The sequence below is a fragment of the Macrobrachium nipponense genome, chromosome 23 (assembly GCF_015104395.2).
Source record: "Macrobrachium nipponense isolate FS-2020 chromosome 23, ASM1510439v2, whole genome shotgun sequence".
Lineage (NCBI taxonomy): Eukaryota > Metazoa > Arthropoda > Malacostraca > Decapoda > Palaemonidae > Macrobrachium > Macrobrachium nipponense.
Genome location: NC_061090.1, coordinates 30,427,679 through 30,499,767, shown reverse-complemented (window position 1 = coordinate 30,499,767; position 72,089 = coordinate 30,427,679). Strand labels below are relative to the sequence as shown.

The 72,089-nt window shown below is 39.1% G+C and overlaps 3 protein-coding genes and 1 long non-coding RNA gene across 23 annotated transcripts in view; 1 reads left to right on the top strand and 3 right to left on the bottom strand.

Annotated features, from left to right (window-relative positions):
• LOC135200033 (BUB3-interacting and GLEBS motif-containing protein ZNF207-like) overlaps positions 1 to 5,599 on the bottom strand; it is a 96,984-nt gene extending 91,385 nt beyond the window's left edge. For all 13 annotated transcript variants that reach the window (XM_064228270.1, XM_064228284.1, XM_064228295.1 and 10 more), the window contains exons 1-5: positions 5,443 to 5,599; positions 1,783 to 1,909; positions 1,377 to 1,458; positions 558 to 937; positions 1 to 148 (exon numbers count right to left, since the gene is read on the bottom strand). The exon at positions 1 to 148 is cut by the window's left edge and continues 62 nt beyond it. In XM_064228270.1, coding sequence (XP_064084340.1) covers positions 1 to 148; positions 558 to 937; positions 1,377 to 1,458; positions 1,783 to 1,909; positions 5,443 to 5,483 — 778 coding nt within the window. In that variant the 5' untranslated portion in view covers positions 5,484 to 5,599. The remainder of the gene's footprint in view (positions 149 to 557; positions 938 to 1,376; positions 1,459 to 1,782; positions 1,910 to 5,442) is intronic.
• Positions 5,600 to 15,329: 9,730 nt separating this feature from the next.
• Positions 15,330 to 22,670, top strand: LOC135199997 (circumsporozoite protein-like). 8 transcript variants are annotated; one of them, XM_064228211.1, is made up of 11 exons: positions 15,332 to 15,506; positions 15,543 to 15,614; positions 16,701 to 16,823; positions 16,923 to 17,069; positions 18,286 to 18,333; positions 18,585 to 18,626; positions 18,952 to 18,993; positions 19,314 to 19,355; positions 20,207 to 20,260; positions 21,681 to 21,722; positions 22,187 to 22,670. In XM_064228211.1, the coding sequence occupies exons 1-11, from the start codon at positions 15,434 to 15,436 to the stop codon at positions 22,198 to 22,200; spliced, it is 699 nt and encodes a 232-aa protein (XP_064084281.1). In that variant the 5' UTR covers positions 15,332 to 15,433; the 3' UTR covers positions 22,201 to 22,670. The 8 variants fall into 8 exon arrangements, with proteins under 8 accessions (XP_064084274.1, XP_064084281.1, XP_064084315.1 ...); XM_064228245.1 differs by having other exon boundaries at positions 15,333 to 15,506; positions 15,543 to 15,590; XM_064228204.1 differs by having other exon boundaries at positions 15,330 to 15,590.
• Positions 22,406 to 29,465, bottom strand: LOC135200031 (uncharacterized). Its single transcript, XR_010311186.1, has 2 exons — positions 29,295 to 29,465; positions 22,406 to 23,305 (listed from the first exon to the last, which is right to left on the bottom strand). It is a non-coding gene; the product is annotated as an uncharacterized LOC135200031 (long non-coding RNA).
• Positions 29,466 to 33,316: 3,851 nt separating this feature from the next.
• LOC135199990 (UDP-glucosyltransferase 2-like) lies at positions 33,317 to 57,981 on the bottom strand. The gene is made up of 8 exons (XM_064228186.1): positions 57,848 to 57,981; positions 43,030 to 43,230; positions 41,576 to 41,848; positions 40,779 to 41,012; positions 38,376 to 38,543; positions 37,386 to 37,605; positions 36,877 to 37,102; positions 33,317 to 36,561 (listed from the first exon to the last, which is right to left on the bottom strand). The coding sequence occupies exons 1-8, from the start codon at positions 57,854 to 57,856 to the stop codon at positions 36,246 to 36,248; spliced, it is 1,647 nt and encodes a 548-aa protein (XP_064084256.1). The 5' UTR covers positions 57,857 to 57,981; the 3' UTR covers positions 33,317 to 36,245.
• Positions 57,982 to 72,089: the final 14,108 nt, after the last annotated feature.

Sequence of the window (72,089 nt, the reverse complement as noted above, 5' to 3'; positions counted from 1 at the left end):
CAGGCTTCTTAGGTTCTAATTTTTCCTGATGCACACCTCCTCCCCCACCTGAAGACATGACATTTGGCGTCGACTGACCGTTAGCTTGACTATACGCTGGAAACGCAGGTTTGACGGGGCCAATCTGATTATTGGCTGTGGTGGTATGCTGTAAGTGAAAATCCATTGAAATAATATATAAAACTTATTTTTCAACACGAGTATCAAATCTACAGCAGACAAAAAATGTAGGTCAGTATATTTATATACAGGCAGCCCTCGGTTAACAGCGGCATCAGTTAACAACTATCCGGTTTTAATGGCGTCTGTCTAGCGACGCTGTAACTTGATTTTCGATGCCGATCTCTGGTTAGCAGTGCCAATATCCGGTTAGCAGCTCCCATTTCTAGTTAACAGCAGTGCCAATCTCTGGTTAATGGCGCCGATATTTGGCTAGCAGCGCCGTTAGGCAGGTTTTTAGTGCAGTTATCGCTGATTTTCGGTTAGCAACATTGGCTGGGAATGGAACCCCCCCAGTTAACTGAGGGCTGCTTGTATATCATATGAGAGATACTAACCTGTGCAGCAGAGGGGAAGAGGGGTTTATTGGGTGCGGGCGTAGCACCGGGAGCGGTGCTGACCGGGGGCCCGCCTGGTGGGGGTAAAGGCCCCATTGGACCCATAGGGCCCATCATACCTGGTCCACCCATGAATGGCGGCATATGACCCATTGGACCCATTGGGCCCATCATTGGCATCATGGGACCAGTTGGTCCCATCATGGGGCCCATTGGACCTGGTGGTCCCTGAGGAGGCATAGTTGGTGGGGGTGGGTTAGACTGACCAGGTAGACTAGACTGGGAATCTTCGTCATCTTCATCGTCCTGCCTCTTGTTCCCGCCCCCTACTCTACCGGCGCGCTGTCTTTCGTGGTCTTTCAGGTCTTCTTCCGGAATACCTGCCAAGCACAGGACTTACATAAGCACGAGACCTCTACCTTACAAGACATTATTATTATTAGTCATATGGAACAAGCCCACCACATGGGCCACTGACTAGAAATTCGAGCTTCCAAAGAATATGATGTTCATTAGGAAGAAATACGAGAAAGTCAAGGCAGATACAGAAAGAAGAGACTTCACTTATTGAAAAAAAAATAAATACATAAAATTGTATTAATATGCAAGGAGCACCTTCGCTATAACTTGGTTAGTTCCAATCGTGCAAATGGCTAATTTACATCAAACACAACATAAAGCAAAAAGAATAGTTGTCAATTTCAGTGGCAGTCCCTAAAGCACAGATCTCTTGCTTGCTTTTAAATGTAATTACAAGTAGCCAAACTGCACATTTGGAATATCACCATGTAAAATAACATGTCAAAACGATATACGTACCTTCCATACCATATATTTCTATTTCTATATTATTACGATTAGGTAAAGCATTTGGAACTTTGTCTATCGTCTCTTTGTGAACCTGTAAAGAGAAAAATGACCTGTTGTAGACATCAATTAACTGGTCCTCCTCAAAATAATTTTCTAGTCAAAGATGAGACATGCATACACACATACAAGGATTACCAAAGTAAGTTCTAATATTAATTAAAAACAAATTTGTTAATTTGAAAAAATCAACCTGACACAATAGCCAAGTTGTCATTATAGAGAACTATAATGACAACTTCAGTCATTCTAGACAAACTAAGTATTTGGAAGATGAAACCTGTACTTAAGGACTATACAATATTAATAGCACCTACTACATTTTGAAACCTACTAGTAACATACAACTCATACTGACCTGCATACAGTGGATGGATAAACCTGGACCCGTATATAATCTTTTATGACATATATGACATTTAAAATGTTTCGCCTTCTGGTGCTGAATCAAAATTTTTTCGTCATCAAATTCCCTATTGCAGTACCTGAAAGAAAACAATATACATTGAGCAAAACAATACTACATACTACCACTACTATTAATCATTATGTTTAAAAGGCATTTGAAAACAGCACTTGCACAATTTGACAATCACTATTCAGCATATAAAAAATATATAAAATATAGTTTTGTCCCTAATGCTGGAAATTTGGTCATGACGCGAGATGTTTTGATCACGGTACAAAGAACGAGGGAACTTTCTTACTGAAATTCAACTGCTCTCATCAACAAATGCACACCAGAGTTTTAACAAAATGCAGTCATTTTATCCTCACATATCACACATCTAAAATCTGAAAGCACCAGCATATTCAGGGTGAATTTGTATGAAAAAAAGTTCTGTTTTATCTAGACCGCATGAATGATGCACAATTCGATTAGTAAAAACAGGTATAAAGCATTAAATACTTCCCCTTCACTTCTAATAGTTGTAATTCCTTTGTGTTATCTTATTGATTTCAGGAAATCACGGTAATTCTTCAGAAGCAAGCCGCATCACCAGTTTCTAAAAGACAATTAACAATCCTTCATTTAATGGTGTTTTTTTCAGTGAATCTCACCTTGTTTTCTTGAGGAAATATTATTTTAACACTTTTCACCCAACAAAGCTTGGGGACCCCCAGTTGGGAATCGGGGGTTTTGGGTGAGGAAATACCAGAAAGGAGTGCTTTGCAGCAATAATAATTGGGAGCACCAACAGATTCGCGGGCCCACTCGACCGCTGACCGAAATCACCAAAACCAATATGGCGGCGATACCAAAACAACAACAAACAAAGTAGGGAGCGACTACATATCCGTGACGATCGATTTGTGTGCCAGGAAGGCCGTGGCGGAACGGCGCTTCGTGCCTTATCCGCATATTTAAAGATTCTTGGCAAGCACGGCACGTTCTGGCAAGAGGTAATGTTGCGCTGTGCGCGCTAGCCACAGGGGTTACAGTAAGGCTACTTTCCTTGGCGGATGGATTTGGGAGTCGCGTGGCCTGAGAAACTTTAGATTAAATTCAAAACAGAGATGGGATTTTTCAAACCACGTTCCTTTAGACAAAGAAACACTAAAATTACATCGCTTACGCCAACGTCCTTTCGTCACTACAGAGCGATCACACCTAAAGGCGTTCCTGTTGTAGTCGATCCGACAAATTGCTCCACAACACTCGCAGTTTTTTTGCTTTAGAATTAAATTATGTCTTTGAGCATATTCAATCACAACTTCTTTGCCACCACTAGACAAATAATAATAAAATTAACCATAACCCATATTGCACTGCAAACAATCGGTAGGAAATCGAAGGTCTTGGTTAAAATTAATGCCAGAAGGGCCAGCCACTGCCTCTGCCATAGCTACAGGAAGACAAAATGCTGGTTTTTGCTTCATTATTCGAGTATTCAGTCAAACAAGGATACCAGTGGACACTGGACAGGTAACTTTATTACTCCGCTGAAATGCTAGTGAAACTAAGTTTTCGACTAAAGTCGTTCATAATTGGTTATGAAACCCATGACGTCATAACGATGTCACACCTCTCAGCCAACAATGAGTAACTGGAACTGCTTTTGTTTGCGTAAGAAAGTAAGTTAGAGGGCTCATTAAAAGTAAACATTTCCGTAGAGGAAACACCTCTCCCGACTTAGGAAAAATTCGAGGTAAAAACTTAAGCTCATTTAATTCCACCCCGTTCAATCTCTCATATAATGACTATACTTTTTATATTGCTTTTCACATGCTCTTTCCATGTAGGTGATTATTTATTTTAATATCCAGTGCGGAGTGCTTCCGAAGTATTACCGAAATCACGACTTAGTTGTACAATTAATACCGAATCCTATATTATTACCAAAACTTTCCTATCTTGTGTAAAACGTGAGATAAAGTACGAAATATAAACCCATTGCTAGTGAATTTCAAAGCTGCAGACAAAATTATGAGGCACTGAGCAAGTTGCCTACCCGACACCAGCCAATCAGTAGCCACCAAACAAACGTCTCTTAGACAAAGGGCTCACCTGAGAATCTACCTTAGGTAAACCACCTACAGATTTACATGTCACTTCTCATCCATTCGAAACTTCATCCACCCTACGGGTGTCCCAAAATCATGGGATAAGTGACCAGGGGATGTCAAAGATTTGACTATAATAATTACCGAGGGATATGAAAATTTGTTGGACAAGTTTTCATCAGTTCTACAGTAAATGCATAGCCTAGTATATGTACCAGTTCAAAGTATCAACTGGGTAGGGGTAGGATAGGTCTCAAATTTTATTTTGATTTGAACAGTGAAAGGTGAAGCGGTAATTCTAGGCAATAACTCTGCATGGACTGCAAGGAACTTTACTGTGAGTAATACAGCCACTAGGCCATCAAATGTCTTTAGCCATGTTTAGTACTATCCCCTGGGGGTTGATTACAGCCAACAAACCAACCCCCCCATTTAATGATAAATTCTTAATAAACAACCTAAATACTATAGGAAACTGTATTTCCAAAGAAACCAATACGGAGTTACTAACTAGAACTACCAGTAAAGCCATTAAAATAATGCCTGTAGGATATATGTGACCACAAATTGCACGGTAAAAATTTCTACCACGGCCATTTTGAGTTATTTACTTTCCATAAAATCTAATCACGTCCACCTTAACCCAAGTTCTCCTTTCGCCAAGGCAAAAAAAAAAAAAATAATAATAATAAAATAAAAATACAGGCATATTTTTATTCTGCTTTGTTCAGACCAGGCCCGTGGCTTAACTTGCTTAATCGTAGGATACGTCAGGCCACCCTACCGAAGGGTCTATCGTATTTAGTAGTACCTTCACGTTGACTACTAAAAGCCATAGACTAACGTACAAATGACGAAATAACCAGCCTGTGATCCCAGGAGGGTGATAACCGCAGTCAAGGCTTTCCACGTCCGCTACGTCCCACTATGTCTTCCCTTAACCTTGATTTCCAAATCGTACTTTACAGGCCGCCTTCGAAGGCGAGTTAACCTTACATTTCAACCTTTATTTGGGCCTACGTGGCAGATTGAGAGTTCATTTCTATATCAAAATGATTATAGTCCTACATTTCATATAAGGGGTAAATTGCAGGTAGCAAAGGGGAGGGAGCTTCTCAAAATTTCTAAAATAAGCGACGGATCTCGGCGGCATTACGAATTCAACGACGACCGAGCGCCTCTCAGAGTTCCCATTTATTTAACCTGAATTTCATTTTAAAAAACGGGTCGATCCAGGCACTAAGTATGTCACCTCGCCAAAGGGCACGGTGAGGCGCCCCGAATAATTCATGGAGCGCGAACGGGCCCCGGTATGATCGATATATCGATAGACATCGTGATCGATCGTCGTCGCCAGCAGGAGGTGGAATCCACTTCAGCACATTTACCCCACTCCGGTTTATAAATACATCTCGGGTTTCGAACGCGAAATTCGCCCAAAATCGGCAACTCGGGGGGCCACGTCTTCGTCACTCGATTCCCTGAACCTTAAACAACAATTTCAGTCACTCACCAACACCAGGGCTTCGTCTGCTTCTTCTTTTTCCGACCCATTTTGTTGAAACTAGAAGCTCAGTTACGGAGTTAAGTAAACCAATATGGCAGACTGCGTCTTTAGCTCTCGGATGGGGGAAGGGGGAGGGGGGAGGGGAGCGGCAGACTACGCATGCGTAGTGCGGACACGGCGCTAGATGTCACCCCTGGTGCGCGCAAGGCGGATGTTTTAACTTTCCGTCACTAAAATGATTTGGTCGAGTTCTCCACTTTTCTAAGATCTTGTTCGATCGTTTTTTTGAACTTGAACACGATCGGTTATATGAATATGACATTTGCGTCAAGGAATAAATCCCATTTAAAACATTATGAAGCCTACCTCTATAGCATCGTTCTCTGTAATAACTTTTCTTCACGCGTATATTTTGCTATAAACTTGGGTTGGTGTATAATAACAGAAAAGATTTGCGATTATATTTTATCTTTCCCTAAACATAAATAGCGATTTTACACAATAAATCAACAGCGTTTATCACAGACGAAAAAAATATACAAATATATGCGGTTTCTACGGCGCTGATGTGTCACTACGCATTTACATAAATAAAGAACGAGATATGAAGCCTGTTTGAGCTGGCTTATGGCTGTGTGTATTACTGGATAAGATGAAAAACGCAAAAGAAAAAAAAAGTGCTGATTAACGAAATTAACTCTCTCTCTCATCTATAGATGAAAGTTTTACGAACAGTTCTTTCAAACATATGAAAAGAGAATCTTGTTTCAGTTTGTATTCGAATAAAACTGCCCGTGATGCTTGTTGCATTTTTATCGCCTTCTCTACGATATATTAGTGTGTACATTATTGTGTTGCACATTTTCTAAGCACAATAAACAAGTTCATTTGCAGGGGAAGTACAAGAAACATCACGCCACTGCAGTATGCCTAATATGTAACATAACTAGTTGGATTGCATACCAAAGCTTCATTATACCACATGAACTTATATGAATTTCATTCGATGGTACACTTAACATTTACGATTCGCAAATTACGAAAAAATCACTGATGCTTATAGTCTAATTCCATAGCCTAATCATCTTTCAAACCGTGCACCCTACAATATTATACGTTCATGTTCATTTACAAGACAAAAACACGTAAAAGTAACCAGATTTATATACTCACACGTTTAGACTTCCGAAAAATATCGTTTAAAAAAAACAGAGCAGGTACCTATTCCTGATGACTATGCCACATTAAGTGCAGAAAAACACTTATGAAATGTGCACACACACACACACACACACACACACCATATATACTAATAATAAATATATATATATAGATATATTTATAGAATATTATATATATATATATATATCTATATATATATACTCTGTACTTGGCGTGAACGTTAGCACTTGGAAAGCATAAAGGCAAACACACACACAAAATATTATGGTACTAAATACTTTTTTTTTTTAAGAAGAGAAAAGTGGTAAGTTGTAGCTACCATTTTGACTGCTGGCGAATAGATAAACAAATGTGTCGGATGCGAGTATGACGTCAAGTGTCAGTCAGTGCAACAATAAATGGGTGCCAAAACCAACGACGATTTCTTTTAGTTTTTTTAAGCTAGAAATGGATCCAGGAAGAATCTACTTATTATGAAACGTTCTTTGAAATAAAAATAATTATGCCCGTAAGCTTCTTATTCAGTTAAGGTGAAAAAAAAAATAGCAATGAACAGTTCTTGGTGCTGAACGAAACGCTACGGAACATTTGGAAATGTTTCGCGAATCTAAATATGACAAAAAACGGAATTATCTTGCCGTTTTCACTTAAAACATATACTTGGCAGTAAGTTTGGGCAGATTCTGTGACAGAAAAGATGGTATTTTCTGAGATAGAGCGAAAAATGAAGAAATTACATCGGTTACCCATTTTTCTATTTAGAACGGAATGTTAAGAATCTTCACCCTATATGTTTGAGACACTATTACCGATTAGAAATACCGTATTAAATTTTAAAATTTGCATGATTATGAGCATCTATGTTTTATGCTGCCTTATATGTAGCACGGGCTCTTGCTCCAGAAACATTCCGATTTATATATATATTATTTACACCTATGCTACTCGTCACTCACGTACCTCGTAAAGTACAGTGGCATTAAACTGTATTTGAACGGATTGCATTTCGTCTTTTGAAGCATTAACTTAGCTGCTAATGAATATATACTAATGTAGAGAACGGAAATATATCGCAAAGTACTTCGCCGAGCTTATATTTACATAAAAAGATTTGCTTATTCGGTGCAGCATTCTCAATGCTTCTTGGCTGCACGTTGTTGAACACATTATGATCAATAACGTGCAAGAGGTGATTTCAAGTCCATATTATGTCTATAAAGGTTCATTCTGAAGTCCCTAGTCGTCGGCAGACTCAAAACTATACCTATCAAAATAATAAAAAGCAGCAGGTATAACCATAATTTAGTATCAAGGAAAATAGTGAACTTTAGAAACAACTACTTGGAAGCGGACATTTTATAGGTGTGCTACTGACTGAGAAGAGAACGGGTTAATCAACCCTCTCTCTCTCGTTAAAGTAATGGTAAACTATCACACTCATTTTGTTAAGAACAACAATAGACTATAATACCAGGGACCCAGGGTGACTTAATTTCTATAACCACTTCACGATAATTTGTCACACTACTTCAAAGGGGGAAAAAATCAACCAATCATTGATTTCAAAGATGAATTCGTGATTGAAAAATCTTTCTTTACATTAGTTTGTGCAACGTTGATTACTATCATTAGGTATGTATTTTTCAGAAGATGAACCCTATTCACATGGAACAAGCCCATCAAAGGGGCCACTGACTTGAAATTCAGGCTCCTAAAGAGTAAAAGAGGTAAAGGGAAACCACAGAGAGTATCGACTTCGCTTATTAAAAAAACAAATACGTAATAGATAAAAACGAAGGCGAGTATTACTGCCATCGACCTACAATTCTTGACTGTTCGAATCCATCTCATATGGCTTTAGTTAAGCATTTATTAAATGAAATGAAACGACCGAATAACTTTAGTGCCTTCAACCTTACTCCTTACCAAAGTATGAGGAACTGGGGCTCCAAGCAAGAGCCCAGCTGTAGATTGTTAACTTGGAGTTCCAGTAATTCTATGAGCATCTAAGTTGAGCCCTTCACCTCCTCTTCCTTGTAAACCCCCCATCACTTCATCCAGGATTTTTCCATGAGAGTATCTTGTCCAATTACGTGCATTTTCTGTAAACATTATACTCAGTAAGTACTAGGTGCCAGCAAGTGGCTTGGTCATTGGCACAGTGGTTGGAGGTTGATCTGATGGTACTTTTCCAGATTAGAATGCCAGTTATTTAAAATATTAACCATTAACACAAGATACACCATAGATGGCATCAAAACTATGGATAAACTAAGGCAAGAGAGCCCTCCAGCACATCCACACCCCACACGTCTATGACATTAAGATCCACCCATCCAGGGCCGTTTCTAGTTCATTAGGCGCCCCAGGCAAGAACTCGTTATGGCGACCCCCTTCCCTCCAGGCTGGAAATAATAACATAAACAATTTTGAACACAATTAGCATCTCAAGTTCCCCAACAAAACAACATACTTTATTAATAAATCATCTTCACGTATATGTATACACAACAAGGAAAAGTATAGACTCAAAAGTATACAAACTATTTTTTGTAAATTTTAATAGAATAACGCCATTATACATTTTTATTGCAAATCCTACCCAAGATAAATTGAAAAGGGTAATCTTACCAATCTAAAACCATAGAACTTAATGCATATATGTTGAGGGCTATGCTAAAACTATTATATACAAGTTTTCTTCACTGATTTTTCATATTTAAAACCTGACTCTTCTTGACTTTCTTGCAGCAAAATCATCTATAGTATCATCACGAAATCTGTTTGGATATTTCTCTATTAATACTAATTGCCAGCCCATTTAGCGCTCCTGTGACATAGTAGACCTTAAATATGTTTTAATGAGCTTAAGTTTAGAGAAGCTTCTCTCTGCAGATGCCACAGTCGCAGGTGTAGTGACAGCAATTCTTAATGCCACCCATATGTTTGGATAGATCTCTTTCAGGCCTTTCTCCTCCAGAAAAACAAGAAGGTCTAATGTTGTCATATTTTGTTTTGGCCATTGTTTTGGAAATGACTGCATCTCTACAATCAGTTCATCATAATGTAAATCAGAATGATCCCCAGATGTGAGTGTATTACACAAATCTTTTGCCTGCTTTTCTAGCTCACTAGATGTCAGGTCAGAGAAGTTTATTAGAACACTGAATTTCTTTGCAACATCACTCATCATTCCAGTTCTCTCTCTCAGAGATTCAATGGCCATATCCACAACTACATTGAAAAATGAAAACTCCATTTTTTTCAAAGGCATCGGTATAGGTTCATCAGGGGCCTCATAGGAAAACTGCCTTTTAGGAGTTTCTGAGTTTTCCTGCTTTAGAAGCAGCTTCCACATTCATCTCCTCACATATCTCTTTGGCAGATGTCTGGGCATCAGCAAACACAGTGTCTCTGTAGCTAACAAGGGAGGTTTCAGTCTTCTTGAGAATGTCAACAGCTACATCCAGATGCATGCATTGTGATTGCAGAAGTTTATTCACAGTTTGAACTTTTCTGAAGATATCATACCACACCACCATACAAATAGAGATCCGGTATGATCCCACCTCTTCTGCTAAGGCTTGTGCTTCAATTTTAATAGCTGGATCTGCAGTGCTTGCTCTCACCTCTAAAAGAGCATCTCTCACTTTTGCAACCTGGAATCTTACAACTTCAACACTGTTAATTCGACTCTCCCACCGTGTGTCTGCCCAGGATTTCAAAGTTGTGTCCACATGTTTTTTTTAGGGTCGACCACCTTTGAGTGGAGGCAGAAAAGAGATTAAATAATTTTTGCAGGTAGCCAAAGTAGCCAGTTGCATCTGAGGAGCTCTTTGCTTCATCACACAACCAGATTAACAGTGTGTGCTCCACATGGCACAAATAAAGCCCTGGGGTTTAACTGAAGAAGTCTAGCCTGGACTCCCTTGTTTTTTCCTCTAATATTTATCCCTATTTATTCGGGGTCGCCGTTTATAATGAGTCAGGGGTGCCAAAACGTGGAAATGACGTCATAATTATGGATTATTTTAACCTCATTTATGACAGGAATCAACGCAAAATAGCGCCTCCGGTTTTGACAGCGAAAAAGTTATGTATGTCCTATCCATTACTATAGATCATTGGTTTATAAGGTATATAACTCCTGGACTTCATTCGAATTTTCAACTCGGAAATATCTCCAAAAAGTGAACTTTGTTTCTTATAAAAACTATAGGCTAGGCTTATGCACACACAACACAGCTGCACACTTCTACTTTGGGCTCGTTTTTCCTCTTCCTCCTTTTTTCTTTTCTTGTTTGCTGCACCTGACAGCTTGGACTGCCTCTTCATGATTGATAAAAGCTTGAATGCTTGACAGCTGCGTTGACAACTTAAGAAGACTTAAAAAAAGAAGTGAAGATTGGAGTAAACACGATGCTTAGAACTAAACTAAGGTGGCGTCGCGAGCAGGCGGCTGTCTTAGTTTTAAAGCTCCTTGATACTGACGACATCTACCTATCCAGTGTTGCCAACTTTTCCGAAACATTAAACACCGTTGCATCAAGTATTAACGCTTCCATTATTCATTTATTTTCGCGTTTACACTTGCATTTATTTATTTGAATTATTCACATAAAAATAATACTTCTCTCATTTATTTATATATTAATTTTGGATGGCAATTTGGCGCCCCCCAAGCAAATGGCGCCCCAGGCGACCGCCTGTGTCGCCTGTGCCTAGAAACGGCCCTGCACCCATCTAAAGTATTCCATTAGATTAACGTCCATATCAATGCACATTTTTAATGAAAAAATAAACTGTAATCTGAGAACATACAACTACATGACAAAATAATGTATCAAGTTTACATTTACATATGTATGATGCCACACATGCTGTAATCTTGGATCCAGTATGTGCATGCATAAGTTAAAACGGACTAGCTTTCGAAAGTTTTCTTCTCAAGAAAACCTAATCCTGGCCATCTGGTTTCCTGGTAATGAAAATTTTATTAATCTAAGATAAGAAATTTACTCCTGATTATATGGAATATAACATGTGGTCATTGGGAAGTAGGTGAATGATTCATGGAATTCACTAACCCGAAATGCCTGGTAAACTAAGTTGGTTCTGTCTTGAACACTGAGGGCTCCACTGGGAAAACTATATTTCCTAATTATTAAGTTTATTTTTCTTAGTTGATGGCAAATATCTTTATTCCATGTTACAGAAGCTTCTACTTTGCTTTTAAATCACTCTCAGTCACACTTCGCTTCAGTATATTGGTTGCAGACATTTATCATCAGCTCTACTGAAAATCAATGACAGAAGAAAATAAAAAGACCAAAAGTGGAAGCGGGTGGGGGTGCAGACTTGGACTCTTCTTTCCACCTAACCAAACTGTACAGGTAGGGCTTCTCACAATTGACAACTCTATGGTAGATATGCGGGGTGGCAGCTTCTGAATGAGTTAACCAAGTATTTAGCACAATCGAAGTGAATATGTTATAGTACATTAAAATCACAGCAAAAACTATCAAAAAGCCCCAAACTATCCCCCATTTTAGAATGAACAGCACTGCTGAAAACTAGGGCCTATACCTAAGAAAAACTCCCAATCAAAACTAAAATGGAAGTGTCATGTTGCCACCGCACCACCACATGTGCATTAAAGAACAAACAATACTATTGTTAAGTAAAACAAGAATGTTCTAAAACAAGTCATGCAACACTCTACATACCTTTATGGACACCACTTGGCTATGACTATGGACTCTGTCACAGATTTGTCCGCTGCTACTGTTCCTGTTATGGAGCTTATCATTGTTAAACCTCCTGTAGTAGCCATCGTGCTGATAGGAAATGCTCTTGTTGTGTCAAACACAGGCCTAACTCCAACATCTGCCGTCCCTCCTTCTTCTGTATCATTCAAGGAGTGTAAGACCTGTCTGGGGAGAGAATCAGACGGTGTCACGGTAATTCTACAGAATAGTTCCGCACGGACTGCAAGGAACGTAACCGCGGATATGACATCCACTAGGGATTGGGGCGTCCAATGTATTTCGCCGTGTTTAGTACTGGCCCCCGGGGGTTAATTACAGTCGTCCGAATAAATATTACTTAAAGTTCTTGTTCAGTAGGTAAAACTGCATAGAAAATCCGCAAATGCCATAGTCTAGGCCGCCGCGGCATAATACCCTAGCATCTACCAGGATGAGAAATGAAGACATTAGGGGGATCAGCAAGTCACATAAATGCCAAAGAAAGTACAAAAGTTATGATTAAGATAGTTTGGGCATCTGATAAGGAGCAATATGCTGTAAGAAAGACCACGGAAATGGGAGCTCTAGGGACACGAAGAAGAGGAGGGCAAAGAGAAGATGGAGAGACTTCATTCAAGAAGACATAACTTATGAAAACTGGTCACATTTGATATATGATTAGAGTATGGACCCTTCCTCTGAGAGAGAGAGAGAGAGAGAGAGAGAGAGAGAGTCAACACCTTGTGACATTCTAATTTTAAAAAGAGATAGGAACAAGTTGAGAGTTATGTTAACAGGTTGTTGACGTTCAGAAGAAAATAGTGCAATTGAAAAGATGAAATTCGCTGGATTTTTCAGAGGTGACCATTAAGTATGATTTCCATTTATGAGAAACATTAAGGTTAACGAGGGGGATCTAAAATGTCATCACCTTGGTATTTAGAATGTCATACAAGTGTCTGAAGCAAATTTTATTTGACATTTAGATAAGCTCGCCTGACATTTGATGCCACCTGTAAGCAAGTGTTTATTGACACATTCAGACTGCCAAAGTAAAATGATAATTTCAGAGTTTTTTCTTGACTTCCCAATCTCCCTTTCTGGACTGTTTCTTTCTCTAATGATGCTCCTTATACTTGTAGAATGGCATTTTGCTTATCCAAGTAGGAATAGGAATACATATAAAATTTAGGCCAAAGCCCAAGTGCCATGAGATCACCCAGCTCTGAAAAATAATTTGAGAGCAAAAAGGTTTTAAAGATGTAACAGAAAGAAAACCTTGCAGTTGCACTAGGAGTTAATTGTTAGGAGAGGGTGGAAAGTAACAATGAAGAAAAAGAATGTGAATGGAGGTACAGGGATAGGAATGAAAGGGATTGCAGCTAGGGTCTGAAGGAACACTGCAAAGAACCTTCGGTAATACCTACAGTATACCACATGAGGTGCACTGATGGCAATACTCTGCTACAGGGCAAACGTCCTTTAGAAATACCTACAGTGCACTGATCTCTACGGGGCATTCAGGATGAAAATGAAGGCATTTCTACCTAAAAAATTATGACACGAGAGAACAAGTTATCCCAGAAGAAAATATAAACTTGAATTGACAAATGTGGCCAAAATGATAGCTGAAAGTATGGCCTTCGAAAATTAAAATAAAGACAATAAAAATCTAATTATTTGTGAAATTACTGTTAGCATCCACCTGTTATTAAATTTCTTTGTTTAGCCTCTATAAGTTTAAATGATATGGACTATTTTTTATCCTTATTTTTTTTATTCCAACTGTCTTTCTACACCCGATTATTCATTTCATCTTCAGTATAGAGTGAACGGAAGTGAAAAAATAGGTGAGTCTCTGTGTATATATATATATATAAATATAATATATATATATATATATATGCTTAAAAAATCACTGTAGATGCACGTGACTTCATAAATAAGCATATATATATATATATATATATATATATATATACATATAAATATATATATAAAGAAAAATAATAAATAAATAAATTAAAGCAATTATAGTATATATATATATATATATATATATATATATATATATATATATATATATATAATTGCATTTTATCGATTTATCTATTAATCATTCTTCTTTTCTTTTCTGATAACTGATCTCTCTTTTTTCTGTATTTCCTATTATCTTTTGTTACTTCTTAGAAATGAACTCCTTGTCCTTTATTAAGCTTGAATTTTATGTCAATGGCTCCTGTGGGTTTGTTCCATATGAAAAGGGTTTACTTCTGATTAATAAGGTATGTATGTTTAAGTATATATATGTAATTTGTGTGAGCATATCCAGTTCAATTAAAAAAAACTCTTAGGGAAAACTGAAGGGAAATAAGATGGTGGAAAAGATGATTGGGATATTAACATTCAATTTTCATGTTCGTGTAACATCAACTGGACCTTCCTTGTTAACCACAGATTACCTAGACTTTTCTTTCTTTAAGAAAGACTTCTCCATTGACTCTCCTTAGGTAACCTCATCTCCCTAGACACTGCTTGTTCAAGTACCTTATCCAGTATACACTGCTTGATTGATATGTGACCTTTCTTGCATAGATATGTGAAAATAATTTTCTTGGAAGCTCAGATATCTAACATTTAACAGCGAGACAAGTGTTCAATTATGATGTTCAGTTGACTACAACGCAGCTGTTCTAAACGATACGCGGAGGCTTGATTTGAAAACATTATGCGAAAAGAAAACGTTTTCTGAAAGATATTCCAACAAGACAGTTAATCTCAATGGTAATAAAACAATACCCACCAGGAGGCCAAAAAAACTGAGAAAATACTTCATTTTTAAATCTTCAATGATTCATAGACTTGATAACCACAGAATCGGACAAACTTCGACCTTTATAGTTTGACACAATCCCGACGGCTTAAAAGGTTATTCCAAACACCACACTTGACTGTGTGACATGCTAGGCAGGCTATAAAGGCAAACAACAAGTCGACAGGTGCTCAGTCGAGCTTGTACCCTTGTAGACACCCAGTGAGACTCTGAAGAATCCTACTCCTTCTCCATCATGGCTCAAAACCTACTTCAGCTCCTAACAGCACTGTTCCTCTGCTTCAACCTTGCCTCTGGCCAATTGGGAGGCGACTTAGGTGGCAACCCGGGAGGCAACCCGGGAGGCAACCCGGGAGGCAACCTGGGAGGCAACCCGGGAGGCAACTTGGGAGGTAACCCGGGAGGCAACTTTGGAGGTAACTTTGGTGGCCACTTTGGAGGTCTGTTTGCTTTAGGAACTATGGCTTTTTTGGTGACTTACTTTCGTCTTCTTCCATGCTCTAAGAGGTGGTGCTGTCTACAGGGTGCTTGATGAACAAAAGGGCTTCATGGGTCACATTTCTCACTCAACTATTTTCACTTTGTTCCCTTTGTCTTGGCTGTTGTACTTCTTAAACTTGGTCTTGTTACTCTTGTCACTGCTCATTTAAGATGGGATCGTTCAGCCATCCTATTAATAAAATAACAATAATAATAACCTTTGGCAATATTTAATTTCTTTCTTTCTCCAACTTCTACACAAACTATGGTAGCAGTTAGGTAAGATTAACCTGGTCTTATGCCATCAAAGGCAGCTCAGAAGTTGGGTAAGGTCTGGCGTGGAGGTTTTGGACTATGCTCAGCGAATTGAGATTTCTCTATCACTAATTTTTCCATTCAATCAGGTGACTGTTTCTATTCTGACTCACTCAAGCTAGAGTTGAGGTGTTTAAAGGTACTTTTATAGGATAATTAATTAGTACTAATTTGAAAGTGACAGGGCAATCGATGAAAGAAAAGGCTTTCTTTCCCTCCTTTGGCAGTTCACCTCCAGTTATTCAAGAAACTAAAAGTGGCAGCTTAATGACACCAAAGCCTTTTGTAGTCATAACAAAAAGTGTTGTCAAAAGTACTGAAACCATAGTACTAATGACCCAAGTTTGAATAACAGTACTGACACCTAGTGGCGTTTAGTGCTGATGATGACTGGCTCAAATTATCTTGGCCTTATGTCAACATAGGCCCTTATTTAAATGTGCCTAGAAGTTTGGCAAGTTGTGGACCTCTAGACTAATCCTAGCATCCAGACATACTGATGTTAATTGTTGTAGTATATAGTAGCAACTCTTAATGTTGTTCATAAGTGGCACTGTGTTGTCTACCCAGTCATCTTCATTACATCGATATGTTCCCCTGTTGGTAGTTAGTGGCGCTCAAGGACTTTGCCTTCTTACTTGGATTACTCATTTTACAAAAGTAAATTATTATTGTCGAAACTAATATGCATCTCTTTCCCTTGACAGGGTGCACATACAATGATGAATGGCACGCCATTGGCACTAATTTTGCGGCCCAACTTAGCACTGGTGGCCCACCGGAAGGCAATGCAGTTCACTATCTGTGCACTGGGACTGGACTGATCATGCGTATGTTGACGGTCTTGCTTAATTTCATTGGATTTATTTTCTTTGCAATTTTGACGTCTTAAATGTAATCACTTTCACAAATTTTATACATTATTCCAGTTGGATGTGCCCTTCCCTCTACATCTGGAAATCCCGAGGAGAGTGCCGTTTCCTTCCCAATTGGAAGTAAACGGTTCTTTGGTTGCGATGAGTATGAGTGTACAGATGAACTCGGATGGGTCTCAACAGGAGTGACGGCCGAGTCTTGTAAGTCATTACATACTGTCTGACTTTACTTATTGTGTTAAATACTTTAAATTTCACATCCGAAATTAGGAAGGAGTCGGAAAAGTGTGCATTGCAGCTATTCAAGATTAAGCCAGCCTCTTGGATAGGGTTTCTGGGACATCAAGGAGTGTTCAGAGTAGTAGGTACGTAGGAAAGAATACTGTAATACACAACTGACTCTGCACTAGTGGCACAATGAAATGCATTTTACGCGAATGGCAAATGATGCACAAAATACCAGAGGAGAGTGCAGCCTTGTCCTGCTGGACTGAGCATTTTGAAGGTTTGCCAAATGCAGATTAATGGACACCTAAGAATGATTGTACAAAGAGCTGAATAATCAAAAGGAACAAGATTTGATGAAATCAGCAATTTCATGCCTTCTTCAGGTGACAAGTGTGGATGACTTTAGTGAGTAGAATTTGCATAGTTTAGGTAAAGATTCCAAAAGAATTGACATGGAATTATCATTCTTTTGAGTTGAGTAAAAAGTTATAATGAGGAGAGTAATACACATATGAACACAACATTACTTGGTTTTACCAGAAATGCAAATGGAAACATTTTAATTGAGAAAAGGAGAAGCTTGGTTTGACCAGAGATACAACTGAGCAGACTAAATCGTGCCAGAAATTGCAGATGAAATTGACTGTCCCAGTGAAAGCATAAGAAACAGATTTCTTAAATTTGGAGTGATGAAGACGTTAAAAAAAAAAACCAATTCAGAGTATAGTAACTGGAAAAGTTTCTTTCCAACTATTTAAAATGACATACATGTATATCCAGAAGAATGCACAGTGAAGGCTGTCGATTCAAATAATAAAAGCTGTAATTGTCTCACCTTTACGGCTACTAGTTCCTTGTCATCAACTGATACGAGAGGGGTTACACATACTGTATACTAGATTCAAACCTTTGGGATTTTAATTTGGCCAGCCAAAGAAGAGGCTTAGTTTTTGTAGTTTAGTCTTAAATTAAATTACCTCTAAGCAAACTAGTAAGCTTCTTTTTCAGCAAAGGTTTCTTATCTCAGCTGGAGATATCATGAGGGTTCATTGTTTTGTGTTGAAAGTCACTTGAATCATTTTTTCACAAAGCCTACCGTTCTTGTTGTCAGTGGGCAAGACAGCTCCTGCCCTCACATGTCCAGTCATGTTTAAGACAAAAGTGTGACTGCTTTTTCTTTTTCCAACAGGCATTACAAACCCCCCACTTGAAACGACAACAGCTGGTGAAAACGGTGGTGAGTATAATTCAGTTGCATAAACAATTTCCTTATTTTTATCTTCATGTTATTTTTTTTAAATGAACTGAATCTTAATACGTACTAGTATATCCAGACCCACACTGTATTATTTGGTAAAAACCATGGGATTGTAGTTTCTTGATAAAAACAATCATGAGCTTGTAATTTCCTGAAGCAAATGGTGGCACTTCAAGCTAAAGATTTAAGCTCCTTTTTTGTAATGATTATTTTGTTCTTAATTCAACTAGATTCTACAGTCGGTGGTGGATCAACAACCTCTGATAATGAAGGCAAGTAGCCCATTTTTCCTTTTAAGTTTTAAAACATCTTGTTACAATATCAAACTGGTGACAGATGAATCTTCAGATCATAGTTGCTTCACAATAGGCAGCCCTCTTGACTATTTCTATCCTCTTATTTTCTTTTCTTTGATGAACTGAATCTTAATATATTCCACATCCACACTGTATTATTTAGTAAAAACCATGGGATGGGATTGTGGTTTCTTAATAAAAACAATCGTGGGATTGTAATTTCCTGAAGCAAATGGTGGCACTTCAAGCTAATGATTTAAGGTCCTCTTTTGTAATGATTATTTTTTCTTAATCCAACTAGATTCTACAGTCGGTGGTGGATCAACAACCTCTGATAATGTAGGCAAGTAGCCCATTTTTCCTTTTAAGTTTTAAAACATCTTGTTACAATATCAAACTGGTGACAGATGAATCTACAGATCATAGTTGCTTCATAATAGGCAGCCCTCTTGACTATTTCTATCTTCTTATTTTCTTTTCTTTGATGAACTGAATCTTAACATATTCCACATCCACACTGTATTATTTAGTAAAAACCATGGGATTGTGGTTTCTTAATAAAAACAATCGTGGGATTGTAATTTCCTGAAGCAAATGGTGGCACTTCAAGCTAATGATTTAAGGTCCTCTTTTGTAATGATTATTTTTTCTTAATCCAACTAGATTCTACAGTCGGTGGTGGATCAACAACCTCTGATAATGAAGGCAAGTAGCCTCTTTTTTCCTTTTAAATTTTAAAACATCTTGTTAAAATATCAAACTGTTTGCTAGAGAAAACGATTGGCAGTTCAACTCTTAACAAATATTCGAATACTTTACTTGTAATTTTCTAGTTCATACTTATAACATATATTTGGATACATCTACATGAAAAAATGGAAAGTTATAGAAAGGTGGTTGTCCAGATTGACGGACTATTCCAGAAGGCTGAAGTAAGATTTTAGCTAGTTTACGTGGAAGATCAAGAAGAAGGTGATAAACAACAATTTTGGGTTAATTAGAATAAGAAAAATTCTATTCAAGAAAATTGGAACAGAAGGAAGATTCAAGAAAAATATCAGGAAAATCCATCGGAAGTTCCATCACAACTTTCTGGTGGCCCAGAATGACAGATTGCAGGAAAAGAACATAGATTTCAAGAACACAAGAAGTAACTCACTTTTATCTTTACATATGGCTGACGATCATCAATTGAAAAGGGAGAGATTACATATATACTAATTGAAAAGGGAGAGATAACATATATACTAAGTCCAAACCTGTGGTGATTTTAATTTAGCCCACCACAGACTGGCTGCATACTGTTCTTCCTGTAGTTTGGTCTTCAAAAAAATTACAATTTCTCTTGACAAATCTGTAAACCTCAATCATGTGTTAGGAGGAATTGCTGTGTAAAAGTGAAAGTGATGTCTATTTGAACAATTAGTTTGTAAAACTTAATTTTCTTATCTTTTTAATTGTCAAGTCAGACACTGGGAAGAGATGACATGTCCCTCAGCTCTGATGTCTGGTTAAGTTCACAATCCAAGTGTAACTGCTTTTTTGCATATTTACAGGCACTACAGAAGCCACTACAGAAGCCCCAGCTTCAACAACACCTGATGAAGATGGTGAGTATTATGTCTTACTTGCAAGAACATTTTTCTGTCATAGTCATCATACTCCAGAGTATGATTATATAAGCAGATAGTTATTAAAGAGATTTTAGAAGTTTTCTGTAATAGTCACTATGATTATAAGTAGTACTAAATATTATACATTACAGATGCATAACAGCACAATAGTGTACAAACTCATCTGCCATCTGAAGATAAGGCAGTCTTCGGTTATCAGTGGACTTGTTAATGGCGATCCGATTTTGTGGAGGTTGTCAAGCACCATAAAATCGGAGATTTATGGCGCCATAACGCGCTGAGTTCTGGTTATCGGTGTCATAAGGCGTCGATAATAAAGATATGGCGCCGGTTATCGGCACCATAAGTGCTATAAATTGCAGAGTTTCGGTTAATGGCAGTTTTCACTTATCGGCACCCTACCGAGAACGGAACCCCTGCTACAACCAATCTCTGCCCAACCTTTATATGACACCACCCTACTTACAAACATTCAGATATTTATATGACACCACCCTACTTGCAAACATTCAGATACAAACAAACAAGATCACAAATTAAAATTGCATTCAGAGCACTCCCCTTTGCCATCTGCAAGTTCAAATTTTGTTTTGTGCATATTCTGTACATACAGTATACTGTATACTGTATGTACAGTATAGAGCCCCCTTATTTGCGGGGACGACTACCAGACTGGCCCCCTGCGAATAGCTACCTAAATTCCATATCTAAATATGCTTAGAACTGCCTATTTTGATAGTTAAAACATAAAAAACTCTAAAAATCCTTATATCTGAGTATTTTAATAGTTTAATCACAAAAAACTGCATTTAGTCACAAAAATTATATCAAAATAGTCATTTGTGAATATTTCTATGTGAAAAATACTGTGAATAGGCGAATAATGGGTATACATATACAGTATATAGTAAAATCTGTATATAAGCGAGTCTGTGAATAGCGGCGGGTCGATTGTATATACTGACTTTGTATCACGCTGTACTTAAATATGCATGAAGAGTACAGTAACCAACTTACAAACAATTCAACATACAGCCATCCGGAGCTTAACTCGTTTGTAAGCAGGGTGGTGTCTATACATATTCAAATTCCTTCATGGTACATACTTCGACTAAAAAGAAGTGCATAGCATCACCAACAAATTCCTTGATCTAAAACATTAGAATTATAATTATAGTGCCATTCCATGATAGTATGATTATAGTAATATTAAGGCCTATTTCCAAGAATACCTAATTCAACTCGCATTCCACAATATCTAAATGCCAGACCATAGACTAACCATCATTTTTCTGTTCACAAGTAGGGTAATTCAAATAAGTTGATCTTTAAGATGATTGAAACTAATAAATACAGTTCTTTTTATAAAAAAATAATCTTTTCTTGATTCAACTAGATTCTACAGTCGCTGACGTAACAACAGTCTCTGATAATGAAGGCAAGTAGAATTCTGTTAAATGTTAAAAGGAATTTTAAACTATTTTACAATGGAAACCTCTTCCAATTTATAGAGTTCAATTCTCTAAGATATTTTGTTAATTTTGATACCTTGAATAATGTTTTCATGACTTTTTCTCAAGATCAAACAAATTACATACTAAAATGATTTTCTGGACCACACTGGCAACAAGCATTTGCCTGATTCCAAAATACAGAGAGAGGAGTTGAAAAAACACAATAAACTCGCAGCTGAAGCATTTCATTCTCGTAGACTGAAGTGGCTTTTTAACTGCTTCAGCAGGAAACAAAGTAGAAAATAATAACCAACGATTTCAGGTTAAGAAGAATGTAAGGAACCAACTTTTAAAAGCACTAATAATAAATTTTTACCCATTCTAGATTAAAAGGCGGCCCCCCAATATCTAACAAGTAATAATTTTATCATCTTCACTCTTCCCATAGGAACCACAGTATAAGGAACTGATTCTGTCCTTGTTCACTATCAACTGGGCAGTGAAGAAAATGATGGTTTTTGCAAGATGTTACTGAAAATCCACTGAATTGCTCTACACTTTCCACCTCGTTATGGACTCCGTATACTACAAAGAGCCTTTAAATTGATCTTCCTATTAGCAAATCCGCTCTTATTCACACTTAGTCGGGAAAACGAATGAACATTCGTACTGCTGACTGCGCAATAAGTTTTATTACACAGACTATTTAGAAAAATAACTTAACAGATTACTTTTCATATTGCATACTACTAAGGTTTGAAATGAACTTAGTTCTGTTCATACAAGTACCATGTTATGATAAATAATATCTAATTAGTATATCAATATTCGTATATATATATGGATAAATTAAAATGTCAATAATCATACTGCTATCATACTAGATATTTGCCATTATATTGTTATTCTATCCAATAAATTTGACTAACCAACTATTATTTAATACCCCTCTGATTTTCAACAAGAATTCAAGGGGCGAGGTTCCTAGCAGCATGTGCTACACGCACACACACACACACACATACATTACATGTATTACATTGTGTGTGGTGTGTGATTTGTTCTTCTGCAAGATGTTTTATGTAAATCATTTCTTGAAAGCCTATGGTAAATATGAAGATTTAGAACTACAGTGCAGTAAAGTAAAACAAATTGCATTGAGTTCACTTATGCCTCAAGGAAGTTGGCTGGTAATCTGGATTTGTTCACTGATAGCATACTCTATGTGCCTTCAGCTTAAATTCTGCTAAGTTACTCGGCCATTTGAAAGTTGCAAGGTGCTTGGTCTCAGTTCTTCACCACATTACTGCACTCAGGCAAACCTCAGCCAAGTTCCCCAATCCAACCACTGCAGACCCCGCTCTGCAGTAGTAACCGGCTGTGATAGAGCCAGTGATTTCACATCGCCTTAGGGAAGCGCAAACTCCTGGCATCTGAGTAAGATACAAAGACACTAACCATGATACCACTGGACACTATAGTGAGACATATACGGTGATTTAGTACATGCACAAGCTGGATCTCTTCTTCCTATCATTTTCAATCTTAACGGGGTGAACGTGATATTCTGAAAGTAATAAAATGTTACAAGTTGCAGCATAGCAAAGGACTGTGTTAGTGTTAGTTAAGCTAATCTATGACAAAAATTGGCAATGTGCTCAGTAAGCTGGCAAAGAGCCAGCTTAATCTAATAACAGCAAAGTAATACAATGTATATTCTTCCGCAATACAGTAATAAATCACCTTAAATCATAAGAAGTATATATTTGATGTTAAAAGTTTTTTGGATGCTTGAAATGCCCATGCCCTTACAGGTTTTGAAGACTGTTAACATTTAGCTGGTCTGTTTTGGATGTGAAGTCTGCCTGCAATCTTTCAGAATAAATGCAATTCAGGCTTCATAGTACAGTAAAATATCTTAACTGCAGTGAAAAACTAATTACTGCTATGAAATTGTCAACCTTAACTTAAGAGCATAAAGTACTAAAGACAAGGCAAAGCAGAGGCTGGAATCTGGAGGTTGAAATGGACCACTTAACCAAGGTCGTGTTCCTCTCTTTCCCATGTAAATTTTCAAATGTTTATGCAATAGAGCAATGAAAAACAGTTCTATTGGCATAAATGACATGACTAAAAATGAACTTTGTTGAGAAACTTGAGGCTGCCTCAGTTTTCTTAGGTACCACAGATGGCCACTCCAAGAGAAGCTTGTAGGAAGAATGTAGCCACTACACTGTGAACTTTTCAGGAAACTTAAAATGATTACTCATTGTAATATATTTTAAATAGAAATTAATGTATATAAATTACAATATATTCTTTAAAAATTTTGCGATACCCAGACAAATTTAAATATTTTCTGAACTTGTTCTGGTTGATTTAGTTAAATTTTTACACAACAAGATTCAATAAGTCTTGTGAAATGCTGATGCCTCTGCTAACTGGTCAGAGGTCTCCACAAAGCCTTATACTACCTTCTGATTTCACACCTTACTGCAATTGTGCAATATGGCCCTTTGCTGCCAAAATGCCAGCTTAGTCTTAACCAACCTGCCCTTATTTAGTAAACAACCTTTTCACCTGAGAATAATAAGCTCTTGAAAGTTCACAAAAACAAGTTTCTGTATTAGGTTATCATTTATTTTCAAGAGTGGGTAATGGGTCTAGTATGAATTTCCCACTTACCTTGCAAACCGTTTCTTAAAATGATCTTGTTGGAGTTTGGGACTTATGCCATCAATGGTACATCCAAACCTCATTTTTTGACCTTTTTATAATATCAGTGCTGTTTGGCTAGAGAACAATGGTATATAACTTGGCCTCATGAGAGCCATTAGTTTCGCATCTTCAATAACATCTCCTAGTACATAATCTGTTTGTGTTTTGCAAGTCTTCATTATCCCCCCAAGGTTTGCCTTTTGTCCTAAATTTTGATTACCTGGCATATATTTATTTATACTACAAGCCTCAATGTGAACACCAAGGAGCTGTAATCCGTTAACAGCAACTCGCTGCTGCCTACCTGTAGGAAATCTTGAAGTAATCCTAAAACATGTCCACCCACTCCAAGATTCTGAAGTTTATAAATAGTGCCTTGTGATTTACTACATCGAATGCAGCAAATACTCTGCACTCAAAACCCTTATCAAGGTTCCCTTGCAGTGCATGTCAAGTCTAAAAGGGCATAACTGCTTCCTGTATGCATATAACAATCCAGTACGTACTACTTGTATAATGGCCTTAAAATAAGTTTTTCAGCAACTCTGGACAGCACAGGGAAAATAGATTGGCCTGTAGTTACTGCAGTCTGCAGATATGCCACTCTTTGGAACAGGCACCGTACTACTATAAGCGTGCGCTTGTCCACAAAGATACTACATACATCAACATAAAAATCTACAGAATCTAGTAATCTCGGGAGACAACACACTAGAAACTTTGGTTTTAAGAACAAAGTGAAGAAACCACCAGAATCTTCACCACCCCAGCTATCAAGATTATCCAGAATTTTCTTAACATCCTTGGAATACAACTAGAATGGGGTAGTTTGCAGAAGCTTATAGTCCATTGTTTCTGATTTTTAGTCTTACTCAGGGGGCCCCAGGAGCAAAGCCCCCACCCGCCCAGGTTAGGGCACAGTACCTCCAGTAAGGTTAAGATGGTAAAGTCTGGTTAGGTCAGATGGCATTCTAGGAAATGTAAGGTTTGTTTTTGTCTGCGGAACCTGTTCCCGTCATTCTACAATCGCCAAAATTGTACAAGCTGATCCTTCTAGATATCAGTTTCGAACACAGTAGTACATGGAAAAACTGCAATCATGCAAATTTTGTCCTTATACCATTTTAATATCACTATCTTTTTGGGACACTTCACAGTAACACTGTTGAGTACACACAACTGGGTCGTAGCTAAGAAATAATTCTGAACACTCCTGTGTAATCTCCAAAAGCTGGCATAGAGAGAGATAGTTGTTTCTGGGTGTACACACTCCAGCAACAATAGAAAAGTTTATGCCTTACAAATGGAAACCAATTTGGAAAAAGTCTCCTGTGTATCTCAACCAGCTTAATCTCAGAAACACAAATAACAACTGGGCCCACCTGAAGTCAAAACAGCCTCGTTTCTATCCTGGTTATTCTTTTCACATTATGCATTTGTATAATACCATATTATGACTGATTTTACGCAGTAGTAAGGCATTAACTATGTATTAGAACATTAACTAAATAAACTGATGTTTAAAATTGCAAAACGTAGCTTGAAGAGAATCATCAGTACTTTGGTCAAGTCGTCCAGTTCAGTTTTTCAAGGTTAAGCCTTAACAGGCAATTCATGTTTGTTTTTTCTGTAAGCATCACTTACTTTGCTTTCACTGGGGAGTGTTTCTGACCCAACTTTGCTTTTTAATATGGTTATGTAAGTGGTACCTACTTATGCATGGACAGTAGCACTGTATGACCCCCTGGTAGTTGGAGAACCAAAAGAACAGGGAGGACGATTAGCTATTTCATGAAAAACCCTGGACTCCCTGGTATGATTTCGAAGAGGTGTGACCTTGCTTGATGTTCACCACCTAAGTGTGGTTGCCCCAATGATTGGCCACAGTTCTTTGATTCCTCAAAGGGCTGAAGAAGACTGCAGTAGATTACGGTGCACCGGATATCGAGATACCTCCTCTCCACAGTCACCTCCAATTTACTACATATTTGGATAAACTACAGTGAAATCTAAGACTGGTCTATCCAGCAGAAAAAGCTTGTTCTCAGTCAAAACTTGAAAAGAGAAGAACATAGAGACAGTTTTGCCTTTTCAGGACAAGTTTGTCAACTTGTTTACATTGAATATCAATATAAACAATTTCAATATAAAATGGATAATAAAACACTAAACTCTGCAGACAAGCACATGCAAACCTTAATTAGTTCAAACTCTTCCTGTGCACCTTCCATAATCTCTTAACTACCAGGCTGCATAATCTCTTAACCACTAAGCTAGGCTATAGCCCCAAGAACAACTTTGAAGGAGAAAATTCTGTCTCAGAAAGGCTACTCCCAAAAACCTAGCCTAATCTACACACACTATTTGGATTTAGGGCTATAGAGAAGTGAAAATAGACAACTTATACAAATCAGTAAAATTAGCCAAATTCACCTAAAACAGGTGAATGTCAAGTTACGTTAGGGAAAGTACAACAGGTAAGGAAAACTCCAGCAGGCAGTAAGCAGTGTTGTCCTAGGTTAGGTTAGAATGTATTTCTGTACTGAACTTTTGTTCCTTATTGGAGCACTTACAATCAAAATGAATGTAAAAAACTAAAAATGCAAATCCAAAGATACAAGAAAAATCAATCTCTCCACATACGCTAGGTTTTGTATAGATTATGTAGAATCGCACATGTACTCGACACCTGAAATATAAATATGCAGCAACTGCCTATTAAGATAGTACACAAGCCCTTCATGTGAAAAATTTATTTATTTATTTATAAGAGAAATAAAACAAAGTTTAATCTATTTTACAAAAATACAGAAAAAACACATCACACCAATATTACTACCAACTGAACTTTCACGTAAAACTGAAGACTACAACTGCAGTCTTGTTCCCGCTGGCAGCAACCATCATAACTGCCTTTTGTTTATGCTGATGGTATTAATTTATATATTTATGACATTTACCATCTTAAGTTTATGTTTTTACATTCATCCCCACAGAACTGGTACTAAACACACATAATTTTGCACGTAAAGTGGTAGTTACTGAACCAGATGAACAAAGAAGTCTTCAGTCTTATTTAACATTCCTATCACAAAAAATAGACTCCATGTATATGTATACATAATTGCATAATTTTTCAACCACTAGGCTATAGACTAACAGGCCTAAAAGTACTACCTCAAATCCTAGCCTAACCTTCGCATAGGCTATTTTGATATTGGAGTACAGAGCAGTGAAAATGAACGATAAACAAACCATGTGTATTTAGTTAAATCTACAGGCAAACATCTGGTTTGATTAGGAAAAGCTGGTTAGGACTTTTTCTTTCATTTGAGGTTATTTCTTTTAAGGTAAAAAAGGTAAAGGAAAACTCTAAAAGGCAGTAAGTTGTGGTGTTCTCAGTTAGGTTAGGATGCAACTACGTAATTAACTTTTTTTGTTCCTTAATGGAGCGCTTTCAATCAAAATGAAAGTAAAAATGAAAAAAAGTACATCCAAATCTATCAGAAAAATCAATCTAGCTACAGAATATTTTGCATAGACTATGTTGAATCCATAATACAGCACATATGCTTGACATCTGGAATATGAATATGCAGCAACAGTCTATAATAAGACACAATTGTCCGTAATATGAAAATTGCTTTGGTTTATTTATTCATAGGAGAAATAAAAATGTTTTCCCTGCTTTACGTAAATACTAGAAAACACAGCTTACCAATATAATTACAAACAAAATATCAGTACAAAATGGATAATATGAATATACTAAAGTCTGCGGACATGCATCGCAAACCCTAATTAGGGTAAATGATCGATTGGCCTCCTGGTGACCACCTGAACGGTAGCTCGACCACCTTCAAGAGGAAAGTAGAGGCCTCGAGTTGTTGCTTCAGCGGATGCTGGCTCGTGACTGACGCCTATCCTGGGGGCTGGGTTACAGATAATGTTAAAATGATTTTTTGGTAAGGTGGTCGCGTTATCATCCTGGTGGGGTCGCCAGGAGCCCAATTGATCATTGATCCTAGTTCAAATTCCTTCAGTGGCCATCCCATAGAAATTAATTCAAAGTAGGCCTATCTGTAAAGCTACATAATCGCCTAACTACTAGGTTACGCTAATAGGCTAGGCCTAATTACCCAGCTGGTAGATCTAGGCTACTTATCCGGGGCAGCCTAGACTATGGCAGTTCCAGTTTTTCTATGCAGTTTTACCTACTGAACAAGAATTTTAAGTAATATTTGTTCAGACAACTGTAATTAACACCCCCTGGGCCAGTATTAAACATGGCGAAATACATTGGACGCCCCAATCCCCAGTGGATATCATATCCGCAGTTACGTTCCATGCAGTCCGTGCGGACTGTGTCTGTAGAAATACCGCACGGCTGAAGGAAAGAACAGTCCTAGGGTAGGTTACCAACCCTAACCTAACCTACGCATAGCCTAGTTTTGTGGATTATGGCCTACAGAGCAGTGAAAATAAGCGTTAAGGACCTAAATAAATTCAGTGTATTGAAAGAGTAAATAGCCTAAGCTATATGACAAGTTTAATGGCCTACGCTACATATCTATGCTTGTCTAGGTAGGCCTATTGTAGTAGCTGTGATCATTGTAGCTTAATTGAAAAAAAAACAGCAAGTGAAATAAGCCATAGGTATGCAACAATAAAGTAAGTTTTCACTTACGTAACGAATGGAAGAATAAATTGTAAAACGTAACTGGGCCAGTATTTTTATATTTAAGAACCGTTTTTGGTGCAAGCGAGGAAATACACAAAACTTGACAAGTAGGCCTACTAATGTCACTTTTATGAAATGGAAAAGGACACGAACTTACTTCTTTACTGTAAATTGTCAATAGTAATGGTAAGACTTCGTATTGCTCATCACCTTGCTTATTATTTTTATATCATAAAAAAATGGCCGTCCCATGATGATTTTCGGCAGTAGGGTATTGAAAATGTCACTCCAATGATATGATACCTAAATACTAATTCCTCCACGTTCGCTAATTCCCTTCCATCAAAGGCAAATAACAAATACATGATTAAAACAAGATAAAAATAAATAAAATTATTAATATGAGCCACATATTTATGAATATTATATAGCCTAGTAGAAATAAAAATTCGCGAGAAATAATCTACTACAGAAACATTTAATCTATGCAACCACAAGTCTAATTTTCAGGAAAGTCTTGCAGTAACTCCTAGACCTTAATAGCAAGGTTCATTACATTTTAGACTAACCGTATGGTATTATTTTTTTATATTTTACCAATAATTAATTTGATTCCATAAATAAAGTACATTGTGTGCTGTTACAGTTTAGGTCAAGTTGGCAGTATTTTTCATCATCTGCCATAAAAAAAACCGTTTAAAATGTCAATATTTACCTAACACGGCAACTGAAGACCAGGCGTGACTTTCTTTACGTCTTAAAATATCGTGACACATGGCGACACACTTTAATATCCGATATGAAGATAAATAGACCAATAGATACATGTATTTACATATATCTTACGTTAAAGTTGAAGCAAGCGCATTGAATAATTAATAAAAATTATATACTTCTTCAGTCATAATTAAAGGATTTTATTATGATTTTAAAGAACGTCACCATGATGCTCTCTGTCATCTGTGGTAAGAATTGATGTTGACACTTGTGACAGATCCGAATACTACCTATGTATGTCTTAGGTTAGAAACGCGGGAATAATTTTCTAGACAGTGTATAGTGACGGAAAACATCCATGAAAATGAATGGCAACAACCTTCGCAATGACTTACTGGTACAACGAACTGGTTTTCATTATACTAGTAGTATTTATCAAGAGAGACATTAAACACCTGTCTCTGGAGGTGGTGGCCATTCTAGGTAGCCTATACCTAGTAGGTACTTGCCTATGTCTACTTATTGCTCCTCTTAGAAGGCAAACACTTGTCTTTGTTGATAACGTACGTTGCTATGACACTTAATTATGTCATTTTGTATTTCTACCTCGATGTAACAGCAATTAACGAAGAATTGCTGCTGTGATGTTCATGTGAGTTGCGTCACTATGAAGGCACTAGGCTTATGTAGGTAGCTAGCATGGCATACGTAGGCCTATCGACAGTGGCAGTTGCGGTTTTTCTATTCAGTTTTACCTACTAAACAAGAATTTTATGTAATATTTATTCGGACGACTGTAATTAACCCCCCAGGGGCCAGTACTAAACACGGCGAAATACATTGGACGCCCCAATCACTAGTGGATGTCGTATCCGCGGTTACGTTCCTTGCAGTCCGTGCGGACTGCTTCTGTAGAAATACCATAAGTTTTGATGAAAATATCAAATCTTGCGTTGAGTGACACCATATTCGTGAATGTAAATCCAGGCTAACTGTGCTGTGTAACAGTCAAGTTACGTAAAAGCGCAATTGCTCAGTACTGAGCCTAGGCTAAGGACTGTGTACTATAGGCCTAGGTGTTTTGCACCAGAAGGCTCCACCCCTAAATGAACTTTTTGTAGCTCAATGAAGTAGTTATGAGACGAGTTATAGACAGGAACGAACTAGGCCTATAGTAGTTAAGAACCAGTAGATTCAAACCTTGACTCACGAGGGAACCAAAAGAAACCAACGTACGAGTTGTCCGAGATATGAGCCAGTGCATTCACAGTTTTTTGCTTCAATAAGCGAGCCGAGATTTGAGCTATGAGCCAGCGAGCCTGGTAGACGTCATATCCCAATGTGTCTGCCATTGCCAGCACTGATTTGCCCAAGCCACGCGATCAATCTCATTAAGTTTAAATGGTTGTCTTGCCATGCTCGTGTTTAAATGGTTACCTTGCCATGTAAGCATCTCCGCAGCGTTTTGTAGTGTTTCTCGTTCTGTCTCTGTATATTTAAACATTTCTTAGTTTTCACCTTGGGTTCTAAGAAAGTGGGTGTCAAGACCATTGCTGAGAAGAAGAAAAGGCTGGTTACCTTGGATATGACGCATGAAATCATAGAAAAATACAATCAAGGTGTGTGTGTTATGGACTTCAATTTAGCGACAAAGGGTAGCATTAAGACTGTAGCAAGTAAAAGTTAGTGATAGAGTATAATGTGAAGAAACTTCTTCGGCCAATCTCCTGCCTCCCACCGCCACCCTCCCCACCCACTGAAACACTTAATAGCCTGCTTGCCTCTGCTCCAATGCAGCCATCATCTTTGTTTGATTTTCAAGGTAAAGTGCACTCAATAAACCAGTTTATTTCTCTACATTCACTTTTATTATTTATTATTACATGTTATACGTTGTTTGTTATTTTTGAAGTACATTTTTCTTATTAAAAAGCATGTAACAAAAAATATCTTCATGGGGAAATTCAATTTGATCTACTAGCAAGTTGAGTTACGAACTAGGTCACAGAACGAATTAAGCTTGTATGTCAAGGTACCACCGTAATTTTAGCTAAAATGAATGGTAGGCAAGAAACTGAGTGAAAAACAGAAAAGCGACATAACTGTATACATACACGCAGGTATTGTGATTAAAATAAGCCTAGATCACATTGTTTTAAACCATTTAGCTAATCGATTGTGTACATACTGGCTAATTTTAGTTATTATACTAAAAAGTGAGAAACAGTGGTACATAGTGTTTATTCACATGATAGGAAGCTAATAAACACTACATATAGTTGCTTTGTTTTGCTGAAATTGCCTATGTTGTACAGCCATGCGCAATAGTGGTGCAACATGATTCTTTTTGTATTGTCCAAAATTTCAGACGCTGCACGTGTAGCTGTTGCCAAGCAGTGTTAAACTTTTTTTTAATTTCCATTGTCATACATGTTAACAAGTTTGCGAATTCACAGTTAACATTATTTTCTCTAAGGGTATACGTATCCCTCATGTATTTGTATAATTCGTTATCTATATGAAATTAATTGATTTAAAAATAGACTTTGTTTATTATGTTTAGTTCAGTAGGGTGTGATAAGGTTAGAAAAGGTATGTATTTAACTCTGGTTTCTTTCTGTTTAAGCTCTTCTTATTGTAAGGGGTCTATGAGGGGCGGGGGGAGCTGTTCGAGAGAGAGAGAGAGAGAGAGAGAGAGAGAGAGAGAGAGAGAGAGAATCATTGATTGAGAGTTGGTAGGCACTGTCTTGTTTTAGTATAAGTTATTAGTAGTTATTTAAAACCAATCCCTAATATAAGCTCTTCCTATTTTAAAGGTTGCACAGTGATTGGTAGAGAGAGGAGACCTTTTTGGTTGAATTATATGTTGATTCAAAAATACCTCCCCTACCATTATGGAATCTACTTAATGTTTCCTTTAACTATGGTCTTTCTCTTTCTAAAATTATCTATGGTTAGATTATTAAGAATGATGAACTTTCAAGTTCTAACCACTTAAAAAGTAGCCATTGTACTCACTCCTGTTGGGAGCTGTGTTGCCAAGAGCTCTGCATGCCAAAATAGCATCTTATAGAAAACGGAATTAATTTTATGGTCTAGGGGTACTTTAAGAAAATAAAACCAATCTTAAGCAGCACCCCATCGATATGAATTTGACAAATGTAATGATGGAAATAAATCATAATAATGTTTGATTTATATTCGTCATCATTAATTTATTTGTCATCCGGCATGATCCATATTATTTTATTTTATTGTCTTTTAATCGTTCAACAAAACTATATATTAGATATGTATATACACAATTACGACCAAAACAACAATGATATATACATATTAAGTTTTATAAATAAAATTTATAAAACATAAATTACACAAAAAAATAGATACGTAACCTATTCAGTTTTATAAATCAACTTTATAGAACATATAGGCTATATATATAAATAAAACTAAACAAAATTATTATTCTTCTTCATATATCAGGGTATAAATACATTTTACTAATTCCAGATTTTATATCCTAGTTTTATGCGAATTTCTTTGGAGCCCCCCACCCCATAATGTAGCTTGGTTCCTCCTGGATTCTTTACTGATGGAATGGTAGTTACGCCACTGGGAACAGGCTTGGAGGAATTACATGTGGTTCATGTCAGTTATAATGTAATCACATGTCTTATCATCAATTTACAATTGCAATTCCATGAATGGAAACAATATCAAATAGCTTACAATTACTTTACAACCATGTAACTCATTAAATTCAATAACATTACAATTACAACAGTTTGATTTTTTTTTAGTTTGAATTACAATTACTGTAAAGTAGAAATATACAATTACCTTGAATAGGCTACGTGTAATTAATTACATTTCAATTGCTCCAAACCTGACTCGTAATAAACAAAATATTGTTGTAGCACATTCCATTGGAATTACATGAAATCACTGAAATCATAAGAGGTTATGGAAGACCCTGTGTTACTCTATGCTCGTTGCAACATATGTGCGAGACGAGAAGCTGTGCAGCCTTTTAGTCTTGAGGTACAATGGATATGTGTCCTCAAAGTTAAAGTCCATGCCATAGAAAATTTCATTAGCACAGTTAATTATAAGTAGTCATACACATAAATAACAAGAAGATTCCCTTTCTGTCACTGACAGAAAACTGAACGTTTTCTAAGAGTATTACAGTTGAATCTCTTATACAGTCATTTACAAATATATTATGTAATAATAATGTAGTACTAATTATTTCCATCTAATCTTGCATAAAAAAACATCAACTAATTGTAAAAAAAGTATTTAAATTTATTTCGGACAATAATTCAATCTCCTGGAAGAATGCAGTTTCTCTCGACATTAATAGTTTCATTATCCGTCCGTAGAGTTTATTACCGGTAGATCGGGGGAAAATCGGTGTTTCATCAACACTACACGGAAATCAACCAGTTAATCCAAGAGTGAAACCCAACCGATTTAACACTTTGATTTGATGAATCTCAAAGATATATGTAAGTATGCCACTCATAAAGCCTTCCATGATATGTAACATATGGTACCTGTACACAAAATATTTTATGTTATAATTGTACAGAAGAAATTAACATGATTCTCAGTCATTCTTACTCTAATTATCACTTCTAGTGCTGCATGATGCACAGGTTAGAAGCAGCGTTGGGTTAACTGAATGGACACATACCAGTAAGATTTGGTTTACATCAGGGATCTGCTTTAAGTCTATATCTTTTTGACCTGATTATGGCTGTGTTATCTCAAGGAATAAGAGATCAATCCCCTAGTGCATGCTGTTTGTTGATGACATCGTGATATACAGCTCCAACAGCGGGGTAGTGGAGTCAAAAACTAGAGTAATGGAGGAAGATACCTACTGCAAGACAGGGTTAAAGATATGTGGAAAGAAGAAGGAATGCTTAAAATCCAGTGTCCATATCTGTGTGCCAGTGAGTCCTGCCTATACAACCTTACCTTGGGTCCATATCTGTATGCCAGTGAGTCCTGCCTACACAACCTTACCTTGTATCCATACCCGTATACTAGTGAGTCCTGCTGATAAGAGAATACTATTATGTAAATTTGTGAGTAATTGCTTAACAATATAGTTTTCATTACATATATTACAAACAAATCTTATGCTTTAAATGAAGAAAACCCCTCTTATGAATCCCTGAATGAGGGCTACCTCTGTTTTTGGGTTCCGAGGCAGGACAGGTTCTGACATCCCCAGCCCATCCGGGGGTCCGCATATGGTAACACTAAAACTGAAACGTTTGTGTGTTTGATTGCACCCTGGAAGATAAATGGGGCTGGTGTTGCTGTCCCATGAACTTTTCATGGCTATTATTAGTATGGTTAATTTAGCCATGGGTATGAATATGGGAATGGTATGGTATGGATATGGTACAGATATTGGTATGGGTATGGTACTTTTATTACTCCTCACTTAGTAATACGAGAGCATTCCAAATCACAAGGGATCGTGTAGCCTAAGGTGACTTGAAACGGGAGTAACCAAATCGTAGCCTAAGACCTACACTACGACACCCTGCACTATTCCCATTTTAATTGACATTTGAGATATGACCTTGCATTGTGTATGGGTATGGGTATAGATATGTGTATGGTATGGATGTGGGTTTGAGTATGGAATGGATATGGGTATGGTACAGATATGGGTATGATACAGATATGGGTATGTGAGCGATAGCAAGCATCAGCTAGTAATTCATGAAAATGAATTATGCAAATCTCTAGTAAACCTGAAAAGATTTATCAGTATTTCATTTGGAAGCCCCAAGATGTATCCACCAGTTAGTACTGTATTCATGTCTCACCTGCTGAATGACAGATAGACCCCTTATGCAGACAGAATCTATATCATTAGCTGCCTTATGTACGTACAAGAGAAGCTTATCAGCATTCTGCCAGTCTCAGCTATTCACGCTTCATGAAAACTAAGGACCTACTTTTTAAAGTCTCTTTCAGCACTTTGTATGTCTTTTCATGCTCTTACTCCTAATGATTCTGAACCTTGTGCTTTTCACCACCCTTTTGTCGTCTCTCATTTTTTCACAGAACCAAATAATCTTTTAAACACTGATTTATCTATTCAGCAACGCTAAATTTTTTCTTACCAGTTACCAATCTTATACTTCAAAGTGGCAGAAAAGGTTGTTTTTAATTCTATAATAAAAAGATTCTTATTACATCACAATAAAGGTAGTAATTTGAAGATTAAGATATTAGTATGTTGATACATAATGCTTTTGCAGGTCAGAGGTAAATAAAAGCAGATTTGGTAAAAAAAAAGTATACTAACTACCAGATGAATAGTCATAAATATTCACCTTTACCTCTCCCTCAATGATCACTAATTCATTTTTTGTTTTGCACTCATGGGAAGACTAAACAATTCTTCTCTTCTAAACAATTTCCTCATAACAAATGCCAAACATCTCTTAACTATAAAACTTACTAAGTAAGGAATTAAAAAAATAATGACCAAGAATATAGCTATGATGTCCAGTAATAAAAACTCTGTCCAGGAGAGCTGAGCAGCAGGCGACTTTAAGGCTGCAACTCCTGGGTTACGAATTGCATACTCTGTCCAAAAGATGGCTCTGTCCAAGGGTGTGTGAATTTGGTCTCTGAAGCTGGCTGATAGTTCGGCCATGTTTTTCTGGTACCTAGGAAGAAAACTAAATGTCAAATCATACTCTAGTGATAAGTAACAGGCTCAGGTAAAAGTACAACATGCACACATATACTGAGGGTGTGAACTTATTCACTAGTAAATTCATATTTTAAATGTGGATTTGATTTTTGCTTCAGAATTGGCTTACTGGGATTTTCTGTTATTTTTTTGTGATCATGACATGTAACTCAATTAATACAAACAAGTGACGTGACCTTAATTCGTACAATGTGCATGCAATAATTCAGTGATGTAAACAAAACCACCCACTAAAATAGAAAAATAAGTTACACAATATTGATCTTACTTGTTATTATCCTGCAACAGATCCAAAATACCATCAACAATCTGATCAGCAGAAATCAGTTCATTCTTAGGAATGGAGATTCCAACACCTTTTTCCACTATTGTCTTAGAGTTCCTCGTCTGCTCCAAAGTAGAGGGTATGGCAAGAATTGGCTTGCCATGGTACACAGCCTCTTGGAAACTCAAGAGACCTCCATGGGTCAAGAATGCTTTGATCTTTGAGTGACCTGGAGGAGAGATGTTAGAGGTGTGATAGAAACCATCCTGTATGGCAGAGCAGAGCCGCAGAGGTTATATAATACTTATGGATGGAAGTGGTCATATTTAAGAATGGGGAATGAATAACAGAGACCATCCAGAAAGTAACTGCACCAAATAAGTTGTAGAAACTACATGTACAGGAGGTCAAATGAACAATGGAAATAGACCTTTATAGAAATAATCTAAATGAGCAAGTGAGTCACTGGAGCTTCTTATAACTGCAGTTGGCAAAACTAAGTCTCTACTCACTCAAAATATCTTGCTGAGGACACCAAGGTCTAGTTATCACATTCTTTGGCAAACTGGGCAGATCTTCATATCTCCAAATGACTCGCTGGCGTATTCTGCTAAAAGCTTCAAGGAGTATTGGCAAATAGTCATTGTTCATGGAAGAACTGGGAGCAAAGGATCCTAAATTGATATAGATTACTCCTGCATTACTAGATTCATCAATCCACTCTTGAAGGTCCTGTGGGAATTTCAAAGACACTTGTCAGCATCACTAACTCATTGGAAATACAGACACCAGCTTACTTACGAACATTCAACTCACTAACATTCAGAGATACAAACACAATTGTTCACAAATTAAAATTGTTTTTAGAGTGCTCACCTTTGCCACCTGTAATTTCAAATTTTGTTTTGCGTGTCTATTCTATACATACATGTACAGTGCATTCTGTTTTAGGATGAAAAAAACATATAGTACTGTGTTGAGTCTATGTCATACTGTACTTTAATAGGCATGAGGAATTCAGTTACCAACTTACAAAAAATTCAACATACAAATGATCATCTAGAACCACACATGCAATAACTATCATCATGATTAGGGAAAACAAGATAATCACCACAGAATTATATATTTGAATAAAGGTAGCCTCCCCATCAGCTTGAGAAACACTTGTTTAGGCGTTTGCTAACATCCCCCAACTTTTAATTATCAGTAATGCACACATTTAATTATTATTTGTATTGATGATTTAAAAAGTTAATTCCTTTTAGGCGATAATTCACTTTATCAGAATCTGTCCTCCTCTCCATCTTTCTCTCTAGCAAATATTTTGGTGTACATTTATATGTAAGAGAAAATTTAATACTCCATGCTGCATAACAACTTCATTTCATTTCTCAATTGGACTCTTTTCATTCTCAGTATAAATCCTGTTCACATCACCCAGACTGAGTCCGGCAGAATGAAAGAGAAGCCAAATAGAATTAATTGAACAAATCACTTACATGTGGAAGAGGCCCTGTCTTGGAGCAGCACTGCATTCCAGCTATTTCCACCTGGGAGGGAAGTAGGGGAATGGGTGTGCCAATACTGAAGTGGGAATTACTCAGTGTTAGGCTCTGGTTCTTTTCGATGTCTGACAAAGGAGGTAGATTAGGGAACTTGCTCAACAACTGGAAAGGAATTTGGTTCAGCATTAGTTAGGCAAGAGTGGCTCTCAGTACAGTGCTGAAGGTTGGAGGGATTATGCATTTTTTTTGTTTCTGTCTTTCATAGCTTTATGTACCTCTTCCTTAAATTAGGTTAGCTCCATTTTATGAGAATAATGAAAACTTATCACTGTAGTGTGAAGACCAGAGATTAAGACAGGTAGCTGGGTACTGATGATTTATTTACAGACAAACTGAGTTGACATAGACAGGTGCGGACGGATATGTAGTGCAGTCTCGCACCGCAAACAGAAATGACTCCGAGACGGTAAATTTGTGTTTTCTTACAGACATTCATTTAGATATAATTAAGCGTACAAATAATGGAATTGCATGTGTTATACATCGGCGGAAAGGCCGCGGAACGCTCTATCGGATGGAAGTAAGAACAACGCGACTTGATGATTGGTTACAATGAAAATAGGGAAAAAGCGTTGTCCTTACAAATACTCTGCCCCTAGACAATGATTATGGAGTAATTATTGGATGACAATCTTGGAGGCAGGGGGCGACCCCGTGTCGTTGTGACACTTGATGTGGGGCGTCCTCGAGTATAGCCCTTCGGTTTTGCTGATCGACAGGATGCCTCCCCTGGCGGTAGCCTGGGGGGTTCTACTGTATGCCGGGCGACCAAGACTGCGAGAGAGAGCTGCATTGTGTGTGGAGGGGACGGGCCGTGGGAATCCCCAGGTGCGGGAGCGGCGTCCCGCGGGCAGAGCGGAACCACAGGTGAGCAGCGGCATCAGCAGGTCGATGAAAACCCACAGGTAGTGGCGTCGGCAGGCAGGGGAGGCCCACAGGCGTGGCAGCGGTGTCGGTAGGCCGAGGAGGACTGCAGGCGGCGGCGTCAGAAATGTGAGCAGGTTCACAGGTGTAGCATCAACGTCAGGAAGGCTGAGCGAGCCCCAGGAATAACGGCAGCGTCGAGGGTTTGAAGAGGCCCACAGGCAGCGACGTCAGGGGGCCGAGCAGGCCCACGTGTGCGGCAGCGACGTCGGGTGGGTAAAGCAGGTCCCTCGGTGTAGCAACAGCGTCGGCAGGCAGGGGAGGCCCACAGGCAGCGACGTCGGGTGGGTAAAGCACGTCCCTGGCTATAGCAGCAGTGTTCGGCAGGCAAGGGGAAGGCCCCACAGGCAGGGAACGGTAGGTCCGGGTGGGTAAAGTACATTCCTGGGTGTAGCAGCGGCGCCGGCAGGCAGGGGATTTTGTCTGGGGACTCGCAGGTGCGGCAATGGTGCCGGGAGAAAAACCGAGGAGGCCCGCAGTTGCGGCGGGTCGAGAAGATATCTGACGTCCCCCGGGTGAGACAAAGGAGGCCGCGACGTCGGATGGATGTTTCTAAACCGCCGCCTGAATTTTGTGTTGGGTGACCAGCACCCAGCTACCCGTCCTCGAAATAAACGCCAAAACACGCTGGGAAGCAGTGCCGTGATTAGTCCATTAATGGCGTTGGTGTCGTCCTCGCAGTGGAGTTTTCAGAGACCTAAACTGTGGCGCCGTATTGAGTCCGTTAAAGGTTCTTTGAAGGTGAGCGGCTATAATTAGTCCGTTAAAGGCTGGGCCTAAACCGCTGTGTCACCAACTCCGGGAGGTCACCAGTTGTGAAGACCAGAGATTAAGACAGGTAGCTGGGTACTGATGATTTATTTACAGACAAACTGAGTTGACATAGACAGGTGCGGACGGATATGTAGTGCAGTCTCGCACCGCAAACAGAAATGACTCCGAGACGGTAAATTTGTGTTTTCTTACAGACATTCATTTAGATATAATAAAGCGTACAAATAATGGAATTGCATGTGTTATACATCGGCGGAAAGGCCGCGGAACGCTCTCGGATGGAAGTAAGAACAACGCGACTTGATGATTGGTTACAATGAAAATAGGGAAAAAGCGTTGTCCTTACAGTAGTTTTGTTATTCATACATGATAGCTAATTACTCCAGTTTTTCAGAATTTGATAACACATATAATAATTGAATGAGGAAATATATTTGCTTTGTAAACATAAACTATGCATTTTTGTCCCTTCAGACACATGTCCAAAAAGAATAATAAAATGATCAGAAAAGATGACCCCTTTTAAGCAATGCAACAAACTAATCACCAGGTCACTAAAACATCCCAGAGATTTCTACTGTTGACAAGAACCAGAATTGACCAATTCTGAATCAAAGTACACCATTTGCGATGACTTACCATTTTCTGGAAAGATGGTACTGGCAGGTAAGCATCCCAGTATAGAGAGAATGCCAGATGGTTCCAAGCATTCCAAACTCTTTGTAGAAGACCCATGGGACTGGCCATGGTCAAATAGACGAAAGGAACATAAGCTGGGTTCAGAGGGTTGCCCAGTTGGGCACTCTGACGATAGTCCAGTCCTTCAGGAGCAATGGTTATGAAGTGCATCTCATGGACGAATGGGAATATGACCTGGGTAATTGAAAAAGGACAAAATCACCAAAGTTTACTGAATTCACTTTCAGATTTCCTAAATGCAACGTTGGTTAAAATGAATGGAATCTGTGTATGATCCAACGGAATCTCCTGTGTCTTTTGAAATGATTCAATTACAGATAGAGATATGGAAACAAAACAGCAGATGACGAACAAAAGATAGGGCGGAAACCATTTGGATTATGAAGACATCAACCCACATACGTACGCTGGGTATATTTATAATGGTAAAGACTTGTTAGACTTATGAAATGGACAGATGCTATTAATGCTTAGGATTACGTTTACGTTTTAATGACACCTCAGGTCCACATTTCATGTAGATAATAATACATAAACATTATAAATTAGCATTAAAATCTTCCTGAAATAATAAGTGATAAAATCTGTGGCAATTGGATTAGAAAAGGAGACTTGAAAAATGAATGACACACACACACACATATATATATATACCTAAATTTATCATCCCATAAATCCATTTATGATTGCACACGTGATGACAAAACCAAAGACATTTACGTTTTGATGCCACAAACCTCATTATGCTCCGCATGAAGAATGATGAGATCGAATCGTTTTCTCTTCCTATAGAGTTCGTTGATTTCAGCATTGGCGTAGAGTTTGTTCGTAGCCCTGTCAAAAACCTCCAGCATTCTGGCTTTATGATCATCATTGACGCCCCACTTCATTTCTGCCAGGTTATCCTCAACGTTGATCTGATGAAGTTCCTCAACGCCGTGCGAGAATTCGTAGACATTTTCTGTGACCAGACGGTCGTCACTGCTGTTGTTGTTGGTCAACATTACAACCTGGAAATTTCAAGTTTAGGGTGATTCTTGTGGTTGGCGACCTTGAGCAGGTACAAACTCGTCAGAACATAACATTTTGCATGTTCTGTTGAGTTTATAACGTAGAGACGTTAAGGTTTGCTTGCTTTTCAGGCTGGGTTTTTGAAAACGAACTCTTGAGATTCTGACTTTGATTAGGCGGTCTCCAAGAAAGCGATGCAAATACAACAATAGGTTCCTTATGTCACTGCAACTATTTCTTGATATTTTTAAAAGCCAAATTTCTTTTGGGTATTTTGACAGATAAGCAGTTTTGGTATAGAAACTAACTAACCAGTATTCGGTCTTTTATGAGTAAATTTTTTTTATAGAACTTGGTTGATACAGTGCCTCAGTGGGTATTCTTTAAAGGTATCTTTCTTGAGGTATGTAACTGTATGAATGGAGATCTGTATCTCCCTACAACAGATATAGAGAGGTGTACTGTCTAGATATTTCTTATCTGATGTGGCCTTACAAGGCTCTTGGCGATAGGGCTAAACTCAGACAAGTTTATGTTTACTAAATGAAGCAGTATATAAAAGAGCCCATTAGTCCCTGTGGAGTGTAATAATTTACGTGCATAGGCAATGGGAGCCCTTTCCCCTGAAGCTGTCCAATTACTTTAATTTTATTCTGGTCCAGTTTTTTAACTTCTTATGACCAAATCATTCTGGCGAGCTCTGCGACAGTCTAGGAATACGGGTTTGTTAAGAGAGCAGTTTTTCATTAGCGAATGCATAGTTTTTGATAGACTCTTTAGTGATGTCTTGATATGGAATAACAGTAAAGGAGAAAAGTCATTCTATCAGTGCCATCAGAAAATAGAGGAACAAATCTAGCTATGAGATCCATCAATTCATGGAGATAAGAACCCCCATCCACAACCTCCATTTTGTATGGTCACGCCAACAGTATATTCATACCTAATGAAACTTTACACCACTGCTATTTATTATGCTCAGAGATATTTGTATGCCAGTGAGTCCTGCATGATACAACCTTACCTTGTGTCCATATCTGTAACTGTATGCTAGTGAGTCCTGTTGATACGACCTTACCTTGTGTCCATATCTGTATGGCAGTGAGTCCTGCAGTTATGGCCTGACCTTGTGTCCATATCTGTAACTGTATGCCAGTTAGTCCTGCTGATAAGACCTTACCTTGTGTCCTCGGTCAGCCAAGCCCTTAGCCAGTGAAAGGAAAACAACCCTGTGACTAGGTGTTGAGACAGGCAGGAGCATTAGGATCTTGTAGTGACTCTCCGGCAGGGCCAATCCTGTCCAACTGGCGTGTTTTTCGGGAGGGTCTTTTCCGTTGGTGCATCCAGTCACCATCAACAGTACGACGATTATCTGTTTCATCTGAATGGGGAGAGATTTATTATTATTATTATAGTAGTGGCTGTTATAGAGGTATTGTGCTAGTGGTAGATATTTTGAAAATCATTCTTATATTGTTATTTTCAAGATTATATTTATTACCATGATTGTTACTATGACCAGCTTGATCTCATGGCCTTGCTTTTGTATATATATATATATATATGATATCTATATATATATATAAGTATATATATATTATATATAATATATATATACATATATATATTGTGACGTTTATAGATCGTTCGTCTACCCAGATATCAATTAAATAATTTGATTTGGAAAAACGGCAGCCATTTTCTTTAGATTATTTCAGCTGATTTTTTAGTAAACGCGGGAAACCCAAAACCCGCCAGCTAGAGATAGGGAGTTCCCCAGTTGGGGGAAAAGAGTCTTTTGTTAGCTTTAGGGACGTATCTCAAAAGGGAAGGATGTAGGCAGATTGGTACTTCTTAGACCTATATCTTAAGCTCTCTTTCCTGTGACCCCTCTGCTGGCTGTATGCTTGTTTTCCAGGATTTGCCTTGCTCGTGGGGGTTAAGCTGACTTCCAACCCCCAAGCAAACCACCTGAATTCTGCCTCAGTCGGCTGCGAGACGTGATCCTCGGACAGATGACCAACTACCTGCCTTCCTGTTAGGCCTATCCAGGGTGTGAGGTGGCGCGCCGATGACCCAGGCCTCAGACAAAAGGGGCCATGCTTTTCTACAAAGAGCCACTGAACACGACATCCAGGTACGTCTTGTGAAACAGCATATTGCCAGTCCCTTATCACCTATTATCTATGTGATCCTCGTTTTCCCAATTCAATTTCCAGCCCCAAAAGAAAGAAATCCTTTTGTTCCCTCTCACTGCCTCATGGCCGCATGCTTCCCCTTGTGTGATAGTCCCCGACCAATGAAGTCATTGCCTACCTCAGTGAAACATTAAAAGTTCTTTCTCCCCAGTGTTAGAGAATTAATTAATCAAAACAAGAAGTAATTTTTTCCTGTTATCTTGTTTAATCTGGGATTCTTTTCCAGATTCCATGAGTCACGTGCCGTCTCTCTGCCCGCGAGTGTGCATTACAAAAGTTTATGAAAACCAGCTTAAAGCACTCCAGTTGGAGCCATCATTTACCTTTTCTCCAGGCCAGCACGGGCCTTTTTGTAAATAAATAGCTGTAAAGTAACGAGCTGAGTTTTCTGGCGACCTTTCCCTCTAAGAAATTATCAATAATAATCAGTTTTACGGTAAGTTCAATTAATTTCAACTTGTCTTCCTTCAATTATTTCCGTTTACGTATATAGCCTCTCTCAAGGCCAGCTAAATACCTAAAATTGGCGAATCTTGCCAGGATTGAACCTAGCTTGCTTAAAAAAAGCTTGTAAATCGCATTATCCGTTGTAAAACGTAAACTGTAAATTATTTTACAAAAAGCAAATCAAGCACACTTGCAGGGAAAGAAGACACACTGACTCACGGTAAGGTATTCCATTCATTAATATGATTATTCTATAACCAAGGTTAGCTTAAGGTACGTTTAAGTATTTTCATTGTAGAAGTGTTTTAAACAAATGTGAAGGTAGAAATCTTATTATTGTAACGGCCAGAGCGCCGAGCGAGTTCTGTTATTTTGTAAATCGCATTGTTGTCGTAGGACGACACACTAACATGTGTGCAGATAGATGCCAGAAAGGACCAGATCAAACTAGGAAGTGCTTTGCCAGGGTTTATTGCTGTGTTTGAAAGCCTAGCTAGTTAGGAGTGTTTTACTAATAGTTACGGCAAAAGAAGTGTACAATTCTTTTGTCTGTGATAAGTTAGGGGAATTCATTCTAACTTAGTTTTCATTCCAAGTGTTGGTAACCGCTTACCTCTCAGCTTAATTCAGCTGCGCGCACTCTCGCGCCTGCGCGGTCTCAACCAGCTTTCGTCTCACTCACAGCGGCAGCCATGTTTGTTACCCATTTAAGAATTATCTAAACAATTTAAGCAAAGTAACGTAAGTCCCGAAGTTTTAACGTAAATAATATCAATCTCGGTACTAGTATCTATCGTTCTGCCAGAGAAATTAACGTAATTCGCCTTGAATAAGAAAGTAGAATTTGGTGTTGTAAATTGCCTTCGCATTTACAGAGAATCAGCTGATTCGCCATCACTGCTAGCACACCGAGCTGCTAGCCCGCGCTGCCCAGCTCCCTCACGTGTTTCACGTCGCATCGCTCACTCGCCCGCTGAGCGAAAGTTTCATTTCACTTCGTACTTAACGTAACCTCATTCATAAGTGTTCGCTAACATTTCAGCTTAAAATCCTTACCGTCATTTCACTGTTCACAGGGACCTAGTAATCTTACATAAAGTTAACGTAAATCTTCAAGTAGAGTAAATCACAAGAATTGTTAACGTAAAACGCGTCTTTGTAAAATTCATATTGAAACGCAAATCATTTCATAAGCGCAAGCCGCTAACATTAACGTAAAAATCGTTCACCACGAGCGCGTTATCATTTTCATAAAACGTTACCAAAAGCAATTCTTTCACTAAAAACGTTAACGTAAGTAGATAATTTAACACAAGTTGCGTCATATTAAACTAACATTAGTAGTTCAATTCAAATATAAGGGAGTTCATTCATATATCATTTTTCACCCTCTCCGAGAGAGAGAGAGAGAGAGAGAGAGAGAGAGAGAGAGAGAGAGAGAGAACCCATTATTCACGAAGCCAAGAGTACTACATCTTACCATTAATTATAGCATGCAGAATTAACATTATTTTGGTCTCTTGTGTCTTTCATTTACACAGCGTGATACGTACGCGAGTGTGTCCATTGCAGTTTGCAAGCATTTATTTATTTCATTTATCGAGTACTTCAGCGAGGGACTGAGCATTTCTAAAATTTCCATTACCTGTCGTTGCCCGAGTGGTCTTTTCATTTTCTTTATCACGAAAGACTTGCGTATACCGCCAGCACAATTCGCACAGTGTGCCACGCAAATTTTATTACTTCCAGACAGGGAAGTCGTTACCAGTTTTAGGACTGGCCACCACCAGTGCACGTCAGTCCTTACATTTTACAGTGCCACTAATTCTTGACACTGTCCATCGACTGGCTGCTGAAGTACTCCCACCTTTTACTTTCTCTCCTCCACCATTACTCTCTGCCATGAGCAGTGCCATTTCACTTCAGTATATTTAAGTATACTGCATGTAGTGTCCGGGACACACCAGCACAATACCAGTGCTCCAGCCTCCATAAGTGCCATTGCACATGTACAGGCCGTACAGGTAGCCATTAAACCTGCGTGTCCGTCCTTACGGAACGCCCAAGTAACTAGTGTGTCCGTGTACAAGGGTCAGTGATCCTTCGGAACACTCAACCAGGGAACGCCTCCCCAAAGTGCCGCAATACCAGCCCTAAGTGCTGTCAAACCTGCGTGTCCGTCCTTACGGAACGCCCAATTCATTAATGTCCATGTACAAGGATCAGTGATCCTTCGGAGTGCTGACAAACCTGCGTGTCCGTCCTACGGAACGCTCATTCATTAGAGTATCCACCATTTTGGATCACTAAACCAAGGAACGCCTCCTCATAAGTGCCGTGCCCCTGTATTGGACCTACAGGTAGCCCATTCCAACGTCTCCCAAGTTGGGAACGCCCGTAAGTGTGACGTACGCCGCACACTTCATTCGATTTTTCCACCTCATCAGAAGGTGCCATTCACAAAGTGCCACCGAGCACCCAGTCTTTTCAGACTTTTCATTACCACATTGCAGAACCCATTTCCAAGTGAGTGCCACTTTCCACAGTAGGCACTCCCCTTCCATTCAGTACCCTTTCCTGGCCATTATTTTCATTTTCCTCCGAGCCTCTATTGCAGCCTAAGGGAAATGTCTTCCCCTGCTTCCCGCGACTTCTTTGCCAGAGAGCTAGAGAAGCTCGGAGCCCTCATAACTCTGGGCAAGGAGGCTGGTTACACTGGACCAGCACTTGACCAGTGGATAAAGACGCAGCAGGCTGCCGCGCGCCTGCAAGAAAAGGAAGAAAGAGAAGCAGAGGAGAAAGCCAGAGAAGCAGAGAGAAAGGAAAGAGAAGAAGAGAGAAAGCATGAGCTAGCTCTCCTAGATGACGCAATCTCTCTGCTAGTTTCTAAGCCCCAGACCATGAGCTGGACTCCCGGTAAGAGGTGGTTGCGGAGGTTCTGCACCACTTGTTGTGTGCGTGGGCATGCTGTGGATTCTGACCAGTGCCCAAGTCGGTCTCTACCTTGGGAGGAGAGCTTCCAGGGTGAACTTCTCCAAGGCTACCATGTAGCCCTGCCTGATGAACAGTCTCCTACGGCCTATCAGTGGGTACAAGTCATGGCCGACACCGAAGCCCAGGTCTCCCTTATTTCCAGAAAGGCATTGCCTAGGGGTGCCAAAATCCAGACGAACGAAGAAATTCAGTTTGAATGGATTGACGGTAACCTCTATTCTGTTCCTTCGGTCCTTCTGAATGTAAAAATGCCCTTTCTGGACCAGGTGACCAAGGAAACCACATTGTGCCGCCTGGGCGTAGTTGACCAATTTCATGATGTTTATCAGGTGATATTGGGCCGAGATTTACTAAAGCCGTATCTCCCCTGTGTTTTGTCGTCATTATTTTGGGTCTGCTTTAGTTATATGACCATACGACAATTCTTCACTCTTACCTGTAGGTAGAGGGAAAGATGGTGTTTTAGTATTGGATGTAATATTCCATTTCTCGTCGCCGAGGTTCCGGGATGAAGGGCGATAATAAGCAATATCTTCTTGCTGGTGTTTATTGGCTTAAACTACATTGAAGAAGGCGGGTAGTTGAATATACAAAATACAATAAGCGTATATAATAGAATCATAAACAAACATATGAGCATCGAAGCTCTATACACAATAAGGAATCATATCCTGCATACATGAGGTAGAATTTATAAGATCGAAGCCTCTGTATCGGACTCGATACTAACATAATAATACTTGGTTATACTTATAACATTTACGCATTATGCAACATAGTGCAATAGCTCTGAACTGAACGTGTCTGCGGAGCTAAGATTTCCCGCGCTCGTTACATAACGTCTTGCATACATAACAGTCTCCTCCCCCTTTACCTGTGACTAAGAAACAATGTTCCTCACATTTACCAAATCTTAATCTTTCAGGAGGTTTTCCTCTACTCATTCTGTTAGGGGAGTACTATAGGTGTGTTCTGAGCTGTTGCATGATTTTGAACATCTTGGTGAGCAGTTTGCACATCTGAGTTATTTAAGTTTGAGGTATTTGAAACATGTACTTCTGTATTGTTTGTACCAAATGACTGCAACTGATCAACATGACGTTTTACAATCTTTCCACCGACATTAACATCATAATGTAAATTACCTATCTTCCTGACAATTTCTCCTTGTACCCATTTTTCTGGTGTATTGTATGACCTTACCTTATGACACTAACCTAAGGAGCGAAATGTCTTACATTGGAAGCTTACTTACTTGATCATAACCTTTCTGTTCTAACTGACTCTGCAAGCTTGGATACATTAGATCTAACTTATTCCTGATCCTCCTCCCCATCAACAAATAAGATGGTGTTACACCCGTAGTATTATTCACGGTTGTTCTATAGGATAATAGGAACTTTGCAATGTGAGATGCTACATTACCAGAATTTGCTTGTCTACACTTCATATTATGTTTGAAAGTTTGAACAAACCTTTCTGCTTCACCATTCGTGGATGGATGATAAGTTGCTGATAATGTATGTTGTATACCATTTACATTCAGAAATTCCTTAAACTCCTGTGAAGTAAACTGTGGGCCATTGTCTGTCACTATTCTTTCTGGCAAACCATGCGTTGCAAAGATTTGCATGAGTGATTTTATAGTTGCTACCGATGAAGTTGTTTGCATTGGTATAACTTCTGGCCACTTACTATATGCATCTACTAATATTAGATATGAGTATCCTAAAAATGGACCTGCAAAATCTACATGTACACGTTGCCACGGGTATCTGGGTAATTCCCATGGGTGCATTCGTGTTAGTTTTGGATTATTTTGTTGTAATGCACAATTCATACACTTCTTAACCAAATTTTCAATGTCCCTATCACACCTGGCCACCAAACATAAGTTCTAGCAATTGACTTTGATCTGACAATACCTTGGTGGTCTGCATGTATTTCTGATAGAACTCTATTCCTTAATGCATTTGGAATCACTACTCTTGATCCTCTCAAAATACATTCTTGTGTTACACTCAATTCATTCCAAATTTCTTTATATGGTTTACAATTAGCATCTTCTGCACAAATATCTCTGCCGGTTATTAGACTCTGCACTACTTTTGAAAGTACTGGGTCTTTCTTTGTACCTTGTGCTATTTCCTTAGCTGTAATAGGTAAATTATAAGCAGAAATCAAAAGAATACTTTCCTCATGTTGCTCTGGTGCTTTGTCTACAGGCAATCTCGACAAAGCGTCTGCATTACCATCTTAGATGTTGGTCTATATTCTATGTTGTAATCATATGCCGCTAATATGATTGCCCAACGTTGTAGTCTTGCAGCTACTAACGTCGGTAAACTTGCCTTTGGACCTAAAAATCATCAATAATGGTTTGTAGTCTGTAACTAATGTGAACCTTTTCTGCCATACAGATACATATGGAACTTTTTTCACTCCATATACTAGTGCTAATGCTTCTTTTTCTATTTGTGAGTAATTTCTCTCTGCTTTGTTCAATACCCTAGAGGCAAAAGCTATTGGTTTTTTCTGTACCATCTGGCATTACATGTGCTAGTACTGCACCTAATCCTATGTTTGAGGCGTCACAAACCAACTTTACTGGCAAATCCATTTGATAATGTACTAAGAATGTGGGTGATGTCACTTCTGCTTTGATTCTTTCAAAAGCATTTTGACATTCCTTTGTCCAATTCCATTTTACATCTTTGTTCAGCAAATTGTATAATGGGTGAGCAATTTTTGCTAAGTTTTGAATGAAACTACCACAGAATGTTACTAAACCTAAAATGATTGCAATTCCTTGACATTTTCTGGTAACTTTGCTGACTGCACTGCATTTACCTTATCTTGAGTCTTATGAATACCTTTACCATTTACAATAAAGCCTAAATACTCAACCGAGTCAACTTCTAAAATACATTTACTCTGGTTGACCTTGATATTGTGTTCCTTTAGTTTCTTTAGAACTGCACGTAACCTTTCTCTATGCTCTTTTTTGTTTTTGCCAGCGACTAATATGTCATCAATGAAAATGAATACTCCTGACATACCTGCAAATATTTTGTCCATTGTTTTGCTGCCATATTGCTGGACTGCTAGCAACACCATAGGGAAGTCTTTTTGGACGATACAGCCCTAAATGTGTTTGTTTACAGTACATAGCTTTTGGGAATTTTCATCCATGGATAGTTGTTGAAATGCTTGTCTAAGATCTATCTTAGAAAATACTGAGCATCCTGACAAAGTTGCGAACATATCTTTAGGATTTGGCAATGGATGTTGTGCTACTTGCAATTGTGGATTAATGTCACCTTGTAATCTCCACATAACCTAACTTGACCGTTGTCCTTAACAATTGGAAACTAAAGGTGTAGACCAATCTGAATAATCTACCTTTTCCCATGAACCTTCACTTTCTAACCTTCTAATTTCAGTTTCCACAGCTGTTTTCAATGCATATGGAACTGGTCTTGGAGCAGAAAATCTAGGAGTAGCATTCTCCTTTAAAACTAAGACTGCTTGTGCATTCTTTACTGTTCCTACTCTGTCTTCAAATACTACTTTGTAATCTGATAGAAGATTAGTTAATGAAATTTCTTCTGCTGGTTCTTGTTTTGTACCTGTAACCCTTAGAATACTAGGCCAATCTAATTTTATGCATCTTAACCAATCTAATCCTAATAACGTCTGTCCTTGACCCTTGACTATTGTCAATGGTAACTTACCTATCTCTTGATCTTTGTACTGAACTTTCACTTGTGATGAACCAACTACTTCTATGTTTGTACCATTATAACTTTTGAGCACTTTGTCTGAAGGTCTTATCACTAGGTTAGGTATCGTTTTGTGCTACTCTTTCAGAAATTATTGTCACATCTGCAGCTGTGTCTATTTGCATGGGTGTGAGTTTCCCATTTATTTCTATTTGAGCCATAAGACGTTCTTGTGCATCTTTGTTCACGGAATTAATGTGAAATGCAAATTGTTCTACTTCTGTGGTCTTATGTACACTTTCTTCATTTGAGCTAGAGCAGTCATTTGAATTTACGGTTCTATTGATTTTTTGTTTTGTGGTCTTTTGCTTAGCAAATTTACACTGACTTGTTGAAATGACCACGCTTGCCTGCAGTTTGTTGCAACCGTCTGACCTGACGCTGGGCACTTATCCCAATCATTGCTATAATGATCTTGTTTACCACATCTAAAGCACGATTTCTTTTGAGGTTTTTGTGTCCCTATGTGACCTTGACTTTTCTGTGAGTATGCATTAGGTTTACCATGTTATACTTTTTTTCATTTTGGGAAATATACCTGGGCTAGGCTTACTCGTTTCATTTGTTTGCCCTTTCTTTGCATGTTGGTAACTCCTTTTATAGGCTACATGATTTACCTGACTACTGTTGTTATTATGAGTCTTACCTACAATGACATTGGACTGGTAATTAGCTGTTTCTATTGCTCTTGCTATTTCCAGAACTTTTTGCAAATTTAACTTCTTTTCTTGCAGCAACTTCTTCCTAAGCTCTTGCGAGTTACTCCTTACTATAATTTGCTCTATTAACCTGTCTTCTAGATCTCCAAATTCACAAGTTGAAGCTAATTTCTTTAACTTTGTTACAAAAGAATCTATTGTCTCACCTGATTCCTGTGATGCTTCTATGAACTGATAACGTTCAAAGTATTTATTTGCTTGAGGAGCAAAATAATTTGTAAGCCCTTCAATTGCGTCCTGCAATGAATCACCTGTTAGATTCAAAGTATTGAATACTTCCTGAACTTCTAAACCTGCAGTATGAAGTAACAAAGCCTTCTGCTGCCTTTCGTTTATTTTCCCTAGTGCTTCTAAATAAATTTGGAAGCTGCCTATCCACTTTTTCCATCTTGTACCCACTGATTTAGGATCATCACCGATGCTAAAGCTGTCTAACTTTTGGACATCTATCGGCATTTTTGCTGTGATACTAAGAAGTTTAGGCTAGGCTAGGAATTTGGAAGTTTTTTTCTTTTTTTTTTTTTCTACCTTGTAGGCTACACTTGCATAGACATACCTGTTGCACTTTTACTCTCTAAACCAACCCTTTTTTTTGTGTGTTAACGCTCCTGACTTGGCACAGCGTTGCTTGGTTTGAGTGTGATGAAGGCATCTAGGTAATTGAGATTCTTCGTTTTCGGGTAGACTTCATCCGTTTGGGGTCGTCGTCTTCCGCTTCTTGGCTAGGAGATTAGGCGTAGGCTATAGGCTCCATTTGGCTGCTACGAGTTCGTCACCTGCGTCGCCAATGTTTTGTCGTCATTATTTTGGGTCTGCTTTAGTTATATGACCATACGACAATTCTTCACTCTTACCTGTAGGTAGAGGGAAAGATGGTGTTTAGTATTGGATGTAATATTTCCATTTCTCGTCGCCAATGTTTTGTCGTCATTATTTTTGGGTCTGCTTTAGTTATATGACCATAAGACGACAATTCTTCACTCTTACCTGTAGGTAGAGGGAAAGATGGTGTTTTAGTATTGGATGTAATATTCCATTTTCTCGTCGCCGAGGTTCCGGGATGAAGGGCGATAATAAAGCAATATCTTCTTGCTGGTGTTTATTGGCTTAAACTACATTGAAGAAGGCGGGTAGTTGAATATACAAAATACAATAAGCGTATATAATAGAATCATAACACACATATGAGCATCGAAGCTCTATACACAATAAGGAATCATATCCTGCATACATGAGGTAGAATTTATAAGATCGAAGCCTCTGTATCGGACTCGATACTAACATAATAATACTTGGTTATACTTATAACATTTACGCATTATGCAACATAGTGCAATAGCTCTGAACTGAACGTGTCTGCGGAGCTAAGATTTCCCGCGCTCGTTACATAACGTCTTGCATACATAACACCCTGGACGCAGCTCCCACTACCAGATGCACCGGATCCCTGCAGCATGCCTCATAATCAATCATCAGTTTTAGATTCAGAGGCTAGTGCCTCCGATGTCCCAGACATCCCTTTTATTTGTGAACCTGGCCCTGACCCAGTGTCAGAGCCAGACGTTTCTTCCGCATCATCTCAGCCTCTTACCATTTTACCGCCTACCTCCTCCACTTTGGAAGAGGTAAGCCCACCAGTTGACCCCGGACTTGTTTCCGAGGGTGATTCAACGGGGGTTTCCTTAACCTCCCTACCTCAAATCACTGCCAGAGAGGACTCTTCACCTGTGCCAGAGCACACTGCCAGCCTTGGTGACTCCACAGATTCGCAACCTGTGGGGCCATCTCGGCCTTACCGTCCAGTGCCACGGAAGAGGTTCTGGAACAAGTTCTGCCGAGACTGTGGCCGCAAGGGTCACATGTCTGCCAATTACGGAGGGTGCGCAAATCACAATATTCCTGCCATCGCAATGGCCGTTACTAATCCTTCTTCACTAGGACCCCCAGCTAAGGGCCCTATAACCGTCGCACCCCTCCAAAGCCATTATCAGCCAAGCCACGTCAGAGCCTACGACGACTCTGGCGCTCAAATCTCCCTGATACGGGAAGATCGAATCCCCCGAGGGGCTAACGTCTATAGACGTCGCTTAATAACCATAGAAGGTATCAACCATATCAAGCTGATCCTTCTGACCGTCCAATTGAGGGTCACCAGACCTCATTTTTCCAGAATTTGTACCCTTGCAGTTGCAAGCTACATTCCAGGAGGTTACAACCTCCTCCTAGGGCAAGACATGAAGTCTCCCTCACCATTCAAGAAGCCTAGGGGTCCTAACCCCACAACAAATCACTCCAAAGCAAGGAGTCATCGAAATTCTACTTCCTCTAGGAAGTACATCCACCAACAGTCTCCCCCATTACCAAGGAGGGAGATTGATCATTCACAGTTCCGTTGCAAAACCTGCAACGTAATAGGGCACTCCACGAATTGGCCTAGGTGCCCTAGCCGACTACCAGCAGCGGACAATGTCCATTTTCCACAAGGCTTAGCCTCCCAAAAGAGACAGGAGCCTCTGTCTCCCATTTCCAAGGGCACGCTGAGAGGTATTGCACCTCCGGTACCCGTCACAGGTCCAGTCGACCTCCACACTCTGCCAGTGCCACTTGGGCAGCACTGAGCAATGCCAAGCTCCGTCCAGCCTGGACGTAGAGCCACCACAGAACTTGACTTCTGCGCCTGGCCCCGAGCTAGTGCCGGCGCCTAACCTAACCAAGGATCCTCCTACAGGAGATCTTCCAACAGGCATGGAGCTTACCGCAGCCCATGGCCCATCCAAAGTCCATGAGTCTTCTTCACCCTCACCACTGACGCCCGAGGATGAACCTCCGGCAGACCTAACCTTCATACCTCCTCTGGAAAACCAGGAACTGCCCGACCAGGAGTCAGCCTGGAGTTTTCCCCCTTACGACGGGCTGTCGCAGCAGCCGGAGTGAGGGGGGCCTCCCCTGCAGTAGTTTCCACCTCTACGACGGTTGCTGCAGATACCGAAGTAGGGTGTTCTCCTGAAATCCCTCAGGCTACCACTGCCTCTGCTCCTGCCGGCGTTTCTGGCCTTTCCCCAGAGTCGGTGCCTCTGTCTACTCCTAGGACTAGTATAGCCAGGTCCTGGAGGAATAAGAAGAAGAAGAAGAAGGGACGTAGCAAATCATTAACACACTAACCAAAGAGCCACATGCTCTCCTTGACACCTGTGCCCGAGGTACAGTGTCGCATTCAATTGCAGAGTGATCCTGGCACCTACCCAGAGAAGGTAGCCAGCCTGATCTTTGCCAGTAGAACTAACCCTCTAACCCCTAGCCATTGTAATACTAACCTTCACTTAAATATAATTACCTCATTACATTTCCATCCTGGTAATGCACTAACCACTCATCATCCTCACGCACCATTACCTCACCTCATATATTTTAACAATTCCGTCGCTGAACTGTAGTTGTGCGTACCACACTCTGGAATGATTGCGTCTTCATTTAACTATAATGAGTAGGTTAGGCTAATGATTTAGTACCAGGGCATTAGGTTAGTAGCAAGTAGAATTTTCAAGTAACCTTATCTAGGGGTAGAGTAGACTGTCGTCACAGACAACCCGTAGTTATTACTTAGGCTAGATTACATTACTACATTAAGTTAGTACACTTAGCATCTCCACCTATAAGTTAGGTAGGCCATTGTAGTCAGCCGTATCGCTGCTCTAAAAACTTCAAGTTAGAGTAATAGAACTGGGTAGTAGAGACGATCAATATATTTAAGCCAAGACCTTCACGTCCGAAAGGGAGTGAATGCCTTCTTAACAGGGGGAGCTGTGACGTTTATAGATCGTTCGTCTACCCAGATATCAATTAAATAATTTGATTTGGAAAACGGCAGCCATTTCTTTAGATTATCAGCTGATTTTTAGTAAACGCGGGAAACCCAAAACCCGCCAGCTAGAGATAGGGAGTTCCCCAGTTGGGGGAAAAGAGTCTTTTGTTAGCTTTAGGGACGTATCTCAAAAGGGAAGGATGTAGGCAGATTGGTACTTCTTAGACCTATATCTTAAGCTCTCTTTCCTGTGACCCCTCTGCTGGCTGTATGCTTGTTTTCCAGGATTTGCCTTGCTCGTGGGGGGTTAAGCTGACTTCCAACCCCCAAGCAAACCACCTGAATTCTGCCTCAGTCGGCTGCGAGACGTGATCTCGGACAGATGACCAACTACCTGCCTTCCTGTTAGGCCTATCCAGGGTGTGAGTGGCGCGCCGATGACTCAGGCCTCAGACAAAAGGGGGCCATGCTTTTCTACAAAGAGCCACTGAACACGACATCCAGGTATCGTCTGTGAAAAAACAGCATATTGCCAGTCCCTTATCACCTATTATCTATGTGATCCTCGTTTTCCCAATTCAATTTCCAGCCCCAAAAGAAAGAAATCCTTTTGTTCCCTCTCACTGCCTCATGGCCGCATGCTTCCCCTTGTGTGATCGTCCCCGACCAATGAAGTCATTGCCTACCTCAGTGAAACATTAAAAGTTCTTTCTCCCCAGTGTTAGAGAATTAATTAATCAAAACAAGAAGTAATTTTTTCCTGTTATCTTGTTTAATCTGGGATTCTTTTCCAGATTCCATGAGTCACGTGCCGTCTCTCTGCCGCGAGTGTGCATTACAAAAGTTGATGAAAACCAGCTTAAAGCACTCCAGTTGGAGCCATCATTTACTTTTTCTCCAGGCCAGCACAGGCCTTTTTGTAAATAAATAGCTGTAAAGTAACGAGCTGAGTTTTCTGGCGACCTTTCCCTCTTAAGAAATTATCAATAATAATCAGTTTTACGGTAAGTTCAATTAATTTCAACTTGTCTTCCTTCAATTATTTCCGTTTACGTATATAGCCTCTCTCAAGGCCAGCTAAATACGTAAAAAAAAAAAAAAAAATATATATATATATATATATATATATATATATATATATATATATTATATATATATGTGTGTGTGTGTGTGTGTGTGTGTGTGTGTGTCTGTGTGAGCTAATATCTTCAGCAATGGAAATTTATATTTCTTAATGCCCTTTCAATCAAAGGAATTCTGCATGATTTTTTCATACTCTAACTCATAGGTGAACTGTTCACCATTTTTCTTCGAATTACTGTCATTGTTTTTGGGTCTACAGTCATGTCAGATAACCAGTTATGTCACTAAATAGCTGAGAGATTATGGTATATGGTCAGTCTGAGCAAGAGGCCAATCTAGATACCACAATACCACCGATATCTAGAAAGAGGGACTTTATCTATAAACATGATAACCTAGATCTTGTGTTACGTAACTTTCGACGTAAATCTGCCTTTCGTTATCATAGTATAGACTAGGGGTCTACCCCGTAGGTGGTAGTGCCGTCGCAGTGCGCCTCACGTGTGCACAGTAGGCAGGACTTAACAGTATTGGCAGCGTCCCTTCGCCTCCTAGCTGCAACCTCTTTCATTCCTTTTTACTGTACCTCCGTTCATATTCACTTTCGTCCATCAAACCTTCTACCCTCTCGAACGATTGGTTCATAGTGCTTCAACTGCGAGGTTGTCTTCCTGTTACACCTTTCAAACCTTCTTAATGTCAATTTCCGTTTCATCACCGAATGACCACCAAAGTCCCAGTGCTTGTTCTTTGGCCTATGGCCTAAATTCTATATTCTGATTTCTAATTCTTTTAGAATGGGGACCACAGGAAAACTATAGGAAGCATCAGTTTCATATATGTAGTGATTTCAAACCAAAGTCAAACAGGCAAGTGACATTCACTACAAGACTTGTTGGCAATAATCAAGGTAAGCAAAAATGTACTACCTGCCTTGAGTTGTCAGCGGACCAGTAGTATGCACTCAACGTACCTTATCCATCGAAGAAGCTGTGAATAAAAACTTGCGAAAAATCACCGGGAAAATGATTATCTTCTTCAGCTTTGGGGCATTTGGAAGAAGTCACACACAACCTACTGGGGGTCCTCACGATACTGATAAGGAGCAGACAGCCTGCATGTGACCGCACTCGATCTCTTTATCTGCCGAGATCTCGAAGACCCATACTGGATATGAACGATAAGGAGAGATACGGAAGATAAAGTTGAGATGTGGAGGAGACGGGAAAATGCAGATACATACGGTATACGAGAAAGATATGGGTAAGCGAGTTAACAAATACGGGGGTTAGTGTCGTCAGCATTACGTAGAAATTATAAGAGGATCGACAAAGGTAGTTGAAATATCAAAGAAAATACAGGAGGGAAGGCTTCGATGGTATGGACCCCTGTTACGAAGAGAGGAACATCATGTTGGAAGATACTATGGAAATGTTAAGGAAAGGTATTAACGAGAACGATGCACAGGACAGAAATTGATTTATAGTAGTTCATCTACTTGGAGGTTTTTCTCCTGTGGCACCTTCCAGTCCTTTTCACTGTCAATTTCTAAATTTTTTGACGGAAGGGACGTAATACATCAAGCAAAGGGTAAAATTGGAGGAATAAAGTTACGAATAAAATACGAGACGTACGAAGGAAGTGACGAGAAAGCAAAAAAGGTGGCCGTCTTCTTGACTTCTCTGCTGTTTCGTCTCGTATTTTCCGTCTACGCCTGGTGTCCTTTCCATTATCCTTAGCACTCTCTGTCTGTGTCCATTTCTTGCGGTTGGGTGTTCCATATTTGTTCTAGTTTTATTTTGTGGTTGATTGGGTTAGACAAACAAGCAGTTGATTGTCTGTGTTTTGCAGGGTTGAATACATATACTACACACTTGCACGTGCACATAATATATATATTATATATATATATATATATATATATATATATAGATATTATTATAATATTATATATATATATATATATATATATATATATATATATGTATATATATGTGTGTGTGAGTGTATGTTAGAGAGAGAGAGAGAGAAAACAGCACAAAAACCATTTCCAGTAAAGTTTAAGGAACGAATGCCAATTAAATGTGCAGTACAAGGCAACAGCAGCATTCGCACCTGTTGAATCAGTTGCTTAATTACCGGCATCACTCATTAATGAAATTTGCATTGATCATTTCATCACAATAAGATATTGTGGCGAAATGACGCGTCTGTTTCCCCGGCGCTGATTACGGGTGTCAAATCTCCTTTTCAGTTTACTGTATAAGAAAAGCCTTGTGGCGCCTTTGTCTGTCTGTCCGTTGAGGCTAGAGGGCTACAAATTAGAATTTTGGTCATCCACCCTCCAATCATCGGACATACGAAATTGCAGCCCTGTAGCCTTAGTAGTTTAGATTTGAGCTAAGGTTAAAGTTAGCCATAATCGTGCGTCTGGCACGATTATGGCCACCATGGCCGGCTGAGAGTTTCATCCGCTGTGGCTCGTACAGCGTTATACCGAGATCGTCGAAAGTTAGATATATTTTTCTGTGGTCACGAGTACACGTTGTACAGAACACTCGGGTGGCGTGATCAGTATGGTCTTAACCTGCCACGTCGGTGGCCGCGAGTTCGATTCTCGGGCGTTCCACTGAGGTGTGAGAGATGTGTATTTCTGGTGACAGAAGTTCACTCTCGATGTGGTTTCGGAAGTCATGTAAAGCCGTTGGTCCCGTTGCTGAATAACCACCGGTTCCATGCAACGTCAGAACGCCACACAAACCAAAACAAAAAGACTCTGCTGCGCTGGAGGAACTTCTGCGCATGTTGTACTTTTGTTTTCAGTTCTTCCTCAAACAGTTTCAGTCACTGTTCACTCTCCGTCCATGACCCACTTGGAATGTTTGTTTCCAAGCAGATTTCGGCTTCGAAATGACGCTGTGAAATTGTATGGCTTCCAATGTTATTTTCCCCAGCTATTTATGATGTACGGATTCTGAGGTTATTTTCCCCCCACTGTTTATGATGTACGGATCCTGATGTTATTTCCCGCCCCCCACTGTTTATGATGTACGGATTCTGAGGTTATTCCCCCCCACCCCCCCCCCACTGTTATGATGTACGGATTCTGAGGTTACCCCCTTCCCCCTCCCCCCAACTGGTTTATGATGTAACGGATTCTGAGGTTATTTTCCCCCCACTGTTTATGATGTACGGATCCTGAGGTTATTTCCCCCCCCCCCACTGTTTATGATGTACGGATCCTGAGGTTATTTCCCCACTCCCCCACTGTTTATGATGTACGGATTCTGAGGTTATTTCCCCCCACCCCCACTGTTTATGATGTACGGATCCGGAGGTTATTTCCCCTCCCCCCACTGTTTATGATGTGCGGATTCTGAGGTTATTTTCCCCCCCCCCCCCCCCCCCCCCCCCCCCCCCCCCCCCCCCCCCCCCCCCCCCCCCCCACCTCCCCCCCCCCCCCCCCCCCCCCCCCCCCCCCCCCCCCCCCCCCCCCCCCCCCCCATGTACGGATTCTGAGGTTATTTTCCCCCTGCTGTGTATGACGTTATTCATTAGGGGGCGTGTTAGCTATCTCCCGCCTGCGTAATTAGAATGACCCGTTCCATGATTAATCTAATGAGTCGAACGAACATTCCCTATGTTGGATTTGCGGGAATCCGGTTTTTAATGAACCCAGCTGTCGTTCTGCGGCTTTGTTGGGGAAAGTGATGGCTGTCTGGCCCGAAAAATGTCCCTTTTTGTATTTAAATTTTTTTTTAATTGTTATTTCTTTGTGGTTTTAGCTTTATATTTGATCAGTTGGGGCTTCATTGAAAGATAATGCTCATTATTTGCCTCTTTTTTTTATTTTCTTTTATTTTATTTTATTTTTTTCATTATTTCTTTGTGGTTTTAGCTTTATATTTGATCAGGTGGGGGTTCATCGAAAGATAATGGTCATTATTGTGTCTTTTTTTATTTTTTTTTTTTTATTTTTTTTACTTTATTATTTCTTCATCATTATTTCTTTGCAGTTTTAACTTTATATTTTATCAGTTAGAGCTTCGTCGAGGCTTCATCGAAAGATAATGCTCATTATTTGCGTTTTTTATTTATTTATTTTTTTATTATGATTCCTTCATTATTATTTCTTTGTGGTTTTAGCTTTATATTTTTATCAGTTGGTGTTTCATCAAGGCTTCATCGAAAGATAATGATCATTATTTGCGTCTTTTTAAATTTTTTTATTTAATTATTTCTTCAATATTTCACTGTTGTTTTAGCTTTATATTTTATAAGATCGAGCTTCATCGAGGCTTCATCGAAAGATAATGCTCATTATTTGCGTCTTTTGTTTTTTTTTTTTTAGATTTAATTATTATTTCTTCATTATTATTTCTCTTTTGGTTTTAGCTTTATATTTTATCAGCTGGGTCTTCGTCGAGGCTTCATCGACAGATAATGCTCATTATATGCGTGCAATGTTTGTAAGGAAAATAAGAAAAAAAAGCTACGATTGTCTAATCATTTCATTAGAATCTTTAACGGCTTATACCAGGCGTTCCCGAAGAGGGTAGTGCCGTGTAGGCATTACTTAGGTTCTATGGAACGTCCCTTCGGCCCCTGTCTCCAATTCCTTTCATTAATCTTGCTGTACCTCCGTTCATATTCTCTTTCTTCCATCTTAATTTCCACCCTCTGCTAACACTTGATTCATAGTGCAACTGCTTTGAGGTTTTCCTTCTTTTGAACCGTTGTGACCTTTTTACTGTCAATATCCATTCCAGTGCTGAATGACCTCATAGGTCCCAGCGCTTGGCCTTTGGCCTAAATTCTGTTTTATTCTATTGGATAGGCAGAATGCAGTGTGGCTGAAATGCTAAGGTACGTTACTGAGAACATTTGTTGCCATTTACAGTGGGCCGTGCATGTTGCAAGTTATGCACCAGTTACCCCCTTACACTATGACCCCCCCCCCCCCCCCCCCCCCCCCCCCCCCCCCCCCCCCCCCCGCCCCCCCCCCCCCCCCCCCCCCCCCCCCCCCCCCCCCCCCCCCTCTGTCTCTCTTTCGTACAGAGAGCGTGAGTCTTGCCAACGGTGGGTCCAGAATTGTTTGGTCTTGTAGGAGGGCGTTAGCCACGTCGCTGGGTGAGAGGGTATTTGCGTTTTGGGGTCCTGGAGGTGGGGGGGTGGTGGTTATACCGTTAGATTGTGTATTTTTTAGCAGAATTGCTTGATTTCTATCAGACATCTGCCGTAGGGGGTTAGTGCCGTCAGTGGACCTCATGCGGTGCACTGTAGGCATTACTTAAGGTTCTGTGCAGCGTGCCTTCGGCCCCTAGCTGCAACCCCTTTCGTTCCTTTTACTGTACCTCCTTTCATATTCTCTTTCTTCCATCTTGCTTTCCACCCTCTCCTTACAATTGATTCATAGTGCGACTGCGAGGATTTCCTCCTGTTACCCCTTTTACTGTTAATTTCCGTTTCAGCGCTGAATGACCTTATAGGTCCCAGTGCTTGGCCTTTGGCCTCAATTCTGCATTCAATTCCATTTAATCAGATATCAGCCCGTATTATCCCTGGTTAGTTTTTGGTCATGGCTTCTGCAACGGCGCGAAAACCTCAACATGGGATTTCGAGGGGTATTTTGTGACTTTTTCTTTACCATTTGACACGATCATCGTTTGGGACATTCTCAGGCGCTCTGATGAAATGCTCCATTGTTTTGGGACATTATTAGTTCTTCGCTGGACGAGTGGTTAAGGAGCTCGCCTACCGATTCGGTAGTACCGAGTTCGATTCCCCGCTCTGTCAACGTGGAATTAGAGGAATTTATTTCTGGTGATTAGAAATTAATTTCTCGATACAATGTGGTTCGGATCCCACAATTATTGCTGTATGTCCCGTTCCTACGTAAGAATATCAAATCCTTCGGGCTCAGCCCTAGGAGAGCTGTTAAGCAGCTCAGTGGTCTGGTTAAACTAGGATATACCCCCTCCCCTGGGGCATTATTTATATAATTTCCATTAAACTCATTACTTATATCATTTCCATTAAACAAATTATTTATATTTCCATTCAGTCATTGTCATCATATCGCTGAATGACTCTGTGGGTCCCAGTGATTGGCTTTATGCCTAACTCACGTATTCCATATTCCATTGTTTTTGGAAAAGCTCCTGGTCAGTCAGTCTTCTAAATGTCATGGTAGGATAGGCGCTTTCATCTCCGCCCCCCCCCCCCCCCCCCCCCCCCCCCCCCCCCCCCCCCCCGCCCCCCCCCCCCCCCCCCCCCCCCCCTCCTAATTCGGCCTAATTCGGTATTTAATGCTGGACGCTTGAATACAATCGACTGTACGACTATATAGTTTTTTTCATTTTTGTAAACTTCATTAACAGGTGCTTCAGTAAGAGAATTTCCCGTGAGGAAAAATAATAATAATACTTCAGCGCATCTTATTTACGCACAAAAAAAGTAACGGGGGAAATTTAACCAAATTCTTCAAAAATTCATCTGAGAGAAATGAAAAAAAGTATATGCGGCGATCGCTAGTATGAATTGGTGTTTTTTTTCCCCTCCCATTCGGTATATTTATGGTGCGAGGCGTATGATCGTAAAAATGAAAAATAAAAAAATCGTCCACCAAAAATACTAAAGGAAATTCGTGGAGCTTTATGGTCGTAGGTTGTGGAGCGAAAACGACCCAGTAATTCTACACGCAAACGTGGTCATGGTTTGCATGAATCCATTTATTCTGCTTCACAATTCATCTGTTTTTTTTTTTTTTAATTAATATGCGCGTAGAGATAAGAGAGAGAAGGATGTGATACATACATACATACATACATGTGTGTGTATATATATATATATATATATATATATATATATATATATATATATATATATATATATACACACGTGTATATATGCACAGTAGAGGCTGATGATTTACTCTTGACCCTAGCGGTGGAATTATGTACCAGGTCGCTAGTTGACTGCGGTAGAATTACAGCTGGGGCTAGATTGTGGGCAACCACATCAATAAATATTTGCTGAAAATTAACTAGATGAAAAAAAAGATTTTTTTTTACATTGTTGTATCAATATTCAGTGACTCGGTGAAAGATATGGCGAGAAGTAAAAAAAAAAAATGGAGACAATACAACAACCATTCCGGAATAAACTAAACAAAAAGGAAGTGAAAATAAAGGTTAGAAATTGGCGCGCTTGGCGTCACTCACTCGGCCTAACTAATAACACCTCGGGCTAGAACCCGGATTTATGACCCCGCTTGAGAATATGGCGGCTCGGACCGAGCGAGAGGGTCCTTCATATAATAGCGGAAACTATGTGTGTATTGACACTCGGAGCGAATCTCCGGATTTGAGTAGTACAGCGCGCCACGACAGCAAACGACCAGATGGGATTTATAGATGTGATTTGGCACACATTGGCAGTTTACCCCTTGATCCATACTGGTGGGGGACCACTTTACGTAAGGGGGGTAGTATGTGAGAGGGACCCATTACAGTGAGTTACGTGGAGTGATGGAGGCCGGAGTGGGAGGGTTTGTTTGTTGGGGGAGGGGGGGGGGAATTACTCGTAGGCGATTCTTAGTGCTTGCGGAAGTCTGGATATGATTCATTATGCCTTCCGGATGATTCAGGTTCAGACGTTACAAGGGAGAAATTTGAGGGAAGTTCTAGATTAAATTTTATCCACATCCTGGAATCTTTTCCACAGTTTGGATTCCAACCTTACCACATCCTGGAGATCTTTAATTAACCCAGACGCTACTCACTTGTTCTTTTACTTTAAGACTTTGACAATTATAATTTATTTATAATGTACACACACACACACACACACACACACACACACACACACACACACACACACACACATATATATATATATGTATATATATATATATATATATATATATATATATATATATATATATATATATATGGTTCCATAGATGTTACAGTGGGCAGACTATTTATCAACATGAAGTTATAAAATCCTAGGCTATATCGTTTTCTTAGCAATGATTTCTTTGGAAATAATCACGAGAAATTTTCGAAAATGTGTTACTGGCAACTTTGTTCACCGTGTTTATGTACCACCACTTTATCTCAAAACTTCGTGTTATGATCTCTTCCAGGCCAACTGAAGCCTTTAATGATACTGTCGTCTGTCATTAAAACTAGAAGTTTTCTTTGAGTGAAAGTGGAAGTAAAGAAAACGATATCTTAAATTAGTAGGGTAACTAAGGTAAAATGAGCTATTAGAGGGGAGCTCAGATCGTGAATATTTGTGATAATTTGTCGCTCACGAGGATTAAATATTAAATTAACTTTATCTAGGTAATAGATATACATTGGGTATATTCCTTGTTTTAAAAAGTCCTTTAAATGAAAAAGTCAGCCGTTAATCTATAGCCATCACGGTTTCGAATTTGTTAAAAAAAAATTGGCAATAGGCTAATTGTTTTTTTGCTTTTGAAGTTCCTACACAGCAAAACAAGTAAAGGTCTTACCCTAACTTGGGATGACAACACGACAAAAACTGAAGTTGAATTTTGAGGGATTTTAAGTATAACAGTTGAAGTTAAATTTACCGTTAATAAAAATATTGTGGCAAGCAACTTTTGTTTTGTTTTCATACGTTAATGACACACACACACACACCACACCACACACACACACACACACACACACACACACACACACACACACACACACACACACACACACACACAAATATATATATATATATATATCTATATATATATAGAGCAAGCGAATACCACAGGAAAATGATAGGCAGCAATCTAAGCACTTTCGTCTTTACTAAGACATTGTCAATGAACGAATGAAATACATTTGGAAAGGAAGTTATCAGGTAAACAAGAAGATCAAGAATACCAGATGGTTAATTGTCAAAAGGGTAAAAATCAAAGAGATAATCCAGGATTATCGGATATCACACGGTCACAAACTTAACATAGATTTAACCCTAACATAAACTACAACGTATCCCATAACGTCCAAAACATGTAAAAACTGATATTAATTTTGTTGCTTATATTTATCTACAACTTTAATCTTGGATTATCTATTTGATTTTTACCCTTTTGACAATTAACCATCTGGCATTCTTGATCTTTTTGTTTACCTGATAACTTTCTTCTCAACTGTATTTCATTGTTCCTTGACAATGTCTTAGTAAAGACTAAAGCGCTTGGATTCCTGCCTAACATTTTCCTGTGGTATTCGATTATTTAATGAAGTCACGTACAACTATTGTAATTTTTTAAGCATATACATCCTACATACATACATACATACATCATACATACATACTACATACACACACACACAGATATATATATATATATATATATTATATAATATATATATATATATTATATATATATATTAATGTAGATTACATGATCTTAGGGGTTGAATTCTTTGGTTTTAGGTTAGGAGGGAATTTTAAGCGTTGGTTGGAGTTGAATCATGACATGCGAGAATTTGTAAAAAAAATAATTGTTTGAATAATGAAGTTAAAGATCTACAATAAACCAAAATAAAGAGAGAGGATGGTAAACAAACAGGCTATGCCAAGACTGACTTTAAAAAAAAAAAGGAGTCTTTTTCTCCGAAGGGAAATTCTAGTTACATCTGTTGCAAAAATTAACGAGAGAAAGGGAACGATGAAATTTACAATGACATTTTTTTTTTTTTTTTCTTTTGAGTTTGGAGGGTCAGATTGGACTGCCATCTTTTTCGACCTAGCCTTTATTTCTTTCCTTTTTTTTGTAAAGAGAGAGAGAGAGAGAGAGAGAGAGAGAGAGAGAGAGAGAGAGAGAGAGAGAGAGAGAGAGAGAGAGAGAGAGAGAGTAAACGTTAAGTGTAGGGATAGAGTTTTCAGCATACGGCCCTCGATTTTGCCTACCCCCTTAGAGGGGTAGTGCCGTTAGTGCACCTCATGCGGTGCTCTGTAGGCATTACTTAAGGTCCTTTGCAGCGTGCCTACGGCCCCTAGCTGCAACCACTTTCGTTCCTTTTACTGTACCTCCTTTCATATTCTCTTTCTTCGTCTTACTTTCCACCCTCTCCTAACACATGACTCATAGTGCCAGTGCTTTGAGGTTTTCCTCCTGTTACACCTTTCAAACCTTTTACCGTCAATTTCCATGTCGGCGCTGAATGACCTCATAGGTCCCAGTGCTTGGCCTTTGACCTAAATTCTATATTCAAATAAATTCATTCCTTCTACTGCTAAAATTTGGAATTCCCTTCTTGCTTCCGTTTTTCCAGACTTTTATGACCTTAATACAGTAAGTCGATACAGTAAAGTAAACCAGTGAGTTACATAAGTAAGTTACCAGTATTTTTGTACACGACTTTTTTATTTTTATGATTTGTTTCTTGTACCTCGTGTACATTGTCTTTCAATAGGAAACGAAAATATTCCATAAGAATACCTGTGATATATTTTTTTAAAATAAATTTTACCGATTTTTTTACATTTTAAACCTCATTATGTAAAATATATAAATAATTCTGAGCCACCGCCATTCACAACAAACTTGGCGGAAAGAAGAAATGTAATCTTGTTTTTCTCGAGGTCTCTGTTTTTTTTCTCTGGTTTTTTCTCCCCCCACCCCCCCCCCCCCCCCCCCCTCCCCCCCCCCCCCCTTTTTTTTTTTTTTTGCATTTTTCTTTTCGCTGCTGTTTACGTCCACGCAAAGGGACTTCACCCGAGAAAATGTAATATGTCAGGGTGGTTTGTGGAGCTGAATTATGCTCTTCCTTTTGTGGGGTTTCTGTTTGCATAAACACTCTGCAGCGTATACAGCCGGGAAATGGAATATCACAGCCGGATACACAGCAATTTCGCCTCGTGCATATTTCGTTACTTTTTTAGTTTTAAGTTTTAGTTTTAGTTTTTTTTTGCGCTACTAACGATGGTACGCGCCTCAGTGGCGTGGTTGGTATGGTGTTTGCGCCCCACCTCGGTGGTCGCGTGTTCGATTCTCGGCCATTCCATTGAGGAGTGAGAGATGTGTATTTCTGGTGATAGAAGTTCACTCTCGACGTGGTTCGGAAGTCACGTAAAGTCGTTGGTCCCGTTGCTGAATAACCACTGGTTTCATGCAACGTAAAAGCACCATACAAAGAAACAAACAAACTAACGTTGGTTTTCAAAACAGAAACTTATTTCAGTTTTCGTTTGAAGATTGAAAAAAAAAACCCACAAAATTACTGGTGGGCCTTGACCCAGTGAAAAAGAAACCCACAAAATTACTGCTGGGCTTTGACCCAGGCTGACAACCTATACATCTCTTGAAAAAGGGCCACAGATAGGGCCTGAAAGTACTCGGAGTGTTGAGTAAAATAAAATGTAAATATTTATAAGTAAACACGATATACACAGTAATTTTGTGGGTTTCTTTTCAACGATGATTTTGTTGATGTCAGCTAAGTGGAACATGCCAATGACAGCGATGTCGTTGAAGTTTGCAAGGCGGAACACGTTGCTGATAATGATTTTGTTGATGTCAGCAACAGCAAAGTGGAACATGCCAATGACAGCAATATCGTTGATGTTTGAGAGGCGGAACACAACGCTGATAATAGTTTTGTTGATGTCAGCAAAGTGGAACATGTCACTGACAGGGGATTTGTCGATGACAGAAATGCGGTACATGTCATTTACAGCGGTTTTGTTTCTGTTCTGTCAGCTAACACGAAATAGCCAATGACAGTGATGTCGTTGATGTCAGGAAGGTGGAACACGTTGCTGACAATGGTTTTGTTGGTGTCAGAAAGGCACTGCAGGTCATTGACAGCTGTTTCAAATCAGAATAATAATAATGATATAATAAAGCAATGATTTAATACCATAACACTGTGTTCCTTGCATTTTAATACATTTTCATCCTTTTACGAATTCATTTTTTCTTTGTAAATAAGCAAGATGCCTTCTTTCTGTATTTTGTTGATATCAGAAATGCGCTGCAGGTCATTGACACTGTTTGAAGTCAGAATAATAATAATAATAATAATAATAATAATAATAATAATAATAATAATAATAATAATAATAATAATAATAATAATAATAATAATAATTCAATGCTTTATTACCATAACACCATGTTCCACCATTTTAATACATCTTTATCCATTTACGAATTCATTAATTCTTTGTAAATAAGCGAGATGCCTTCTTTCTGTATTTCCCTTTACCTCTTACTTCTTCCTAATGAACACCACATTCTTTGAAGGCTTCTTGAATTTCAAGTCAGTGGCCCCTTTGTTCCGTATGAATAGAGTTCATCTTCTGAATAATATAATATAAATAATATCCTAAAGCCACAAAAAACGCGGAAAAGAAGTTCTCTCGTCATGTGATATTATATACCACGAAGTTGCCTGCTCCCATTAGGGTTTATCCTGAATTCCTGGAGTCCTCTGGAATCCTGGAGTCCTCTGGAATCCTGGAGTCCTCAAGGGATCGAAGCTGATCCTTTCTGCTCGAGGTCGTGTCACGGTCGATTGGCCTCTCGGAGCCGTCTTGCGGCGCCAAATAAATCTTGGCTTGCCGATAATGCAAATCTTCGTGCGCTCGGCCGTCAATTTCCAATTTCGACTGCGTTTCAAGGGCTTGGAATTATGGCCCCGGATACCCTGGGTGGTAAAGGAATAGCAGAGAGAGAGAGAGAGAGAGAGATATTTTGAAATTATGCTTCGGATACCGTAGGTGTTAAATGAGAGAGAGAGAGAGAGAGAGAGAGAGAGAGAGAGAGAGAGAGAGAGAGAGAGAGAGAGAGAGAGAGAATAGTATCAGGACCACATGCAGGCGAGAAGGGTGCACCCATTTTTGGAAACATTTTGCAAAAATGGTCGTCATGGCAGGCAAAACGTGATCAGGTTTTGAGAGAGAGAGAGAGAGAGAGAGAGAGAGAGAGAGAGAGAGAGAGAGAGAGAGAGAGGAATGAAACTTTTAGGTTGAACATTTCTCCTTGGCAGAGGTTTGCTTTCTCTGAATGCTTCCATTATTATTATTATTATTATTATTATTATTATTATTATTATTATTATTATTATTATTATTATTATTATTATTATTATTATTATTATTATTATTATTATAAGGAGTCTTAGTGTAATAATATTTAGAATTTGCAACCATGCATGAAGAACAAGACCAAAAGACCGCACCAGAGAGAAGTAGAACATTATTATGATGTTGTTCACATTATATCCTAAAAAAAAAAAGAAATGGCAGAAAAGACTGACACGGTGTAGGTAGGTTTTCTGTTCTCATGGGAATAAATGCCCTCATAAAACTAAAGGAAGTAAGAACGCAACAGCTCTTGGGAAATGATGTTGAAAGGTGTGCTTTTCCAGACCCGAAGGCTGACGTCAGGAGACGTAGCTTTTTTCTCTTCTTCTGTAATACTTTCGTAGAAGAGTAATACAGTCTTCAGGCTGTAATCTTACATACAGGTGTTATTCTTATTTTTCCATGTACTGCACAAAACAAAATACGTCGTATTTGCGCATTTGTTGAATCATGTTGAAAGTCAGGCAGCTCATGAAAGCTGTCAGCACGCAAATAAACAGCGAGTTTGTTTACATTTCCATTCCCATAAATATAACTCCTCCCGTGACGTCACGGCGTCCTCAAAGGCCACTAACTTTCAAAACAAAATTAAGATAATTTGTTGTTAAACAAAAGTGGTGCCTCTTCATCTTATTAACCTAACTGGCAACTCAGAAACTGCTCCACCAATGGCGTCAGAGCTTTCGTTTGGGTCATCAAAAAACAACCAATGACTGTCCCCTTTCCCTTGCGAGCAGCAAGTCGTCGCCAGAGTTATGACAGTTGTGAAACTTTTCCGCAAATTATTTTTTGGGTCCCAATCAGCATAATTACGAAAGTTAATACATTGGGTTCCTAATGAATCGGGAATTCGTTGTATAAGGCGCTGAATCTTCCATCTGAAGTTCGTGTTTTGTAGTTGAAGGTAATCTCGTTTTAATTTGCCACTTTCAGTATTGAGAATTATATATATATATATATATATATATATATATATATATATATATATATATATATATATATATATATATATAATTGTGCCTCGAAGATGTATTAAATACACCAACGTACTTGGCCCTGTCTTTCATTGTAACTAGTGGCTTCAGCTAATAAACAAAATCACATGCTTACTTTGTTATATCTTAGTGTGTGTGCATATATATATATATATATATATATATATATATATATATATATATATATATATATATAAACACTGCGAACATTAGCATCTGAAGAGAGAGAGAGAGAGAGAGAGAGAGAGAGAGAGAGGCTCTCCTAACAGTTCAAAGTTAAAGTGCAAGGTTTTCCTCCTGTTACACCTTTCAAACCCACCTACTCTCAATTTCCTTTCCAGCGCCGAGTGACCTCGTAGGTCCCAGTACTTGGCATTTGGCCTAAACCCCATAATGTATTCCATTCCACTAATTCCGCTTCAGGTGGTGCAATGTGACTTTATGCTGTAGTGGTTTATTTGATTAATATGCGCAATTTAATAAAAAAAAAAAGTTGTAAGCTTATTTATATGAAAGCAAAATTAATTTATCATGACAAGTTGTAGAAGCGCCCAATAGGTGGCTCTGGGTGTCGCGCTCGGTGTAGTTGTTGGTGTGGCCAACAGATGGCGCGCAGAGTCACTCGCCGCCTCGCGAAATTCAAAGGATAAAAAGAAATATAAATAACCTCGTGCAGGCTGGTGTAGTAGTAAAGTAGGTTGCATAAGAAGTTGATAGATGGCGCAGAGTGCTGTGTTGATGATCGTTTACTTCAGCGTTATTAAAGAAAGAAATAATAAAAATAAAGAGAGTACCATCATTCCGGAAACTCTAATGGGATTTTCCCTCTGCCTGTTAATAGTTGGCGAAGATAAATGGATCTTTGCTAATGACATTCTCTTGTTTCCCGTCTCCTCGCCTATCCCTGAGTGGAACAGATTTTCCCAGAGGATAAGAACCAGTTGTCTTTTTGCTTGAGGAACGGGGGAATCCAGGTATATCCTGGAGGATAGGTATTTATTTTGAAGACTTTAGCGTACAGGGTGTCCATAAAGTCCCAGTACCATTACAAGTATTTATTGCTCAGGATGGTACTGGGACTTTATGGACACC

Coding starts and splice junctions, on each gene's coding strand:
- LOC135199990 (XM_064228186.1), bottom strand. Junction 41,849..43,029: donor TGGCTGACCGAGGACACAAG/GTAAGGTCTTAT, acceptor TGAAATTTCCAG/GTTGTAATGTTGACCAACAA. Junction 37,606..38,375: donor AGACAGGGCCTCTTCCACAT/GTAAGTGATTTG, acceptor AAATTCCCACAG/GACCTTCAAGAGTGGATTGA.
- LOC135199997 (XM_064228197.1), top strand. CDS start 15,434: ATGGCTCAAAACCTACTTCAGCTCCTAACAGCACTGTTCCTCTGCTTC. Junction 17,070..18,285: donor AGGAGTGACGGCCGAGTCTT/GTAAGTCATTAC, acceptor TTTTTCCAACAG/GCATTACAAACCCCCCACTT. Junction 18,334..18,584: donor AACAGCTGGTGAAAACGGTG/GTGAGTATAATT, acceptor TAATTCAACTAG/ATTCTACAGTCGGTGGTGGA.